General features: G+C 38.1%; 3 protein-coding genes and 1 pseudogene across 3 annotated transcripts; 2 read left to right on the top strand and 2 right to left on the bottom strand.

The window, feature by feature from the left end:
- The first annotated feature begins 24,425 nt into the window (after window positions 1-24,425).
- LOC145623734 (mRNA-decapping enzyme-like protein) lies at window positions 24,426-33,806 on the top strand. Its single transcript, XM_081676599.1, has 8 exons — window positions 24,426-24,755; window positions 24,849-24,889; window positions 25,120-25,169; window positions 29,254-29,398; window positions 29,688-29,741; window positions 30,159-30,294; window positions 31,441-31,905; window positions 33,215-33,806. Exons 1-8 carry the CDS (start codon window positions 24,597-24,599, stop codon window positions 33,269-33,271), a joined length of 1,107 nt encoding a protein of 368 aa, XP_081532725.1. The 5' UTR covers window positions 24,426-24,596; the 3' UTR covers window positions 33,272-33,806.
- Window positions 33,807-33,892: 86 nt separating this feature from the next.
- On the bottom strand, window positions 33,893-36,250 carry LOC145624740 (uncharacterized). Its single transcript, XM_081677833.1, has one exon. The coding sequence runs from the start codon at window positions 36,248-36,250 to the stop codon at window positions 33,893-33,895; it is 2,358 nt and encodes a 785-aa protein (XP_081533959.1).
- An 18,750-nt stretch (window positions 36,251-55,000) lies between these two features.
- On the top strand, window positions 55,001-58,638 carry LOC145610737 (small RNA-binding protein 11, chloroplastic-like). The gene is made up of 4 exons (XM_081666039.1): window positions 55,001-55,162; window positions 57,323-57,391; window positions 57,853-57,959; window positions 58,043-58,638. Exons 1-4 carry the CDS (start codon window positions 55,051-55,053, stop codon window positions 58,136-58,138), a joined length of 384 nt encoding a protein of 127 aa, XP_081522165.1. The 5' UTR covers window positions 55,001-55,050; the 3' UTR covers window positions 58,139-58,638.
- Window positions 58,639-62,329: 3,691 nt separating this feature from the next.
- LOC145610731 (putative F-box protein At2g36090 pseudogene) lies at window positions 62,330-63,610 on the bottom strand (annotated as a pseudogene).
- Between the last annotated feature and the right edge of the window lie 8,479 nt (window positions 63,611-72,089).

The raw sequence follows: 72,089 nt of genomic DNA, 5'->3' as shown, positions 1-72,089 counted from the left end.
AACGTCCCCAAAATAATATAATGAAAAGGGAGAGAAGTTTTGAACTTCCTCCTTGAGCAAGACGAAATGAATCATATGGATTGAATTGTTTGTCCTGAAAATAATGTATGCATGATGCATGTTCTTAGGCCAGGAGACTAAGGACAATTACATCATGTGACACGATAGATGAATGAACTTAAGTCATGGAGCTAAGCATCATATATGGTGTAAAGAAGCGATTTTGAACGTCACTTAGGTCTAGAAGCTAAGCACGTATAGTGATTATTGCATAATGAACGTTGCTTAGGTCAAGGGGCTAAGCACGATATGCTTTGTATGATTAAAAATCATTGATATATAAATGTTTCTTAGCACATTATGCGAAACAATGAACATTTCTCAGGTCAGGAAGCTAAGCAAGTATGCAATGTTTCTTCTACTGAATGTTGTCTTTAAATATGATGAAGCATGCACAGTATGAAACAAGATTTCATGATAAAGGGCTCTTAAAGGGAAGGATGATTGATATGGATATGGATGTGTGAGTGAAGTGTGTGAATGTGATACTAAGGCTGGCTGCAAGGGTTATAGCGATGGAAAGAGATGTGAGAAGAGTTAAAGATGATGACTCTTCAGGCTGGGTAAGCTAATGTGATTTGGGTTCAAGACCCCAAGTCTAGCTCTAAATGGGTAGGGATAAGCATTGGATATTCTTTGACTCGATCATGCATGGATATGAATATGAATGTGGCCGCACCTCGATGTGAGGTTGCCTACGTATCCGTTAGGAATCAGGCCGAACGTAGCTCTAACCGAACTTTGCACAAGTGTACGTACACCTCAAAGAGGTCTTTCAAGGGTTGTAATGTGGTTAAGTTGATGGTTTAAGGAAGAAAGAGGTAAAAGGCTCAAGACCCGAGAGAAGCCCCCAAGATGTGTAATTGTGAATTTGAAAATTTTGAATTTTGCAAGTTTATTTTCAACACATTTTTTTTTTTGCTTTGAACTTTTTTTTTTTTTCATTCTTTTGAATCAATGTAGGCAATCTCAGATCATGCGGTCCATCACTCACTTAACATTCATGTTTCTCAGGCACGATACCGAGCACTCGATGAGAGACGCAATTTGAGACGTGTTCATATCAAAGACATTGGAACACTTGCCTTTAGACATTGTTTTATTGTTGCTTTTCTGCTTTCTTTTTTTTTACTTGCTTTTTGAATGTTATACAATTACACATCTTCCAATCCCAGGGTTAAGTGAATGTGGGTTGAAGAAATGAAGGCCAAACGTTAGACGAGGCTCAAAATGGTTGATGAAGAAATGGAATGTGATTGAACGGTTAACAGGGAATGACATGGTTGCAAAGGTGCCTCAAGTCATTGGTGTACCTTGGGTTTAGTTCAGTAATTGATTTTTTTTTTTTTTTTAATTTTGCAAATGAATTCGATGATCGATTGCAAAGGAAAGGAATGCTCATTGATGGAAAAGGTAAGAAATATGACACATAGACAGTACACATGGATAACGGGAATCTATGCTAGACTTATTGGGGGAGAGGGTTGAAACAAAAGAATAAAAAAAGCATGAAATCTTGCACGAAGGATCTGTGTGCCTTGTATTCATTACTTCTTGCCGCCTGGAGGGACAGGAAGTTTATTTGCATCCATCAAGTCTTGAATGACGTCCTTCAAATTCCAACATTGCTCCGTAGTGTGGCCCCTTCCTTGATGGTACTTGCAATGGGCATTGGGATTGCATTTGGCGCTCCTTTCTTCAGGTTTTGGCTTTGGAAATGGCCCAATAGGTGTGATCAAGCCTTAACTGTAAAGGCGATCAAAGGCCGCATCATAAGTCATTCCTAAAGGAGTGTAAGTTCTTTTCTTCTTGGGCAATGGAGTATCAAGAGCTAACACTTCATTGAGATCAACTTGGCTTATATTGTTGGTAGTATTTTCGTGCTTAGAAGACGAAGAAGAAGGATGGTCGTTCTTCTTGTTTTTCCAAGTGTTATTATTGTTACTACCAGCAGTCTTTATTAGCTCATCCTCGATATTGATGCCGATGTCGTATACAGCTTCGAAAGTGTTCAGTGGAAGAAATTTGAGATGTTCCCTATATTTATGAGTCAGATTTTGAATAAAGAGGCGAACCATCTCTCTTTCTTTGGGGGGATCTACCAAGAGTGAAGTTGTTTCCCTCCACCTGTTCAGGTAAGCGGTGAAGCCTTCATTCTCTTTCTGTTTGAGAATGGAGAGTTCACGTTTAGAAGTTTTAGTTTGAATGTTACACTTGTAACGATTCATGAAAATTTCGGTGACATCTTGCCAAGTCGCAGTATGCTTGGCATCTAAGGAAGGAAAAAAATAGACATTTGAAAACAGGTGAGAAAACTCCACTCATTTTTTATTATGACGAAAAAAAGGGTGCATGAATCTAATATACGATCATAAACGACCTGGTGCACGACTCGAGTCGGAACATAAAGAAAGTGTGTGGACTATACTTGACTCGTGAGTGACTAAGTGATGTTATAAGACTCGTGGTATGATCGTATGGCTAGACATGTGAACAATAACCAAAATGACTGACGCGAGGACCAAATTAACACGGAAGACTTGACTGACGCTTTCTTTGTTTTTTTTTTTTGAAAATTCCACCGTGTCACGGTGGAAATTTGTCGTGACACGGTAGAGTTTCCCGTGGCGCGGCAGCCATTCCCGTGCCACGGTAGATGCTGACGTGGCCAGGATTTTTTTTTTGTTGCCGTGACACGGGAACTTCTCCCGTCAGACGGGATAAAATCCCGTGTCACGGGAATATTTTACATGTTTTTTTTTTGTTTGTCGTGACGCGGGAACTTCTCCCGTCAGACGGGATAAAATCCCGTGTCACGGGAATATTTTACATTTTTTTTTACAGGTCCACCGTGCCACGGTGGACTGTGCCGTGACACGGTGGACAGTCCCGTGTCGCGGCAATTATTCCCCTGCCACGGTGGATGCTGACGTGGCACAGGATTTTTTTTTTTTTTTTTTTTTTTTTTTTTTTTTTTAAAAAACAATAATTTTGAAATTCTACTTGTTTATTTTGAAAGGGAGGATACCATCCGACTTACTCTAAAAAAAAAGACACAAAAACAAGACTTCCCTAAAATACGGTCAAAAAAGTGGTGCACGACTTAAAGCAAAAAAGTGTGTCAAAACGATATGTGAGTGATTAAGTGAGGTTATGGACGCGTGTTTTGACCGTAAAACTAGACACGACACAAAACTGGACACAGCATTCGCACAAAAATCGAAAAAAGGACTAACAGGACACTTTTCTGGGCACCGTGTCACGGTACAGATTGTCGTGACACGGTGCAGTCTGCCGTCAGACGGTAGACAGCCCCGTGTCACGGTACTGTTCACCGTGGCGCGGCAGAACATGCCGTGACACGGTGCGCAGTTCCAGGTCAGTTTTGTGATTTTTTCCAGATTTTAACCGATTTTAGATCCGTACTAATTACTATGTGAGAATAAGAACCCTCGGTCATGGGTTAAACAAAAGAGAAAACACATGAAGGTTAGCACCAAACAACCACATAGCATTTAGGCACGATGATGTAAAAAAAAGTTCGCAACCTAGAGTCAAGATCTATGTTCAACTATTGGTCAAGCTTTGGGTGTCAAAAGGGTACCATGGTTAAGAGTTTGGACGCGTTAGCAAGGCAGCCTCCCTTGAGCGTGTATGCCAACGGGCGGCTCCGCGAGTTCGTGATGAAATCGAACTCGACTCCATGGTTTGGGTGGATTTAATAACTCGGATGAACCCTTATTGCCATGAGCGTTTTTGGGTCGATAGAGCTTAAATCCCCCGGGGCTAAGACGCATGTAGAACACATACGTTTTTTCAGAAAAATCGAAGGAAGTCGACTGTGAGGAAAGAAAATAAGCCACCGGACTGATTTTAGGACTGCCGTGACACGGCAAAAATTCCCGTGTCACGGTACTGTGCACCGTCAGACGGTGCACTGTACCGTGACACGGCAGATTCTGCCGTGGCACGGCAGTCAGAAGATCTGACTGGTGCCCTGTTTTCCTTCGCGCGCAACCAAGTTATCCAATTTTTCCTACGGGACAGAACTGAATGCGACGTTAAAACGTCTATGAAGATGCAAAAATGCCAAATTAATCACAGGAATATTTTTTCAAGAATCTTTCAAGTCTCATCCACTCATTTTAATTAAATATCGATCACTCAAATCGATAAATAATTAAGAATCCTTCCCAGTGGAGTCGCCAAATTGTAGGCGTCGTTCGAAGTGCGCCTACATAAAAGCATGTGGTGAATATGCTTGGCACTCATAGGAAGTGGGAATTGACATTACGATTAGGGACAACGATTAGGGACAAATAAAGTAGGGAGCCGCCAACAAGTTTTTAAGGAACTTGTAAACCATTCACGGATCATAAAAGGCAACCACGATAAAGGGAAAACGAAGGCAACAACGATTGACCCGTGAAGGTTACACCCCATTCATAATCCATGAGATTACTAACTCCATATGGTTCGGAACCACGAAAGGAGGATCGGGGATGATGGTACGAAGTGAGTCATGGAGTCACATTCGCCCGTATTGGCCTCTACTCGATTCTTATAGTGAAAATCTTTCCTGTGATCTCAAAGGCATACAAACAAAGATTCAATTCGCTCCAAACTATTATTTAACTAAATCGGTTTAATATTAATGCACACATAATTCTAAAATATTGGTGATCACTTCAATTAATAATAAGATTAAAAAGGATCCTAAACCGGTTGTCCAAATTATCTTATTAGGCGTGATTTTCAATTACATATTCCCTTTAAACATGCAATATGGTGATCAATAAAAAAATAATAGAACAACATTAATATTAAAACCAATTTAATCACAATTCCAACAACATAAAACCGTTAGAAAAATAATAAAAATAAAAGGAGCATGATCCTTACTTTGATTCTGTTTGTTTGCAACTAAAAAATAATAAACGAGTTAGTAACTTCAAGGAAATAATAAAACAATAATTAAATTAAATTAAATTAAATAAAGTTGATTTTGGGACCAAACCCTCAAACAATTCTACCTTTCACGCCTTGGCTTAAGGATAGAACCACGAGTAAAGTATGGACTCCTTTGAGTACTTGAAGAAGGAATTTTGAAGTGAAAAGGGTAGGCTAGTGTTTAGGCTAATAGCATAGAAGAGAGAAAATAAAATAATAAAATTACTCTGTGCCCCGTACATCAGAAATGAGGGGGTATTTATAGGGAAAATGTGCTGAGGGAGCACATGGAACCCTAAAATGATAAAAACCCTAAAAACGTACCCCGTGACACGGTCAGACTGTACCGTGACACGGGAAGCTCTACCGTCAGACGGTACATTTTCCCGTGACACGGTACACCTTTGGAGTGACGCGGGAAATTTTCAGAAAAAGGGATGAAAAACGCGTTAAGGGTTTACGCGGAAAGGACATGGAATTTCCCGTGTCACGGCAGACCTCCCGTGTCACAAGAAGTCCCACCGTCAGACGGGAAGGATTCCCGTGACATGGTGGCAGTCTGCCGTGGCGCGGGAATTTCTAGTCCATTTTCCGTCTAAATACATTTTTAACCCTAATTTCCTTCGGCTTTTTAAGTGCCGATTGATAATTTCGGGCCTTTTCTGACTTTTATTATTCGGGCTAAAATAAGAAAATAATTAAAATAAAAATAAATAAAAGGTTTGGGCCAAAAATAAATAATAAGACAATAAAATAAAAAAGGTTTGGGCTTAAAATTAATTAATAAGTTTGGGCTGAAATTAAAACTATGCCTTTACCAAACATCAAGACTAATCCATGGACCATTCAAAAGTATGAATTTAATAAAATACGACTTTTTAAGCACTCTCGGGATTAAATACTAAACCCGACCAATAGTGGCGGTGAAAGGTTATTTATCATCGGGTTTGGTTTTGGGGAGACATTTTTAGGTTCATCAGTAAGTCAGCAGACAAAGCCTTACCATTCTATCAGTTATTGAAAGGAAACAGGGAATTCAAGTGGGGAGCCAAGGAGAAAGAAGCCTTTGAGGGCATCAAGGAGCATCTGACTAAGCTCCCGACAATGATTAGCCCGGAGCTGAGGGAAAAGCTGCAGTTATACATCTCAGCATCAATACAAACAATCGCAGCCGTTCTGCTGGTAGAAAGACAGAAACAACAAAGGCCAATATATTTCGTGAGTCACGTGCTGACTGACGCAGAGCAAAGATATCCCCTGGTAGAAAAGCTAGCCTTCGCAGTGGTCACGACAGCAAGAAAGCTAAAACCATACTTCGACGCGCATATAATAGAGGTCCTCACAAACCACCCGCTAGAAAAAGAATTACAACAGATGGATGCACCAGGCAGACTCTTGAAATGGGCAATTGAACTTTCCGAGTATGAATTCGAGGTCAAGCCTAGAGCAGCCATCAAGGCACAAGCTCTAGCAGACTTCATAGTGGAAGCCTCTTATGAGGAGAAGGAAGACGACATTGGAGTCTGGAAGGTGGAAGTGGATGGGTCCTCAGCCCAAACGGGGAGTGGAGCAGGAGTCATAATGACGTCTCCTGAAGGAAACGTATTCGAGTATGCCATCAAGTTCAAGTTCAAAGCGTCTAACAATGAAGCAGAGTACGAGGCGACGCTAGCAGGCTTGCGTATGAGCCTCGCAGCCGGAGCTCGCAAAGTACACCTGCAGACTGACTCTCAGCTCGTTGCCATCCAGCTGCAGGGGGCATACGAGATAAGGGAAGCCACTATGATTAGGGATGGAAATTTAATCTGAGTTCGATTCGAATCCGATCCGATCCGAAGGAAAAAATCCGATTCGAATCCGTTTAAAATTAGTCCGAATCCGAATCCGATAAAATAGATCCGAATCCGAATAGGAGGTGGATTGGACTTGGACCCTACGCAAAGTCCGACGGAGTCCGATCCGAGTCCGAATCCGAGAGTATAAGCATATGCTCTATAACTTGGGACAATTATTTGCTTGTTTTGTAGCAAAATTTTGTTATGTAACTTAGTTTATAATTTAAATATGTTATGTTTATCCTTTAATTGGTATGACAATACAAGCAATTATAGGTATATGAAATTACAAAAAATAAATAAATAAAAAAATATTCGGACCATTTCGGAGGTCCGAATAAACGGACCGAATTCAGATCCGGAAATTACGAGTCGGATCGGATTCGGACTCAGATTTTTCGGATTCGGACTCGGATTCGGATCCAAGTCCAGGGTCCGTTTACTAAACGGATCGGATTTGGATTTAGCCACATCCGACCCGAATCCGATCCATTGCCATTCCTAACTATGATGAAATATGTGACCAAAGTGAAAGAACTGGCAGCCCAGCTAGTCCATTTCCAGATAGACTTAGTCCCCCAAGCAGGAAACTCTCAGGCTGATGCCTTATCTAAGTTGGCCAGCTCCACCTTGCAAAGCCTCACAAGAACAGTGATGGTCGAAGTGTTAGAAGAAAGTAGCATTGCTGAAAAGGAGCCGTTAAACTGCATTGGGAGTCGGAGAGCCTGGTTCTCTAACATCTTGGCATACAAGCTTCATGGCTCGCTGCCCGATGACGAAGTACAGGCTAAAAAGGTGAAGAAAGATGCAAATTGGTATGTGGTGATGAATGGAGAGCTCAACAAGAAAGGCTTTTCAAAGCCACTGCTGCGGTGCATCCCAGAATGGGAGCAAGAGGGTATCATGGAAGAAGCCCACTCCGGGATATGTGCCAATCACATTGGCGGGAAAGCATTGGGAGTGGAGGTCCTTAGAAGAGGGGCATATTGGCCAACTCTCACACAGGACACACTGGCGTACGTTAAAAAATGTGACAAGTGTCAGAAATATTCACCAGTCATAAATCAGCCAGCAAACGATCTGACTCCGATCCTCAGCCCGATCCCGTTCGCTTAGTGGGGAATGGACATATTAGGACCCTTCACCACTGGGTCGGCGGGCAGGAAGTATCTTATTGTGGCAGTTGATTACTTTACGAAGTGGATAGAGGCTAAGCCCACCAAATACATAAAGGCAACCCAGGTTAGAACATTTATATGGAAGAACATCATCACCAGATTCGGGGTGCCACAGTGCATAGTCTTCGATCATGGGTGTCAGTTTGACTGCGACACCATAAAGGATTACTTGGGAGACATGGGCACCAAGTATGCAAGTGCCTCAGTCTGCCACCCGCAGAGCAACGGCCAAGCAGAAGCAGCAAACAAGCTGATCCTGACAGCCCTACAGAAGAAGTTGGAAGAAAACAAAGGTCTGTGGGCAGACTTAGTCCCAAAAATCTTGTGGGTAAATAGGACCACAGAGAAGGAGGCAACTGGTAAAAGCCCCTTCACTTTGACCTACGGGGTCGATGCAGTTGTCCCTGTGGAAGTACAAATACCCAGCCTGAGGATACAACACTATGAGCAGCAGGGGAATGAAAAGCGCATGCTGGAGGAGCTAGATTTCCTGCCGGAAGTAAGACTAAAAGCGGCCCTTAAGCTGGCAGCCCAGAAGAGCAGGATCTCAAAAGCTTTCAACAAGAGGGTCAAGCACAGGGAGCTCCTGCCTGGAGACCTAGTCCTCAGGAGGACAGCAGCAGTTGGAAGAGGAAATCAGCATGGAAAGCTGTCAGCAAACTGGGAAGGCCCTTTCATCATCCATGAGCAGGTTGGCCCTGGAGCGTTCCTCCTTGCAAATCAAGAAGGTCAGGTCTTAAGAAACAGTTTCAATGCTGATGTGTTAAAGAAATACTTTGTTTAATTAGCTCGAAATATAGCTGCTTTAAGCTTGATGCACTTTTACTCAGTCTATGTCATGTTAACTAAGGCATTTAAGCCATTTCTATTCAATGAAATACAAGCCTCTACGTGAGGAGTATGTTGCATAAATCTGTTTAATATAGTATGCCCAAGCATCATATACTAACATGCAGAAGTCAAACAAGAATAATAGTAAAGCGTTAGAGGCAAGAAGCACCCTAGCACAAAATAACAAAACAAAGGCATCCCTCCTTAAAACCTCACCTCACTTGCGAAAAGCAAAACAGGGCACTTCCTCGGGGACGCCTGAGGAGGAGCCTGACACGTTCAGCTTGAGCAGGGGAGAGAGGAGGAAAAGAAGAGATGAGCTACATGGGCAACACTAAGGTCCTCTTAGTCCCATTTAGCACATCTCTTCGAGGGGGGGGGGGAGAGTAGGAGAGAACAGCCAGGCAATAAGCCCTTATAAAAAAAAAAGTAAGCAGGCAGCGTAAACAAGCTGATTGACATAAATAAGTCTCAGCACGAACAAGTTGATTGACATAAATAAGTCTCAGCACGAACAAGCTGATTGACATAAATAAGTCTCAGCACGAACAAGCTGATTGACATAAATAAGTCTCAGCACGAACAAGCTGATTGACATAAATAAGTCCCAGCACGAACAAGCTGATTGACATAAATAAGTCTCAGCACGAACAAGCTGATTGACATAAATAAGTCTCAGCACGAACAAGCTGATTGACATAAATAAGTCCCAGCACGAACAAGCTGATTGACATAAATAAGTCCCAGCACAAACAAGCTGATTGACATAAATAAGTCTCAGCACGAATAAGCTGATTGACATAAATAAGCCTCAGCACAAATAAGCTGAACGACATAAACAAGTCTCAGCATAAGCAAGCCGCAACATATGCAAGCTGACTGACATAGATAAGTCGCAGCAAAATAAGCCGGTGACACAGGCAAAATAGATAAAAAAGCTGATTGACACAAACAAGTCTCATCAAGGGTAAGCCAAACAGCGCTAAACTAAGTGTACCAACCAGCACGCAGACGAAACCTTTGGCCAAAGCCAAATGAAGTATGCAATGCACAAACACTTGAAGCAGGCGGAAAAGGGAGGATAAAATATAACAAAACCCCTGCTGAAACGCAGCGGAACGCAAAAGGAACATGAAAGCGCTAAACAACCAAATCGAAAGGATAGGGAGGCCCAACCTACGAGGCCCCACCAAATATAGCAAAAATGCTGCAACGAGACCTGGATACTGCTAAGAGATATTAGATTGTGGGCAAATGTGCAAACAACGAAATAAGTAACAAAACAAGGCAGCAGGAGAAGATCATAAAGAGCATACATTATAAGGTTGAACCCCTGCCCACCAAGGCAGAGTAAACATTCAGCAAGTAAGATACAAGGCAAATAGAGCTGAGACCTCGTCCACCAGGACAAGGAAACACTCAGCAAACAAAGTTGGTAAATCACAAATTCAGGTTAAGCTGGGCAGACCCAGCAACAAAAGACAAAGTATTCTGAAAATACACAGAGAAATATAAATCTTTGGCAGCTATACACCCCAAAGATAGTAACAAAAACTACCTAGTTACAACAAATCTGGGTGAGGGAAACTCAAAGGAACCACTGGAGTAGGAGGGTGATAGCCGCCATAACCTTTATTGATCATCGGTCAGAGACTCCACTCCAATAGCTGCAGCAACGTCAGGACAGAGAGGCACCTCTAAGTTCAGCACAGCCTGATTGGGAATCTTGCAGCCCGCAGCGCGAGGGTGATCAGCAGGGAGATCGAACAAACCAGCTTCACCTGTAGCTTTAACCTTGGCCCAAAAGGCGTTAAAGCGAGCCTGCTTCTCTTCACCCTCACTATACAAACTGCTAACGCATCGAGCCGCAGCTTCCCACCCTCCATCATGGCGATCAGCAAGGAGTTTGGCAAAAGCAGGAGAAAGCGCAAAAGACTTGAGCGCCTCCCTCCTAGCAACCTCCAGCGCAGTAGCGTGCGCAGCCTGCAAGTCCGCCACCTCCGCCTCTAACGTCTTCACCCTGGCCTGAGAAGTCCCCAACTGCTCTTGGCAGCCCTTCAGCTTGGTCTGAGTGAGCTGAAATTCTCCCAATTGGAGCTGCAAGGCATCCGCCTTCTCTCTCAGAGGAGTCACCTCATTGGCCATAGCGTCCTTCTCAGCCTGAGCCCGCTGAGCCTCCAGAGTCTTCTGAGAAAGGGTTATGCCTTGGTTCTGGTACTCCTTCTCCACTGACAGCAAAGCATTAGACAAATCACCCACAGATATAACAAGCTGCAGTAAAGGCAGAGAGGAAGAGTTAGCCAAAGTAGGAGCTAACAGAAGAAGTTAACAATGAAAAGTAAAGCATGATAATAAGTAAGACAAGACAACAGCTGCAACATAAGCAAAGAAAAGCTGAAACAAGAAAAAGAAAAACTAAAAGCAGAGACTAACCCTCTACAAGTCATTGCAGGCAGTGGCCACTGGAAGGCTGACTGAGCTGCGCGTAGAATCCGCAGGGAGACGAACCCCCTGAGTCAGACGGTATCCCAGAGTACCACCCTTCTGAGGGTCGTCTACATATAAAGACTCATCAACCCTCACATTCATCAAAGGCCGAAAAGGAGTGTTCTCAGCTCCAGAAGGGCAGAGTATAGGGCGCAGATGGATGTCGATTGGGACTTCAGCAAACTCAATGGCCCCAGTAGGGCGGAAAGTCCCTCCAGCAGAAAGAGAGGACGCAGAAAGAGGATTCTCAAAGGCATCACCCAAGAACTGGTGAACGCAATGGTTAAGCTCACTGGAATTCTAAGTGTCTCCCCCACCTACATTCCCATCTGGGTGCCCAGTGTTGGAAAAAGTGGAAGCAAAAGGGTCTGGGCCAGGAGAGGTGCGAGCCTTTTTCGCCTCAGGCTCATCCCTAGCAGGAAGAGAAGACACAGGATCATCCTCCAGGTCAATCACTGGACGATCCTGCTGGAGAGAACCCGCAGCCCGAGAGAGCCCACCCCGGGTGGCACTTCGGAGCCGCCCCCTCAGCCCGTAGGGACGTGGCGGGATCCTTGGAAACTCCATGGCAGATTCATCATGGAGCTGAAAATCAGTAGCTGCAGCAGAAGGGACTGCAACGTCCTTCGCATCAGTGGTATCAACAGTAGAAGTAGGATAGAGCATAACATGCTCAACAAAGGAGACGGGTTTTTCACTCGCAACAGTGGTCTCAATCCCCTCAGAGGGAAATTGGAGAACACTATCAGCAAAATCATCGGCAGCAGCCTTTGGTTCTTCAGAAGCTTGTTCACATTGCCTCTTGGCAGCAGAAGTCTGAGGTGCCACCCGGCCGGAAGCGGCGACAGACTGCTTCTCAAGGGAAGCAGTAGGCGCCACTAACGCCTCAGAATATGTAGCCACCTTTCGAGGAGCAGGGTGAGTCTCACGCCTGCTCCCAACAGTAGAAGACGAGGGCTCTGGCTCAGCGCGGCTGGACCCAGCACGCTCACCAGTGGCCGCGGTACCAACAACAGCCCGCAGCTCAGCGGGAGCTAAACGCACCTCACCCTTCAGGGAGCCCGCATACACCTCCAGCGTATCAAAGAGCTGAGGAGGGTTCTCAAGAGTGGCAGTCAAGGGGTCCTTCCAGTTATCAGCCAGCCCGAGCATGCTTTTGTCCAACTTGTCATAGCCTAAAAACATAAAATGACAAAAAGTCAAGAATATAAAAAAAAAGGGGGGGAAGAAAAAAAGAAAAGAAGGAAATCAGGAGAAAAACAAAAGACAGAAAGAGCTTACCAGACTCATGTGTACGGCACAAACGCATGGCAGAAAGCTGCTCATTACCCACAATGTAAATGGAGTTAGGCAGCCAGACCTTGGGAAACTTGGAGTCACCTGTCCCCGCTCCCTGCAGAGCCTCAAATGCCTCTGTCTCACGAGCAGGTTCAGAAGGAGAAGCTGTGACCCCAGCCATGTTGGTGCGAATCTCTCTGAAGTTGCGAGGAGCAGCAAAGTTGGAAGGCACCTTCACCCAGAAAAACTTACCAGTCCAGTCCCTGAAACGCCCAAGTTTTGGGTAGGACAAGACTCTACTCTCTTTGGGAGCAACATAGTACCACCCTGACTCAGTCCCAGAGGCTGATCTCTTCAGACTCATGAGAGACTTGAATAAATGGAGAGACTCAGGGTACCTCCGAAACCTCAGGAACCATATCAAGCAAATCAGAGTGTGTAGGGAGGCAGGATGAATCAGAGATATACAGATGTTAAAAGCACGCAGAAACTTCTCTAAAGTAGGGTCTAAAGGGAACCTCAGACCCAAGTCAAGCTGCGAGGCAAACACAGCAATGTGACCTGCAGGGGGGGCCGATAACTTAGCACCATTAGCAGGCAGAACCAGCTCGTAGCTGACAGGGTAAAGTCGTATCCCCTAATAAAAAATAATTCCTAAATCCTTTAACTAACGTAGATAGGGAAGTAGGGTCGAATCCACAGAGAAACGAGTCTTTCTATTCCTAATTAATTAATATAATCCAGATTATAAAGTAACCAATATATTGTAATCAAAGGAAACTAAACTACGAAGATTAAGAGTAGGGAGGAAAACAATGAATAAAAGGATCTAGGGCATAGGTTCACCAATAAATAATACTCCAGGGTAAAACATAGTAATCAATCATTGACATTGCATAAATAACACGATTAACAGGCTCTCGCAATTTATTAATCAACATAGATCTAACAGGCTCTCGCAATTTACTAGATCTAAGTTCTTATTGAAAATAACCTTTAATATCAAATTAACATCTGCTCGATTCATCAATTCAATATTGTTATACTTTTACAAGCCGCAATTGTAAAACGTTAAAACAATTCAATAAGAAATTATCATGCAATACCAATAATCAATAATAGTCAATCATCAATGCATCAATTAACCAGATTGTAAAGGGCTTTCGCTACGTATTACAATCATAGAATTAATCTACCGGTATTAAATCTCATCTCTCGAATCTCGACTTAACCATTTATAAATTAACCTGCCTATTGAAACTAGACCTAAACATCAATTCTCATCTGTCGAATCTCGAATCAATATTGTTAAACTCATGCATAAAAGATCTGCGCAAATCTAGTCACAGAGCATTAAATCAATCAATAGAAAATTAATCTAGCATTGATAATTAACAACAACAATTTACCCCTTCATATTATTTATGGATCCCCATAAACCCTAGAAATAGAACTACTCACACATATTAAAAACTAAACAAATCAAAGCAATAAAATAAGTCATGATGAAGGGAAATAAGATTAAGAGAAGAGAAATCGTTACCAAACTAATCTGTACTAATGGAAATAATCAAGAACAAGAGTTGAGAGAAGAGTTAAGAGAGAGAAAAGATCCTAAGTAGAGAGAGAAAGTCTAATAATGAAGATAATCTAATAATTCCGTACAAAATCGTATTTAAACGTTTTCTAAAACAAGAATTAAAACTAAACATCATCAGGTCTTCTAAAAACGCGCGCCCGATCGGGCGAAGGGCCGCCCGATCGGGCGCGCCTTTTTCTTCGCGTTCTTCCCAAGCAGCATCGCCCGATTGTGCTAGATGCTCGCACGATCGGGCACGCCTCAGCACGCTCAGCCTAATAGTCTTGCCACGCCCGATCGTGCTAGAGGTAGCCCGATCGGGCGGTTGCTTCTCCTTGAGGCTTGGACTTCGATTGGGCTAGATTTCTCGGCCCAATTCGAATTTCCTCTCGGGTCTCGAATACTTGGTCCAAAAGCCTCGGGATCCCAATTACCGAGCCCTTAATCACCGGCTCTCACCGATCCTGGGCTCCAAAAGTGGTCGCGTCCTTCTAGCTTCCGTAGTTGATCCATAAAGCCCGGGAAAATGCTCCAAGAGTGCAATTTCCTGTAAAATACAACTAAAACTACGAAAATACTAGAACACACAAATTAGTAATAAAAGTGGCCCGAAAGAGCCAAAAACACTACTAATAACGACCAAGGGACGGGGGTAAAACACTATATAAAATGGACATATCAAACTCCCCCAAGCCAAACCTTTGCTTGTCCCTAAGCAAAGTTCTCATCAATGAATCAATAAATATGCTTCACCCAAATCCATAAAAATCAAGCACAAACGATTCAGGGTAAATCAAATAAACATGCTTCAGAGTCTACCAATCAAGTCCATCCAATTACCTTTCTTCCCTAACAATTGTCAAATAGAGCTAACCACAAGAGCATATAGAATTCAAGACTAGTGCTCACACACTCAACTCTCATTTTTGTGGCGAGTAAAAGATGTACTCGATCGCTCTCTATCCAACCCCTTTATGTGAACAATGCCCTCCCAACTCACACTCTCGTGTGTATAAAACAATGAACGCTCAATCCTACTAGTCGACTCGAAATATGCCAAATTATAACTTGCATTGATAAACAACACTTTCGCATTCATACAATTCTATGCACAAAGGTCAAAAGGTCTTTAAAGCTTGTAATGTAAGGCTAGGGTAAAGGGTAGGATAAATTTGGGAATAAGTGAGAGAAAAGTTATGCTTAAAGGAGCCATATCCTAATAAAACCCATGATCAAAATAAATAATAATCATACATCTCCAACATAACCAACTCTAACATCAACCAAATATACTCCAATCATAATAAATAATCCCAACTCTTACAATTTCACTCATAAGATATAATAATGAAGAAGTAGAGTGAATAAACAAACTTATTTTCCAAACTTGAATTTTTTTCATTGAGGCTCTTATTTTTTTTTCTTTTGATCAACCTCCAACTAGAACATTTGAACATTTTTTTTTCTTTGAACTTTTATTTTTTTTCATAATATCACGCTTTATTTTTTTCAAGAAAATATAACTCTCAAACTCATCAAAAATAAACATGAATAACAACAAAACAACTTCTCAAATCCCACCCAAATTGTGCTAATAATAAGCACACTACAAACTCCCTCACCTCACTCACTAATAGCTCCCCCAAGCCAAGCTTAGGACTAGTAACCAATGGGGCAAAATAGGCTTGTAATGTGGCTTATAAACAATAAAAAAGTCAAGGCAACAACATGGGTAGCAAGAAGGGAACAAATGTATCTAAAATATCTGGAGGCTACCTAAAAGAACAAATGTCTTCGTCCTCCTCAATGTGCATAATAATAAGTCATGAAACACTACTCATAGTTGCAAATCAATACTCAAATTCATTGACATACCAGGAATTATGGAACTATCACACATTCCTTAACCAAATCAACTAGTCAAGCACTATATTCACAAGTAGTTGGGCAAGAATGACTCATGTTTAGGAATCCAAGCAATTAAACTTCAAATCATGACCAACAAATCCACAATGCTCATTATCAATTACCAAGAATCAAAACAATTTTCTCAAGTAAGGGGCACAGGGAAGCATAATTTACAATTCATTGGAACGTATTTTTGGATTTTTTATTTTTCAATTTTTTTTTGTATTTTTCAATATATAAGAAAGAAATAAAACTAACCTAGAAAGCAAGAAATCTAACCAAAAATAAAAGAAAAGAGAAAAATAAATATACCAAACCAAAATCTCCCCCAAGCCAGAATCAGACAATGTCCTCATTGGCTTGGAAACTAGCCCATCATAGCTAGTCCTCATCATCATCCATCCTCTCATATCCTCCTCCATGACTCGAACCGGCACCGCCCTGGCTTGGTCCAGCACCACCATAACACGAACCACCTGCAAAGTAGTTAGGGTCCACATTCCCACCCATACCCCCAAAAGGAGCATCACCCCCATATCCGTGGACTGAAGAGTAGTCCACATAAGTACCATATGCACCGGGGTAAGTGAATCGGGAGGAATAGCCCCCCGACGGGCATAATCGTCATACATGGGGTATAGGCCCCTCCCGAGGTTCCTCCTTATGTAACCAACCCGCCCATCTAAGGAGCTTAACCTAGAATCTAGGTTTTGCATCATACCCTCAACTCTCCCTTGCCCCCTCTCGATGCGGTCTAATTGGCTCCTAAAAGCCGAAAAGTCATAAGGGGCATTGGGGTCGACGTTGTAGTCGACCGAGGAAGTGGGCATGCCATAGGTGAAGGGTGGAGGTGGTTGGTAATGTGGTGAATGGTGAGTGGGGGAATGGTCTAGGGGGGATTGGTGGGGTTGTGGTGAAGGGTGAGGTGGTAGAACCTCACCTTGACCATTAATCTCGAAAGTATAAGAAGGCTTCCCCTTCTCGAATTTGGTCAAGGCGGGGTTGGGTAAGGTAAAGGCTTGGTCTCTCCTACCCGATTGTCGGTGGACTATCCACCAAGTATCACTCCCCATGGGTTGCACCCAGTTCAAACTCCCTAAATAGGGTAGGTCCATGAGGTTTGATCCTACAACTTTCCTATGCCCATCCGGGTTCCAACCTAGGTGTTTCCTAGCAATGTGGGTCACTAACCCCCCAAAATAAATAGGTGCCCTAGACCTACTAGCCTCGGCCGCATTGGCCTCCCTTTGGAAGTGATTAGTTATCCTATGGGGTATGTTCAATTTTTTGGTGGTAGGAATTACATAGGATGCCAAAAGTTCCAATTCATCTCTCCTAACATTTGCCGGTTCATGCCTCCCAAAAATAGTGAGGCCGGCAAATCTTTGCCAAAGTTTTGGGATGGGATGTTGAATCCACGTCCCTTTGGCATGCTGGAGGTTAACTAAATCCTCCCCTGTTAGCCTCTTATAGACCACGGCGGTGTGGTCTTGAGAGGGTTCAATCGGTTTATCCGATTTTAAATCAAACAACTTTCCGAATTCTTTAAGAGTTAGTCTCACATCGTTGTTTAATAATCGGAATTGTACATGAGTAATTAGTGCATTCATTTTAATAACATTAAAACTTGAAATAAATTCTAATGTTAAGTAGTCATACGTATCATGGCACATTTGAAAGAAACCACTCATGCCTATACCTTTGAATAATTATTCCAAATATTTATCTAGGCCTAACCTAACTAGTGTGGGATGATGAATAAAATGGGTAGAGATTACCTGGCGATCGATGAGGTTTAACATCCTAGCCCGTTGCTCCTCCGAGGTAATGACAACCTCCTCCCATCCCGGAACTTAAAGATCCGGGTTGACCGTTGGTTGTGGTGCCATCGAACTCTCACCCCTTTGTGTCCTTGAACGTTTTGAGGCCATTATATGAGGAAAAATTTGATGCTTGGAGCTTTCTCTCTCTAGGGGTTTGAAGGAAGTATGAGAGAAAGTGGGAGAAAATAGGTGGGAAATGTGGAGGAAGATGTAAGGATTAATAATATGTAAAAAATTTGAGGTTTTGATGGATGAATTTGAGGAGATCTTGTAAAAGAAGTGAGTTTGAAGGTGTAAAAATGGAGGTTTTAGAGAGAGAAAGTAATGGAGAAGAAGATGAAATAAGAAGAAAGTGAGGAAAGAAAGAAGAAGAAAAATATAAGGGGACGGCCAAAAATAGGCGTGCCAGATCGGGCGAGCCTCGCCCGATCGGGCGGATCATTTGAATTTCCAGAATTGAAGTTGCGCGCCCGATCGGGCGCGAACACGAACGAAAAATTCGCCCTATGGCTCGCCCGATCGGGCGAGCTTCGTCCGACATATCTTTTCCTCCACTCGATTTGCGCCCGATCGGGCGAAATTTTCTCGAGTTTCTGACTCTCTTTACGCGCCCGATCGGGCAAAGTTTGCTCGACTATCCAACTCTCCATGCGCGCCCGATCGGGCAGCCACGCCCGATCTAGCGGAATTAAAGCTGGAATTTGCCTTGCGTGCGCGCCCGATCGGGCGAGCTTCGCCCGATCGGGCCCGTGCCCGGTCAGATTTCCGTAGCTTTTCTTCGTCTTCAAATTTTTCTAAGTCTTTCGACCTCTTAAACCTATACCTGTTCAAAAACACTTATAAACGGTAAAATTTCACTCTCCTCGCCTCTCAAAATAAAAATAAAAATAAATGAAAAGGAAAAAAAGGTATAGAAAGCAAGAAATACGGGTTGCCTCTCGCAAAGCGCTGGTTTATCTAGGTCCCGCACGACCTTCTTACCAAGTACAATGTCTAGGACCCTCGGCCTAACGCTTGATCGGGTGGTTTCTCACCCGGTCTAGCGGTGTTCAGGTTGCGATGCGGCTTCCTGACATACCCTGTAGGACGCCAAATCACCTTATCCGGTGGATCCTCCTTGACTTGGACTGGGGGATCTTCAATGCTACGCACTAAAAATCCTTCTTCGGTCGAAGGTTGCTTCAAATTGTCATTGCGTTCAACACTTGCAACTCGATCCGGCGGAACACTTACCATGGGCTCGATTCGCACAACTTGCTCGATCGGTTCCACCTGTTCATCCTCGAAACCAAGACCAACAGTGTAAAGCGCTCTTTCTATTGCATCGACTTCCTTCTGCCATTTGTCTATCTCATCTGAAAAGGACGCAACACAAGATACCGCCTCCAAGGGATCTTTTTTAAGAGCTTGGGGCTTGTTAGAGTAATTTTCAACCACATTAACACTGAAACATTTCTCCTCAGTCATGGAGCTTTTAGGGACATTATTAAGATTAAAAACAACTTTATCATCCCCTACTGATAGTGTTAACTTACCACTTCTTACATCTATGACTACTCCTGCAGTGTTAAGGAATGGTCTACCCAAAATAATTGGGGTTTGCATATCCTCAGCCATATCAAGAACAACAAAATCTACAGGTATATAAAATTTACCTACTCTAACGGGGACATCCTCTAAAACACCTAAGGGGTATTTGAAAGAACGGTCGGCCATTTGTAGAGTTATATTGGTAGTTTTTAATTTACCCATATTCAACTTAGAACACACAGATAATGGCATGACGCTAACACTAGCACCCAAATCACATAATGCATTATCAATCAAGAGATTGCTAATATGACAAGGGATAGAAAAACTACCCGGATCTTTTAACTTAGGTGGAGACTTATTTTGAAGTACGGCACTGCATTCTGCAGTGAAAGCTACCGTCTCTACCTCACTAATAGACCTTTTTCTCGTCAATATTTCTTTCATAAATTTTTCATACGAGGGGATTTGTGTGATCAATTCAGTAAAGGGAACTGTTACCTTCAAATCTTTTACTACCTCCAAGAACTTACCAAACTGCTTATCCAAGTTTGTCTTCGATTGACGATTGGGGAATGGAAGTTTGATAATTGGCTTTGGAGCATTATTAATCTTGTCTGGAGTAGCCACCTTCTCTGGAGTTGTACCCTGCAATGTAGAGTTAGATATGTTAGTATTATCTTTTAGCCCTGCAGGGCTATCAACTACATTGTTTGGTTTAACGGAATTAAGATTAGCATTATTTAATAAAACAGGTTCATCAACTCTGGGCATAGAGGGCCCTTCATAGTTTGAACCACTCCTCAGAGTAATTGCAAATTCTTGATCCGTAGGTCGGGTTGGCTGCGCCGGCAGAGCTCCCTGTTGGCGGGCTTGTAGAGTAGCGGAGAGTTGCGCAATTTGATTATCTACAATTTTATTATGCGCTAGAATTTGATCAATTGTCGCATCTCTGCTCTCCATGTGCTTTTGCATATTAACCAACATTGCTCTTATTTCCGCCAGAGAAGGGTCGGAAGATGAGGGGGTTTGTTGTGGTTGGTTCTTCTGGCTAGCATTGGGATGATAATATTTCTGCTGCTGTGGCGTCTGTGGTTCTTGTGGTGGTGGATTTTGAACATTAGTGCTCCGGTAGGAAAGGTACGGATGATTCCGATACCCAGGATTGTAGGTGTTGGAGTATGGGTTATTCTGTCTATAAGCTTGGAAGGCATTAACTTGCTCCACGAAACTCCTGCAATCTTGCTCCCAATGACTCCTCCCTCGGCGCCAGTGTGGTGGTTCGTGGTGGTCGGTTAGTCCATTAAAGGTGTTGATCGCGGTTTTCCTCAATCACTCGACCAATCTAGTATTGGTGGACGACTCGTTCGAAGCTCGTGGACTAAGTAGAGGAGCAACGCTTGGGGCTCTATTCTCTCCCTGATTTGTCAATCAACTGTTACGTGGAATTCACGCTTCAAAGGTATGATTATGTGTCTTGTGTGTTATGCATGTGATCTTGGGATTAGGTACTTGATTGAATATGATTCATGTCTTTTCGCTGCGTAGTACCTATAAACACTTACAACAACCTCTAAAGAAAGGAAAAAAAGAATGTTGAAAAAAGCTTGAAAATTTACGCTTTAAAGGTTAATTCTAAAATACTACTTGTATGTGATTGGTAAAAAATTGTTAATGGTTGACTGTTATAGTGTATGTAATTACCAATAAGCTTATTGTTGAATAAACTACTTTAAAAAAGCTCTTATTATGTGGTTTTTCTAAAAGAGTTTTTTTTATTTTATTTTTATTTTTTTAGCCTTAATAGAAATTGTGCTTGCCTTGTTTTAAAGTCTTTCCTCCAAACCAAGAGAACCTCTAAAGAGACCTTCTTTGTAGTCTGATCCACTTGTGCCTGCTTTGAAATATCGACCGTCACAAACACCGACTCTGCACTAGTCTCTTTAAAACTCGTGCAACCTTTGAGATACCCTTGGCCCATGTTGCTTTGTGCTCATGAGCCCTCTTCCACACTAGGCTTGCGTTTTCGTCGCCACAAGACAAGAGCTCGCCACATGATTCAGTGTCAAAACGCTTAGACCGTGACAATAATAAGATACATACACTCCAAAAAAGAAAATGAGAATAAAGGATAATTCAAGTAGTTAGAAATTCCCCCTCCAGCTTATGGGAAGTAGAGATGGAAATATCTAGTGAACCACCCGCTCACCCGCTCCACTCGCCTTATAGCCCTTATTGGACGGGTGAAAACCCCGGTTTAAATGGATGATAGGCGGGTGATGGATCGGATTCGGGTGGACAATTTTCACCCATCACCCGATCCGTTGACCCGACCCATCACCCGGATATTTTAAATTTTTTTTTTATATTTTTATTTCTGAAATTCATTAATAACCGAATATTTCAATATTGTGATTCCTAAGCTAATGTCCTAAATGATAAAATGTTATTACCTAGGCTCCTTTGAATTGATAAATGGCAATTTCTTCATGAGGGACATAATCAGTCTTAATTCTGATGGGTTGCGAAGACCCACTAATCTCACTGCTTGCCATTTTTCATCAATTTCCCCCCTTTTTCTTCCCAAAAACAATTTTTTTTAAAAAATAATTTAATAATTTAAATGCTCACATTATACATCCGATTATCACCTGAACCATCCACTTCACCCGTGGGTGATGGATGGATGTAGAGCTGTCAATTTGGGTAAACGGGTAGGGTAAGAGTTGGTCGGATCAACTCGGGTCGGGTCAATGCCGTAACCTATGCGGGTCGGGTTCGGGTTGGGTCATGCTTGAGTCAAGTCACGTCGGGTCATACGTCCTATTGGGTTTGGGTCGGATTAATAACAGGTCGGGTTACATTTGGGTCGGGTGAACAATAGGTCGGGTTTAATTCGGGTTTTCACGGGTTAGGGTAATTCTCGGGTTCGGTTCAAGTCAATAATTTGCGGGTTTGTCGGGTCATTCTCGGGTTTGAGTCGGGTTCGGTTCAAGTCAATAATTTGCGGGTTATAATCAGGTCGGGTCATTTTCAAGTTGGGTCATTCTTGGGTTCAAGTCGGGTTCGGTTTAAGTCAATAATTTGTTGGTTATAATCAAGTTGGGTCATTTCCAAGTCGGGTCATTCTCGGGTTCAAGTTGGGTTATGTTCAAGTCAATAATTTGCGGGTTACAATCAGGTCGAATCATTTTCAAGTCGGGTCATATTCGGGTTCAACTAACTGTAAATAGATAATTATCATTTTTATCAAGCTAATTATTTCCTTTGAATATAATATATATGGCAACATATTAGGGAACTATAGTCTATAATTTAGGAAGATAATTATCTCCTTTGACCATACAACAAATATATACTATATTTTTCTCTTAAATTTGGGGATGATGCTCCTTTCTTTTGCTGGCCTGGACCAACTTGGTCTCCCTGTACAAAATACTTTGATCAACAATAATAAGGTGGTCTAAATTGAATTTATGGTCTATTTGGTATCAAGGATTTCATTTGAAATTCTGATTTGGGCCAAATCCAAGCCATTAAATATTATATCCAAATCAATGAATTCAAATTCTATCCTCATAAGATGTCATTTCAAATTCTCACATGTAAAAAAAATTACCCCCATTTCTCTCTCCTAGGTCTTTTTAGGTTGTTGTAAGAAAAAAAGGTCTTTTTAGGTTTCCCCCTTTTTTTTTTCTCTCTGCTCTATTGAAGCAACTTCTTAGCTCTCTCTCCTCCATTGATGTACTCTGTATTACTGAAGATTATATCCTCCATTAAAGCAGCTTGTGTGCGTTCTCCTCGATCGAAAAGTTTCAAAGGTACATTCACAATTTTCTGACCACCGACCACCATTGACATGTTAATTTGAATGCCAATTTGGGTTGATTGATGTCATAATTTAAATAATGATTGTAGATTTTGGTTGATCGACTCTGATTTCTCATCGAATTGGGTCAACAATTTGGGGATTTAGATGAACATGAGGAGGAGAGAGATTTGGATGAACAATTTGGGGGATTTGAATGTCAGGGAGAGTAAAGCAACGAAGAGATAATTTTGATAAATTTGAAATTCTAATCTTTTTTTCCAAACAGAGTATTTGGAATTGAATGTCATTAATTCAAATTCCAAATTTGAAAATCTAGATTTCAAATGAAATGCTTGAATCCAAACACAACCTTAAGGTGATTTGAAATCGGGTCAGGAACAATTTGGGATGAATTTAGGTTAGGTCAATAACAAGTCGTGTTGATTTCGAGTCGGGTTAGTAACAGATCGGGTTGAATTTTTGGGACGGTTAGTAATAGATCGGGTAAAATTCGGGTCGGGTTGAATTTGAGTCGAGTCAATAACAAGTCGGGTTGATTTTGGTTGGGTTTGTAACTGGTCGGGTTAAATTAGGGTCGGGTTAGGAACGGGTCGAGTTGAATTCAGATCGGGTTAGTAACAAGTCGGGGCTAATTCGGGTTTTGACGGGTTAAAACGGGTTTGGGTCAATTTCGGTTCAAGTCGGGTTCGATTCAGGTCAATAATTTACGGGTTACATTTGGGTCGGTCATCTCCAGGTCGGTTCATATTCGGGTTCGGGTCTCACATACTCGGGTCAACTCGGGTCTAGGGTTGGTTTCAGGTCGGGTCGGGTCGAGTTTGGGTCACCATTTTTTCGGGTTCAGATGAGTTGGTTAATAATCGGGTCCAAGTCGGTATTTCAGGTAAAGTCATCTTTTAAAAGCTTTAGATGGATGAATTCAGGTGGATGTTTTGGCGGGTGGTGGATGGATCGGGTGGGGAGGATGGAGGCGGGTGATGATCCACCCGCCCGAACCCGATCCATTTCCATCTCTAAAGACTCTAATGGGGGAGGACTATGGGATCGGTCAGTTGATTCATTTAATCGAAAAACCCAAATGAATATTTTAACCCTTAATTAAGTTGAAAGCATCGAACCGGACCGATACAAAAACGAAGAAATTGAAAATAATCGTGAGAAAGCTCGCTCATTGGAAACAGACGACTGCCATCTTTCTGCCATTTCCAGATCTTCTTCCTCTATTTTCTCTCTCCTCTCCTCTTTCACCTGTACTTAAATTAAGGTTTAATTTAGGGTTTGTCCCCAAATCAATTTCAATTTACGATGCCTCAATCTGGAAAATTGATGCCAAATTTAGATCAACAAAGCACTAAACTCCTCAATCTCACTGTTCTTCAGCGATTCGATCCTTGTATTCAAGATATTCTCTTCACTGCTGCTCATGTCGCTTTGTACGAATTCAGCATGGGTTCTAATCAATGGGTTCGTAATTCGTAATCTCAATCCTTTTTTTGTTTTTATCTTCTTCAGATTTCTCTCTCCTAATTTTGTTTTGCAATATTTCGTTGATTTCAGAGTCGCAAGGATGTTCAAGGCTCCCTTTTTGTTGTTAAAAGGTATCTGAATTTGTTTCATTTGCTTCGATTTAGTGTTGAATTAGAAATTTTACGACTCGTTTAGTAGGCGGTAATAAATGGTGGTAATGTTAATGGATTTGTAGTGTAATTTTGTTTTGAGAACATCATGGCGATTTCCATGGTGATGTTTGTTTTATGAATTAAAGAATTACAGGTTAATTATTCAATAGTGATGGATAATTGAACTCTTTTGATTGCTAATGTTGCAGGAGTAAGGATCCTTGGCATCAGTTTATTGTTATGAATCAAAGAAATACAGGTTAGATTATTCATCAAATTTCGAATTATGATTTTCAAATTCTATAGTTTGAATAGAACCTACTTGTAATACATGTTAATGTTGTGCCAATGTTTTTATTGAATTTTAATGCATCATGAGTGTGATGGTCTGCAATGTTAAAGAGATAGGGATGATAATGATTTGACACTAAATTTAGAAAATTGAACATTTCCCTAGAGTCTAGGGCAATGTTCAATTTGGCCTAGAGGCTAGAGCTCATCTAGGAATGATAATGATTTGATATTGACTTTATAAAATTGAAAATTGCCCTAGAGGCTAGAGCTCATCTGGTTTCTCTTCTCGAAATGAGTTAAACAAAACCAATGAAAAGTAGAGCAAACAATTAGCCTTAATTGAACTTCAAATGCTACATCTTGTTGAGTCAGGATTTTGTATCTCGTCAAAGTAAATCCCCTCTGCAATGTTAAGCCATGTTTACGCTGAACCTGCACATTGTTGTCGCTGCTTATAGATGTTAGTGTGAGTTGTTTTCTTTTTATTCACTTTTGATATTGTCTTTGTGCTGTCAAGAAATAATGTCCAAAGAATAAAATAAGCTAAAAGCACTGACCCTTACAATGCGAAAAGGCTCCATTGTCAGAGGAGAATTTGAAAAAGATTGGACAGGTCCTTGGTTATGTGATGCATAATACCAATGTGCTGGTGGGGAAGACTTGGCACTTCCTTTTGAATTTCTTTTTGAAACAATATGATCTATGATAGTGAGGATGTATGTGTAGGCTATCACTTGGTCTTGTTAGGGGTACTTAATATGTGTGCATTAAGTTTCCATATATATCAAGGATCATGCACACATACTATTATTTTGAGTATCAAATGTGTTTGACTCAGGTATATTATGTTGTACATTTTGTCATCTTTTCTTTCCTTTATTGGACGTAAATGTGTTCTCACATGATAAAATTGTAGCTTATGGTTGTACTAGGGTGGATGATTTCCAATTGCTTTGCCACTGTAACCTTTGTTATTGTTAGCCCCCAAGTTCAATTACTCCCCCCCCCCCCCCCCCCCTTTTTTTTTTCTTTTTTTTGTGTGCACACTTTATGCATGTTTTTTCGGAGCTTGAGATTCATGAGATGTTATGTTTAAATGGAAGAGAGATGTATGACCTATCAATTCTAGATGATTTTCTTTACTCGTACTCTTTCTCTTAGACATGGCAGGGAGCTTAGCTTTCAACACCTTAATTCTTTTCTTTTTATGCAACTTCTATAAGACCAAGAAACCAAGTTTCGTCTTAAGATCCGAGCTTGAATTTGATTGATTTCCTTTGAATTGTTAATTCGGAGTAGACAAACATACAAGTTTAGGTATCTTAGTGGAATTTTAGAGGAAGAAATTAATCAACAGTAACACACATTATCACAAACAATAGTTTTGGGCAATTTTTATTACCCTTTATCACTAATCAAAAGAGTAAATTGCAAGAATAATACCCTCACATATATTTATTATCAAGATCTTTAGATAACCAAGCTTAGCTACTTGTGGTTATTAGTCTTGTATTTTCCTCACTAAACATAATTACCACTATTAGCTCTCGCTTAATTACTAATTCTCCTATTAGTGATCTTCTCTCTTTCGATCTTGATATGAGGCTTGTTTAATCATGATGTCAAACCTTCCCTGAATGGCCTTTATATATAGGGCTACTAATCTATTACTTCCTCCAATCCAAAGTACTAGTAGATGACTTGTTTATTTTTAGGACATATGAAGCCAATTAAGAAGTGAGATAGAATGACAGAAGGCCATAATACCCTTACCCAATTACCCCTCTACTTGGCCCTTTATCTACTAACTAACTAGTCAACCACACAAAATTTATCCATTATACTATGAAATGCGTGAACTAAAAAGAAAATTCCCAAAAAGGAATATGTGTTTGCTAATTTGGATAAAGGAAGTACAATCTTTTTAATAGTGTTCCTAACTCTTTGGGATATAGCTTTTAACCTTCCATAAGTATGACACCTAGCATACTTAACCCTTAAGTAAATTGATCAATGGTCAATTACATTTCAGCATGTAACCTGACTTCCACACATAAATCTAAATTGTACGCGTGGGCGATTGGCCAAAATCCATGGAGTAGCTACAAAGCCAAATAATATGTGAGGGCATTTCTTTTCTTCTTGTTCTTGCTTCTTTGTTGTGGTCTTGCTCCACCAACACATGATCTTTGACGTTTGTAATTCTAGCCTTCTAGGTTGGGAGTAGGGTACTAATGAGTGTCTGATCCTTCCCCCGTATTTTCATAAGTGAAACGTTTTGACTTTTGCACTGTTCACCTAATCTACTTTGACTAGTGTTAATGTTTTAAAAATAAGAAAGAATATTGTTTTGTGGGTACTTGTTGGAATTGTCTCAGTGAATAGATTATTTTATATTCAAATGTTATAATTTTTACTTATTGATAATTAGAGATAATATTGGCTAAAGTTTAGAATTGACATACATGCTAAGGATAAATGTTTTACATAAAATATACAGAGGGAGTATATAGCGAAGGCCATGCCAATGAATTGTTATAATTGTTACCTAGGTTGCACTGATACGGATACGGGTAAAAAAACGGGTACGGATACGGGTACGAGATACGGAAAAATTAAAATTCCCCAAAACGGGTATGGCTAGGATACGGCAAATAAAAATTCAGCAAAATGTAAATCCATAAAAAGTATTTTTTTTTAAAAAAAAAAAATCCATAAACTCATAGCAACAATTCATAACACATGAAATTCATAATCAAAGTACCATAATCATAATCATAATCATAATCACATTGCCATTTAAAATGAAATATGGGGGTTTAAAAAAAACAAAAAAACAAAATATGGGAAAGAAAAAGCACCATGTGATTTCTACCTACTGCCATCTATATTCTCAGTAACTTCAAATTTAAAAAAAAAAAAATCAAGTAATCACATGCTTTACCGAAAACATCACTCCATTATTCACATAAAGAAAAAAAATAGTTCGAAGAAAGAGAAAAAAGGAAATCAGAAGCAGAAATGTTGAATCAGGCCGGTTGCCGGTGTCGGAGGGGTCGCAAGTAGTCTCCGATCGCCGCAGACGGTTAAATCAGGCCGCACAATCAACGTTCGCAATTTTAGGGTTTTTGATAATTGGGGGAAATCGACATTCTGATGAGTAATTTTGGGATTTTTTTTTTTTTTAAAAAAAAAAAAAAAGGGCTGGGCTTTAATGGAAACGTCAGAAAATGAGCTTCCCCGTCCCTGATACGTTTCCAAGCAAGAGGTTAAACGTCCCCATAATTGCTTGCCGTACCACTTTCGACGGGGACAGCTTGGGGATGTTTCCATGGCGTATCTGTACCGTACCCGTCCGGAGACGGCAACCAGATGGCGTATCCGTGCAACATTGATTGTTACTGATAATTAAAGATAATATTGGCTAAAGTTTAGAAATTGACATACATGCTAAGGATAAATGTTTTACATAAAATATACAGAGGGAATATATCGTGATATCGTGAAAGCCGTGCCAGTGACTTTTTCTTTTTACTTTTTTTTTTTTTTGGAATACCTTCTAATATTTGGCCTTTTAAAGAAATAATGTTGATTCAATTTGATTTCTGGATTTGGCTATCAAGATGCTTATAATTAATGGCTATAGTTTAGGGGTTTGCCTTTTCTCCTATTGTAGTTTGGAGCAAACATAGTCATAGATTTTCTATTAATAAGAAATAATGCCCTCACCAAAGCATTGGTTTAGAGCAAATTTGTCTTCCTACCTTAGCTTTGGGGTTTTGCTGGATAATAACTTTGCATATCATATCTTTGACTTATATTATTTTTGTTTGAGCAATTGAACAAGTGCTTTGCTCTTTTAGTCAAGGCAAACTAGAAAACAAGCTAACAGTGCAGGTTCAAATGAGCTCTAAATTTTTTCATGTTGAATGACACTATGTGCTTTTATGTGTTTAAACACCTAGGTCATGACCTTTTAAAGTGTTATATAATTATATGTGAGAGTTTTGTCACTGTATATATAAGGTTCTTGATCTGTTCTGTTGCAGAAAATCTTGTGGAGAATCTCTCAGGCAGTTTCGAATTTGATGTTCAAGTTCCTTATCTTCTATACAAAAATGTTGTCCAAGAAGTTAATGGCATATGGTTTTATAATACTCCTGAATGCGAGGAGGTTGCTGATCTCTTTAACAGGTGATATATTATGGTGGCAATAAATTTACGAAATCATTATTGATAAAGAGCAATATATTTTTTTTTCATTTCTTTCTTAGTGTTTGTTATCATGTCTGTTATCTATTCTTCCTTTGTTTCCATTCTCAGAAATGTCCCTTTTTCTGCATATGGTATTGGTTGTGTGCAGAGTCTACCCCATATGATACTATAACTTGATATTGTTCAGTAACCATTGTTAGTTGATCCTAATGTATTTTGTATAATTTTCTTGGTAATTTTTTGTTTTTCTCAATTTTGTGTCCTGCAGGATCATTGACTCATATGGAAGGAGTGCTCCGGAGCCATCAGAATTTAACCAAAGGTAGTAATTTACTTTTAGTATTTCTGTAAAGCAGCAATAGGTTTTAATGAAGAAGATGAAAGTTGACCTTTAATCTTTTTGAATCATTTCCATAGTTTATCATATTTTGAATTTAATGTAGTTCAATAAGTGAGCTGTCAATGAAAGATGTAATGTGCAATTGGAAACCATTTGAGGTCTCTCGGTGTGCATTAATGACTAGTGTTAAAGCTTGTTTTGGTGGTATGATTTAGGACTCTTTTTATTATGTACTGAAAAAGGGTATTGCCTTCCTTTTTCTTTGGTTAATATTTTGGTCCTAGTATCAGGTAAAAGTTTTGTTGATGATTGTGTGAAAAGTATTGTGGTGCAAATCTGTTTGCACAAAGCATCAATAGTTTCAGAGTAACACTTTAATATTGGCCTTTTATTATGCAGCGAGTTCAAGGAGCTTGAACCTGTCCCATCCACGGCAATAATTGAAAGCCCATTGGAGCCATCACCTGGGATATCATCAGCTTCCATTAATGCCTCTGGTGTTACTGAGATTAATTCTATCTCAAATTTGTTCAATGTCTGTACTTGGAAAATCTTGAGATATAATTTTGTTAATTAGTATCACTACTTCAGCTTAGTTTTTTTTATTTGTTTTTGTTTTGTTTTGTTTTTTTTTTTTTTTTTAAAAAAAAAAAAAAAAAAAAAAAATTGATTGTGAACTTCATTTGTGTGTGTGTGTGCTAGTGTGAGCTCTGTGACCTTCTTTGTCTCTAGCATGTTAAATGTTGATGTGAGATGTTAGTTCATCATTATTTGTTCTTTAATAATTTTGTGATGTTTTGATCATCTAGCATCTCGAATTCTGCTTGACATTTCTAATTGAAGCCGGGAGGGTATTTTGTAATTGATCATCTAGCATCTCGATTTCTGCTTGACATTTCTAGTTAAAGAAGGGAGAATATTTGTATACTCTTTCTTTTTCACACTTAACACACTTTTTTTTAATCAAAATTATTTCAACCAGTTATCTTGTTATGTTTGTTCTTTTTTTATTTATTTATTTATTTATTTATTTTTACAAATCAGACGGTTCCTTCTGACAATTCATGTTAGTCGACCCCACATCATTTTGAGACTTAAGGCTTTGTTGTTGTTAGTCCATGCTTCATGAGAAATGGCCTCTTCCATGGGCTTGTATCTCTGATACATTAATCACTCACCCTGCTTATGATAATATACGCCTGAGATCCAGGCTTTGGAAAAAGAGTTCCCTCTGATATCTTAAGTAGCTCTAAATTAACAGACTTTTAGCTGATTTTTTTTTTTTTTTTTTTTTTTTAATATTGAATCATCTATGCTTCGTCCATTTTTTTCCTTTTCATTGATTAAACTTTTCCTTATCTTTAAAGAAAATATTTCAGATACTTTGATTTTTAAAATGTGAAATACCTTGAAACTTATTCTCCGTTGAGGCTGTAACTTAGTTTACTTGCTACTGAGGGGCTTTTGCATAATATATGGCCTTTGGTTGCATGAGTTTTTACATAATCCTTCAAATATTACGAGTTTGACCATATATGATTGGCAATTTTTACTGGTCTGTCGAAAGATGTTTTTTTTAGTATTTTGCTTAAAGATTTTAGAATGCTGTAATACTGTAACACCCTGTGATAGCAAGTAAATTTGTCCAACTGTTGTGATGTGTTTTTTGCTATAATTTCAGGCGGCAACTAATATTTCTAATTCAGGGAAGCCAGTGCAAACTTATCATCATTCCAGTGAACATTTGACATCGATAGGCAGTTCTGGTCTGATACCTGCACCTACTGGACTTCTTCAAGTACCTGCTGTGGCAACATCAGCTCAAACCTTTCATCTAATTCACCACCATGAAGGTTCTGATTCAACTTACAGAGGCAATCAGATAGCAAATCTTGTCACACCTGCTATCTTTCACAACCCCCATTCTTCATCTGCCATGTCACAGCCACCCGTTCCATCATCCTTGCCACACACTGCTCTGCAGCCTTCATTGACTCTCCAGCGCCCATATGGAGCCCCATTTCTCCAACCTTACCCTCCACCAGCACCATCTCCATTTCTTACACCGCAAAATATTGCTGCACCAACCCACGGACCTGTTATTGACCGAGGCAAAGTTCGTGAAGCTCTTATGACGCTTGTCCAGGTTAACATCCCCCCTCCTCTCCTCCCCGGGCATTTTTTCCGTTTGACTGATGTGGTTTTCTAGCCTGCTATAGAACTTTGTTACTTTGATTATGTTTCATTTATCAATGAAAATTGCTGGTCAATGGGAGAGTATGAGACCAAACTAACACAAGTAAATGAAGTTATATATGACACATAAATTCTTAACTTATGAAGTTTATATATATAAAAAAAAAAAGCACAGATCTCTGGGAGTGGATAGAATGAGTTTTGTGTAGAGTGGAATTCACATGTGTTACTTTTGACATTATTCAGGGATAGGGATGATGCTAAAAACAAGCATATCTGTTAGTTTTACAACTTGTACTGCCTCCATTCTCCCTCTATTTTGTCCACATTTAGCTAAACAGGATTGACTTAACCACATCCTCAGAGTTTGATTAAGCATGTTAGGGGTCATGCGCCTTTTTGTGGTCTAGCCATCTAGGCGAAGCCGCGAAGCAATTTCGATGAACTGCAGCTACGATGCAGCTGACACAAGACGCACAACGGTTTTTTTTTTTTTATAATTTTTTTATCATATACGCCTCACTTCAACAAGGCGCAGGGAACTCTGAAATGCCTTGCATGCCTTCTAATATTTGGACTTTGTTGTCACGTGTTTTATTTTGTAGAAATTTGAACAAAATTATTTACTGTGGTAGATTGGATGTTCTGTATCCTTTGTGTTAATACTGCAATAACCAGTACTGCAAATCGTATGGTCCTTATGATCACGAAACATGATTGTATGGTCCTTGTGTTCCCACCAACGTAGTGAATAAATCACATAAATGAAGCACTCATATTTTATGGTCAAATACTGTCAGTATTTTGTTGCTGAGCAGTTTGGTGCATGTACCAAACCTTCAATTTCTTGATATACAAAACTAGTATTTTGCCTTGGATATTATACCCCATTATAAATCATATCCAGTTTTTCGCATGATAGATCAACTTGTTGTAGTTTAATGGTAAGGTTTGCTCTTGCAACTTTGATGTCATAGGATCAAAATCCACTTAGAGATATTGGAGTTGGAATTCCCTTTCCTCCCCCAATATCTAGAGCGTGTACTTTGACAGTTTGACTTTTCTGATGGGGCTTCCTGTGATAGGGTTTCTTTCTGGCCTAGGCCTACTACATTACATTAACAAAAAAAAAAAAAAATGAGTTATGAACTCAAGTGCTTGTTTGTTGCTTAGTGCTCAAGATTGTAAGGGGTGCAGTTGTTTAAATACTCCATTTATACTTGTGTTTAGGCTGATATTATCTCTGTTTTCTTTTCCAGGACAATCAATTCATCGATATGTTCTGCAAAGCTTTACAGCAGGTGCACCAAGTGTAAACATAATGTAGAAGTGACCAAGTGTTCTAAGGACTAAGGATGCATGTACAGGACGTGTATTTTCCATTCACATTTTGGGTGCAAAATACTAAAACAGGAAACTAATCCTACAAGGGATTCCAGCATCTCGTTGCATGTTAGGGGCTGAAATTCGCCATCCGATCTTCTGTGGGAGTTTGTTTCCGGCTTGAATTGCCACCTTTGGAAAAAGCAGTGCATAATCTTGTCAGTATGGTAACAGTTTGTGGCTGTTGAAGAGATTGTCAATAACCTAGTTCGGTCCATCTTAGCATTGTTATGGGATTAGTGTTATCATATGGGTTTGTGGTCTATGTAATCGATTTTACTTCTGAACTCCTTAGGTATACGGATAGCCGAAGCTAGCTCAAAGAAGAATACAGGACAATGGACTAGTCCTTGTAGACAGTTAACTTTCTCTTATTATGTGCACAAAAAGAGAAATAAAAATTAAAAAAAAAAACATTTGCAGCACGTTTTGCAAAGCTATAAAATTGCTCTAATTTTATTGTTGATACTTGATAAGAGAAATGGGAAATTTGACTATACTTTTTTTTTTTTTTTTTTTTTTGGACAAAGATCAACACAAAAACAAACAAAGAACTAGAAAGAAAGAAAAAGAGAATGACGATTCCTAGCTGAAACAGCTAACTCGTGAGTAGGCCTAATAAAATCCCTGGAAGCCTTCTGAATAGAACAGGCCGAAAAGAGAGGTATGGTATCCTCAATCTGCTGAAAAATCCAACTAGCAAAGATGTCTTTTGAGCAATGATCCCGAAGACTAAACAGGACACCCAAACAGTCCGTATGAATTCGAAGCTGAGCAAAACCACGATTTTGCGCCATCCTCAAAGCTAGGAGACAGGCAAACAACTCTGCTTGAATAGCCGAAAGAGCAAAACATGCCTGAGCTCCACCCCTAAGACACTGAAGAGATCCAGCCTGATAAAAACACCAACCTGTACCAGCTCTGCAATCTGTAGACTCCCAAGCCCCGTCAAAGAGTAAATCAACAACAGCCTGATCAGTAAAAGAACCTCGTAGAATAACCAAAAGTGGTCGATGATGAAACCCAGGAGGAGGAGAAATAACCCCAGCATCCAAATCCCTAACCGAAGAACTTCGAGACCTCCAGTCATGAGCAATCTTGAATACACAAAGGGGATCAGGAACTAATCCCCGAAATCGAACACCATTCCTACAGGACCAAATAGCCCAGGTAAAGGCTAAAATAGAATCCAGAGTACTCCAACCTCCATGAGCCAAAGAGTGAGTAATCAGCGTGGAAAACCAATGGCTAAACGAGGAGAAATTCTCCGGAGGAAGGAGAATACCCAAAGGACCACAACTCCAAAGGCGACGAGTAAACGGACAGTGTAAAAATAAATGATCAATCGTCTCTTGAGAAGTATGACAAAAGGCACACAAAGGATCAACAGGAATACCTTTGGTACATAATAAGGCTGCCACAGGAGTGACTCCATGTAACAGCTTCCAAACAAACATCTTCCACTTAGGTAAAATGGGAAAGGCCCAGAATTTTTTCCACCACGAGGACAGAATAGAATCCCCATCATAAGTTACAGGGAACGATCCCTGAATGAGAGCAGCATAGGCGGACTTAGTAGAGAAATTCCCATCCCTAGTAAATTTCCAGTAGACGAAATCATCCATTAACTGAGTCGGCCGCTCCAAACTCAGAATTTTAGCCGCAGTAAAGGAATCAAACAAACTATGAACCTGAGAGGAATCCCAAGTGTTAGAGCTTGAATTGATAAGAGAGGACACCAGAATCGGATGAACCGTTCCAGCAAGAGAATTCTTAGGGGACACAACAGAATCCGGAACCCAAGAATCCTCAAAAATTCGAACCTTGGAACCATTCCCAATTTTCCAAGTAAGATCAGACTGAAGAGAGCGGAACCCATGCATCAAACTATTACCCGCCCAAGAAGGACGAGAGAGCCTCGAACTAGAATGACGATCCAAGATAGAAGGATACCGCGCTTGAAAAATACGAGAAATAAGAAGTTGAGGATTATGCATGACCCGCCAAGCCTGCTTTGCCAACATCGCAGAGTTGAAAACACCCAGATGACGAAGACCAAGACCCCCAAGACCCTTAGGCCTATAAAGGAGAGAAGAGGGAGCCATAGCAATACCTCTGGAGTGGGAAGAAGATTTCCACCAAAACCGAAGCAGAAGATTGTTGATTTTGTCTATGACTGTAGAAGGAATCTTAAACACAGACAAGATATGATTGAAGGAAGCCACAAGCACAGAATTGATAATGACCAATTTCGCAGCAGACGATAGATGAAGAGAAGTGAGTCCACTCAACCGATTAACAACTTTGTCTATTAAAGGCTGAAAAGCTTTACATTTGTGTCTGCCAATATCAACCGGAAGACCCAGATAAGAGCCAATAGAAGATTCCACCCGCACATGCATAGAAGCAGCTAAGTAATCCCGATAATCATCCGGAACATTAGAACTAAAGCGAATGAAGGACTTTTGAAGATTGATCATCTGTCCAGAAATATCACAAAAATTGTGAAGCACTTTATTAACCTCTAAACAGGTAACAGGAGAAGGCTGGAAAAAGATAAGGGCATCATCCGCAAAAAACAAATGCGAGACCGAAGGAGAACGCCTGCAAACCTTAATACCTCGAAACAAACGATCAGATTCTGCTTTACGAATCATGGCTGAAAACACCTCCATACACAGAACAAATAAATATGAAGATAAAGGATCACCCTGCCGCAACCCCCTAACTGGACGAAAAGCTTTCGTAGGATTACCATTGACCAAAACCTGATAAGAAACTGTGGAAACACACTGTTGAATTATGTGAATCCAACTCGGGGGAATCCCAAAGGCCTTGAGAACTTGCCACAGAAAATCCCAACTGATCCTATCATAGGCTTTATTCATATCGACTTTCAGCGCTGCTCCCATAGTACGAAATTTGACTATACTTGTAATGCGTTTATGTGTCATAAATTGATGTTTGGAAAATTGTTAGTCAAGAAAATTGCCATGTTTTTAACATCAAAATTTGATTTTGGAATTCCAATAATTCTAAGGCTGTGTTTTTTCCGATTGACATAAGTGAATTATTTCATACTTCCTCCATTCTCAACCAATTGTTCCGTTTCTATTTACACTATTCAACATATTTGTTAAAAAATATTTTTCTTTGTGCTTTATATATGGGATATGTATTTACTAATTGTGTGCCCGAGCGATGTCTAGATGGTTGATAAAATAATATGATAACATTTTTACTTTATTTTTTTTTTGAACGTGTGATAACATTTTTACTTGAATGTTAAATACGATCAAATAATTCGTTATGAAAATGAAGGATATTTACACATACGATATCATATGGAGTGTACTTTATGTAATTTAGTTTGTAAATAAATATTTGTCATTATTGACTTGAAATTGTTTTTATTAAACTTAAATTATTTATACTGAACTGAAAGTAATTTTCAAAATTAAAATTATTTTTACTAATTAAAAATTATTTTCTGTAATATTTTTTTAATAAATTAAATAACAATACATTTTACATATGGCTAGCCACACCAAAGTAACCCCTCTAAAATTGACCGAGTAACCCATGTAATACTAAGTGAGTAACCTCTAATAGTGACTAAGTAACCCCTAACTATAATACTGATTGAGTAACCATTATATATAGCACTTACCAAGCAACCCCTATATCACTAACGAAGTAACTCTTGTAATAATTGGTGATATATATTAGACATACAAAGTAACCCCTAGGTTGAGTAACTCTTGTACTAACGGAGTTTGTAATTACATATATTATAAATGGATGTTATTTTAAAGAACATTTAAACCGAATTTGATAATGGAAATAGAATTAAGTTATAGGATATTTATTAAAAGTTATGATTAATTTTGTACTTAATAAAATAAATAAAAGGAATGTAAAACTTTCCTAATAAGTGAATTTAAAATTCTTAGGATAATTGGATAATCTATTTTTTTTTCTTTATTAATACTAACATATTTTATTATCAAAAAAAAATCTAAAAACTTTCCTATTATTAAAAAAATTAAAATCTAACAATTTCCAAAAAAGAAAATGAATCTTAACTTTCCTAAAATAATTATATATATATATATATATATATATATATATATATATATATATATTATAATGGATAGTTGTAGACACCCATTTGTGTTTCCCTAAAACCAAACTCAGTGATGAGTACCTTTCACGTCTAATCATAATCGAATGAAGTGAAAGTGTGGAAAGTCTAGTGTTGCAATTAGTTTTAATTCTTTTCTTTCTCTCTGTTTTTGAAAACCTATTTTGTGAAAATAGCCAACCCAGTTTAGTTTGGTCCATGGCAAGGGTCCAATAATAGTGTAGTTGGGTCAGGTTCGAAAAGAGCTTTCCAACGATATATTATAAGCCCAATTCCGATGAGTAATGAGGAAGTTATGGCCAAATTACTAAACTGGGCTCAGTTTGATTTCTATATGCATGCGGCCCAATGATCTAGAGGAGGGCCTATTATGGTTTATCATTCCTAATGCGAATAGGATTGATTATAGTCTTCTAAAATCTTCTAGAAGGTTCTTTTGAATCCTAATTTGATTAGCATTGATAAATTGACTTTAAAGAGTTTTAATTAGAATAAAAGAAGTGTTTTTAAGGAAATTACAGTTTTGCCCTCTCGTATGCTTAAATTTTATCAAAATAAAAAAACGCGTAGAAAAACTGATTGCAGCGTCGTACGACACGTCTGGCGTTGTATTTTATTCTTTTCGAAACCCTGATTCGTTTTTTATCATATCCGGCTGATTTTCTTTATAAATAGCCTCCTAAAATCTCCGTTTTCAATGACCAACTATCTTCAAGAAATTCTTGATTACTCTCTCTCTCTCTCTCTCTCTCTCTTCTAAACTAGCCTTTTACAAACAAAATTCCTCATACATTATCACTAGACACACCTAGCCAAGTTGGAAGTTGTCTTCGCCCTAGACGTGAAAGGTTTTAATTTCTGAGGGTTTCTCTATTTCAATTATTTAATTTAATTCTTTGATTTTATTATTTCCTTTGAAGTTACTAACATGTGTATTTTTGTTATTAGAAAGAGATACGAGGCATCCAAGTAAGTGCTTTAATTGTTTAATTGATATTATGATATAGAAATCATGTCTAGGTTGTTATTTTGATTCCTAGTATCATGTTAGGATGTTTTCTTTAATTTGATGTTTAGGGTGACAACAATAAGTTCCTAGTATCATGTTTAGGGTAAAGTTATAATATCAAATAAGCTTATTATGATTTCTATGATTCCTTTTATTATCTTTCCTAATATTCATGTTAGTATCATGTTAGGGTTAAAACTTTGATTTTTATTGTTTAGTAACATGCTAGGGTTTGTTATTAATCTTGTTAGTATCATGCCTAGGATCTTGCTACTATTATGCTTTAACATAATTATGATTGTTATGATTATTATGTTGCTTGATGCTTATATTTATTGTTATTTCTTGATCACGTCTTTTATGCATGTTTAAAGGGAATTGGTACTTGTAATCACGCTTAATAAGATGATTAATAATCTTGTTTAGGGTTAATTTGATTATAATTCAAAAGATCACCAATAATAGATTTATTTTTGCATTGATATTCAACCAACATAGATTAAACAGGTTTAGGTTAAACCCGGCCTATTGGTTGCATGTTAGTCAGAAAATGCACATGAATACGAGAAGAATAAAGTAGATGCCTATTATTAGGGCAGATTCAATCTCTTTTAGGTTGGATTTGTACCTTCATCCCCGAACACCAGTCTTGGTTCTAGACCTATTGGAGTTAACGATCTCTTGGATAGTTAAGGAGTGTAACCTTCACCCTGTGAACGGTTTACAAGTTCCTAAAACTTGTTGGTGACTCTTTTTCTCTAGCTTCCTTCCCTTTGGACGCTACCGTACTTTAGTGTATGATTACAATGGGGTTCAAGTTTGGGGTAATTCTTGAAATATTCCCTACAATAGTATCTAAACTTTTATTGCCCGGTTAAGGAATCACATTTTACACTTCAAAAAAAATGTCAACCTTATTTCTTCTACCTCCATATTGTCCTCAATTCCACCCATCATCATATTGTCCTCGACTTCTCCCGCAACCTTTCATTCCATTTATTCCGCCTCGAGAGTTTATTAATTGACTTCCTCCAATTCCCGGCTTCATAAAAGTTAATAATGATGCAAGCATTAGGAGTGATGAGAAGGTTGGTTATGGAGTAATTGCAAGAGATGAACAAGGTGTTTGGATTACCTGATGTTGCGGGTATTATCTTGACGATCAATTTGACAAACATGTTGCTCCAAAAGCTGGAAAAGTTGTTAAAGGAGAGATAAAAGCTATATTGGTTGGTCTCTTAATATCAAAAGAAAAGGGTTTCAAACAAGTAATCATCAAATCGAACTCAAAAAAAGCCATTGATATGATGAATGCAGTAAACAATAAAAACATGTACAAGTATTCATGGTTAGATAAAGAAGCTGTGGATATGGTATTCGAGTGTAGGGAATTGGCGAATGAACTACGTTATTGTTGCTTTCAACACAAGAAAAGGGAAGGTAACTTTTGTACCGATAAAATGGTTGAACTTGGCGCTCAAGAAAGTGAAGTTGAGAAGAAGTTTGAGCATCCTACGGATGAAGTGGTTCCGTTTCTAACCGCGGACTATTGTAGGTTTCCGTTTCCAAGGGGTATAAGGATGACAAAAAAATAAATAAATATTTGTGATTACTTAACAAAGTAGTCAGTTGCATAGTTGTAAAATGTATGTAATTAATGAAAATCATTGTATAGTAATGATTAATTAGGAGGGGGTTTACTTCGAACTTAGGGGTTGTGAGCTTCTGATCTTAGAAGATCATCATATGAAGTATTTGTTTTGTATTCTTTAAGTTTCAAAGAATTAATGTCGTCGTACATACTCGATCATAGTGGTGTGCGTTGCGATTGCTAATTTACAGTTGTAATATTATTATACTCCCTCCCTTTTTTTATATATGCATCACTTGGGGATGCACATAGTTTTAGGAGATAAATATAATATTGTGAGTGGGTGAATAAGTTATTATAATAAAAGTATGATGGGACCATGAAAGAGAAAGTATGTGAAAGATAATAGATAATTTATTATTTAAGTGGGGACATAGAAGAGAGAGAAATCATAAAATAATTTGAGTGGGGTTTAAAGTAAGAGAGAGAAATAATAAAATATAGTATAACTTTACCAAATATAGAAGTGATGCATATAAAAAAAAACATCCATAAAAGGAAAGTGATGCATATAAAAAAAACGGAGGGAGTATATGATATGACCAAGACTGTTCATTATTGTTTAATTTCCAATCTAAAGTTGGAGTATTATACTTATGGTATGATTAAGATTGCCGGTCTTTAATTTGTTAATCGTTTATTTTTCAATCTTAGAAACAATTATTAGATAAGATATATTAAGTAGAGGTTCTTTTGTGTAGATACGAGTCATACTACAACATATAGTACAAGTATTCCGATACATTTTACCTTTCAATATTAAGAAATTTATAAAATTAACACTTTAACTTGGTGATGTGCGATTGCTACTTTATTTTATGATTGGAGTAGTATTATGTATGATTTGATCAAGAGTTCAAGACTATTAATTGTTTATTTTCCAATCTAAAATCAGAGTATAACTTATAATTTGATTAAAATTGCCCGTCTTTAATTTAATTATTGTTTATTTTTTAATCTTAAAAACAATTTTTTTTTTTGAAACAATCTTAAAAACAATTATTAGATATATGGAGTAGAGGTTTTTTCGTGTAAATACAACAACATATAGTACAAGTACTCAATATAGTGTATATAAGTGTTTTTGGGTGTTACTCCGTACAAGTTATCTGAAAAAAAAAGTGTCATTGTTCTCCGAACATATTATACAACTCTCCAAAGAAAAGTGTCATTGTATTAATGTTAGTCCTACCATAATCTAGCAACTGCTAGAGAATAAGAGATTAAGAGGTACGTTTACTACTATTGGGTATTATTATCTTGTTTATCCTTCTGCCAAAAAAGAAAATAAATAAATAAAGATGGATTTTAGGTGAATTGGAAGATGTACATTTGTTAGTGATGGTCCGTAAATGCCTTGTTGTGGGTAGCTAGGTTTGTTTTAGTTTGATTATGGGATATGCTCATAATCAAAGTTTTTAATGTGGAAAAAAAATGTAAAATTACAGGCTTGATCAAGACTCATGTAGTCACGTTATAATGATTTAAAAATATATACGTCGTAAAGATACCACGTATAGTCTTAACAACTGTTTTTTTTTTTTTTTAGGAAAACCTAATCGATCAAGGTCTTAACAATATGTTTTCTGTGCGTTTGACTGTATGGCCACACCGTATTACCAGGTTACTTATTCAAGGGTTACTTAGTTAGGGATTACTTGGTCGTCACACAAAGGTTATTACTTGATCGGTCAAGGATTACTCGATCGGTCAAGAGTTATTCAGTTAGGGGTTACTCAATCAGTTTACTTGATCGGCCAAGAATTACCCCTAAATAAGTAACCACAACTACACAATGTGTCCAGCAACATATAAAATTTTGCGAGGTCTTAATTACTAGTAAAAATAAATAAATAAAATTCAATTTACGAAGAGAAAATAGTCCTAATTAACATTGGTCTAGATTTTGTTTTTATCTAGAGTAATATATGTTCGTAATTATTATCTTATGATGATAGTGTAATTTCGTAATGACTAATTGACTACACTAATTTTGGAGACACTACACACTTTTGAATTTTAATAATAACCACTTATTTTTAGTGTTAAGTCTATCACCGTCTGTCTATGTTATTGCCTTTACTAGAGTGTTGCTTGATTCCTAACTGTGATAATGTAATAGCGTACATCAAGGGGTAAATTGGTAAATGTATATACCACTTCTGTTTCATATTATTTGCAATGATTTGACATGAAATAGAGAGGAAAAATGTCTAATCATCACGAGTTAAGATCACAAAAGGGGTCCAACTTTTTGGAAAATATTGTGTGGGGTCTAACCTTTTTTTTTTTTACTTTGAGTTTGGGGTCTAGAATAGTTTTTTCGGTGATATTTAATTAATTTTGTGCAAAAAAGTTGACCCTTAGTTAATAAACTTGAACCCTTCTAGTCTATAATCTATAACTAATAGTAAAGTAATTACCGCTGACATCACCACTTTACATGTGTACCTTGTTATAAAATTAACAATTTGTGACATCACTCTCTCTTTTTTTTTTCTTTTTAAATTAAAGCTAATATTTGAAAATTATTGATTAATTATACATTTTTCTAAAAGTTTTTATGAATAAAATGACTAATTACACAATTTATTGGTGATAGTAGAGTTTGGATTATTTTTCTCTCTTTCTTAATTCTTCAAATTTTTATAATGAATAAAAAATGAATGCTTTTTTAGAAATTTTAGTATAACTATGAAGTTAATTAGAATATTTTTTAGCTTAATTAATCTAACTAAAGGGATCGATCACGATTTAATATGTTTTGCTAAAAATATTTATATTACACACATACAAGTAAGTTTTTAATTTTTTAAACCGTGCATCTTACGTGATTAACCTAGTTAACCAATAAAGAAATTTCTTTTTTTAAAAAAATAAAAAAATAAACAACAACAATAAAATTTTATCGATAATAAAACTCTATACAACAATTTTATCTTAAAAAATCTATCCGAAAATCGCTTACTTAGCATCATATGTTTCACAATAATACCTATTTATCTCCTATGTGGCGCAACACTTGGCGAAAAACTAGAATGTCAAATGTCGATGTCTCGTGGCGTGGTTGCAAGACCAACTTTATATATTAGTGGTATGATATGATATGATATGATGTGAGAATTTGTTAAATTCATTTAAACATGTACTTTTAAAAAAAAAAAAACTTGTACTAAAAATTGTAAATTGAGAAGAGTAAAACCCTATGGAGCAATAATCTAAGTACCGACTATTGAGGGCTAAGTATGGCAGAGGTGTGAAATTTCTGTGTTTCGAACTACCTAGGAATGAGGAAGATAGTGTTATTCTATGGACTCTTGCTATTGCATTGGAATGAAATCTTGCCTCCTTAGTCATCGAGCTTGATGATACAATGCTAAGGCTCTTTCAAAAGAGCTTTAGCAGAGATCAAGATAAACTAATTGGAAGATGCTTATGAGGACCTTAGCAAGGCTGCTAGGTCAAAGCCTAAAAATGAGGACATTCTCCGTGAACTAAAGAGGATGAAGAGCATAAGGTGTGAGGTGAGTAAGATCGTTGGCAAGAGGGGTGCTGAAAATTCCGTCATGACTCACTGTAACAAAAAAGGGAAAATTAGTGAGTCATCATTTATCCTAGCGCGAGATGTAGAATGAATCTTGCAGTGGTAATCAAAGTGGTGTGACAAAGCTGACTTTACTAATCGTGTTGGTGAGATGGAAGTAGAGAAACCTATCCATACCCACAATGCTTATGCTGCATTGGAGAATGAGGAGCATGGTGCAACCTGCCCCCTATACAACCAGGAATCGTCACATGTAAAGGCCACGGATACCAAGAAAATCCATTATTTCTCCAACGGAACAAAAAAAAACCAATTCCTTAAGATTTCCTTCTTGTCCTATTCAAATCTCAAGTAAGAAAGGACTTTGTGTTTATTAAACAAATTTGCTAATTCGTGGATGCATGTACGAATGAAAGATAAGACTACTATGGATAGACATTATAAAATTTATAAGGATACGAAATCAAAAGGTCCAGTAGTCTTGTTCATGCCTACACGAAGAATGAGTCCGGGTGAGAGGAGTAGACGCGACAAAAAAGCAAAAAAAGAAAAGGGTCACACTTTCTCTTGTGGTCGTTGTTAGATCTGGAAAACCCTAAATTAATGGCATTTAGAAGTTAGATGATCCAATGCCCTTATGCCTAACTAATAACAACAATGATGGTTCACATGTCGAGGATGGGAGTGAAGGTCTAGACTATCCTACCACTGACTTTGTTGAAGTGGAATTCGTTAGATCTAATGAAGATGAGCCCATGCCTTTTGAACCTGAGTAGGTGCTATCATCCCACATCTACTACCTTTAAATTCTCTGCCTCGACAAGGAAACATGAAAGGCCGCACATGTCAAGGGTAAATAACAAGAAAGGTAAAATTTATCCCAGGTTTTATTTTTACAAGTCCAAGAAGCATAAAGGAACAAGCTTGATTTGAGAATCTTATGGCTAGCATTAGAGGTGATAAAAAATCGGGCCGGGTCGGGCCAGGCCTTAACACAATTTCTCGTGTCCAAACTCGTAAAAAAGTAGCGTCCTTTGATATGTCCATTTTATATAATGTTTTACCCCCGTCCCTTGGTTGTTATTAGTAGTGTTTTTGGCTCTTTTGGGCCACTTTTATTACTAATTTGTGTTTTCTAGTGTTTTCGTAGTTTTAGTTGTATTTTACAGGAAATTGCACTCTTGGATCATTTTCCCGGGCTTTATGGATCAACTACGGAAGCTAGAAGGACACGACCACTTTTGGAGCCCAGGATCGGTGAGAGCCGGTGATTAAGGGCTCGGTAATTGGGATCCCGAGGTATTCGGACCGAGTGTTCAAGACCCGAGGAGGAAATCCGGATTGGGCCGAGAAATCAAGCCCAATCGAAGTCCAAGCCTCAAAGTGGAGCAAGGGCCCGATCGGGCAAGAGGTCGCCCGATCGGGCGCGGCAAGGCCAGGTGCTGTGCGTGCATAAGCGCGCCCGATCGTGCGAGCATCTAGCACGATCGGGCGGCCCTTTGCCCGATGGGGCGCGCGTTTTTAAAAGACCTGATTAGATTAGTTTTAATTTTTGTTTTAGAAAACGTTTATATACGTTTTTGTACGGATTTTTGTGGATCTTCTTTCTTAGACTTTCTCTCTCTACTTAGGATTTTTCTCTCTCTTAACTTTTCTCTAAAACCTTGTTCTTGATTATTTCCATTAATATAGATTAGTTTGGTAACGATTTCTCTTCTCTTAATCTTATCTCCTTTCATCATGACTTATTTTATTGCTTTGATTAGTTTAGTTTTTAATATGTGTGAGTAGTTTTATTTCTAGGGTTCATGGGGATCCATAAATAATATGAAGGGGTAATTTATTGTTGTTGATTGTCAATGCTAGATTAATTTCCTATTGATTGATTTAATGCTCTGTGACTAGATTTGCGCAGATCTTTTATGCATGAGTTTGACAACATTGATTCGAGATTTGACAGATGAGAATTAATGTTTAGGTCTAGTTTCAATAGGTAGATTAATTTATAAATGGTTAAGTCGAGATTCGAGAGATGAGATTTAATACCGGTAGATTAATTCTGTGATTGTAATACGTAGCGAAAGCCCTTTACAATCTGGTTAATTGATGCATTGATGATTGACTATTATTAATTCTTGATATTGCATGATAATTTCTTATTGAATTGTTTTAACGTTTTACAATTGCGGCTTGTAAAAGTATAGCAATATTAAATTGATGAATCGAGCAGATGTTAATTTGATATTAAAGGCTATTTTCAATAAGAACTTAGATCTAGTAAATTGCGAGAGCCTGTTAGATCTATGGTGATTAGTAAATTGCGAGAGCCTGTTAATCGTGTTATTTATGCAATGTAAATGATTGATTACTATGTTTTACCCTGGAGTATTATTTATTGGTGAACCTATACCCTAGATCCTTTCATATATTGCTTTCTCTCTATTCTCAATCTTAGTAGTTTAGTTTCTTATTCGAATATAAATATTGGTTACTTAGATAATTTAGATTATAATAATTAATTAGGAGTAAAAAGACTTGTTTCCCTGTGGAGATCGACCCTACTTCCCTATCTACTTTAGTTATAGGACTTATGAATTATTTTTGATTAGGGGATACGACTTTACCCTGTCAGCCTTGTCGGGCCAAAACGGGGTTTTCGGGCTTTCTCGGGCCGGGCTCGGGCTTTTCAACTAAAAATGTGTTTTTATGCTTGCCCAAACCCGCCTTATTTTCGGGCCGGGCTAGCGAGTCGGGCCAATGTTGATCACCTCTAGCTAGCATCTATGATGGAATTATTAATCCCCATACTTGTATCGCTTAGCATGTTATGAAAGTTGTACCCCCATCCTCAGTATACTTCTTGTGTTAGTATGGTTAAGAGTAGGGGTGAACATGGTCTGGTTTGGTGCGGTTTGAGTATAAACCAAACCAAACCGCAAAATACGGTTTGGTCAATTTTCCAAACAAAACCAAACCAAACCATATTAATATTGAAACCAAACCAAACCAAACCGTAATAATGCGGTTTGGTGCGGTTTGGTTTGCGGTTTATGATAAGACGACATTTTTTCCTAAAAATTGTCAAATATTAATAAATTTATAATAAAGTTCAAATAATTAGCCCAAACGGATTAAATTATACTACAAAGTTTTAATAAAAATAACAACCAACTAATCAAGTGCTAACACAATAACACAAAATAAAAATAATACATAACAAATTAACAGTGGAAAAAAACATAATACATTTGTCCAAAAAAAAATAAATTCATACTACATTATAGTTTTTAATAATTGGCAGCAACTTGACAACATCAGGGGCTACATTATGCGATATCAATGATTGCCGAACCTAAACTGATCTTGGAGTATAGTATTATACTGAATTACTGACCGTCTTCTAATGATTTTTCATGTTTTTTATTATTTTTTTTCTTTTTAAAAATATATAATAATTATTTTAATTTTTATAAATATTATATAAATATTAAAATGCGGTTTACTGGTTTACGGTTTGGTTTGGTTTATAATTTTTGAAAAACCAAACCAAACCGCAAACCGTATTTCCCAAAAAATCAAAACCAAACCTTATTTTTCTAAACTGTAAACCAAGTTACGGTCCAGACCAAACTCTGTACAGCCCTAGTTAAGAGAGTTAAACCCTCTCCTTGTTGGGAACAAACCTCATATTAAACATGAGATGCAAAAAGAAATCTAGAGAGAGAAAGAGAAAGAAAAACCCAACCCCACCCAAAAGAAAACCCCAGAAACACCACGAAAATGGAAATCCCCTACCGCTGCCGTTTTGCTTCCCAAAGGCTCATACTTTTGCTCGATCTTCCCCCCTGCTTTTCCTAATTAGCACTAGCAATTATTATCCTATTAGCCCTTCAATTGGTCAACTATGGATCTCCTATATCCTTGTTCCAAAAGATTATCTACTTTATGAGATAAATTACCCTATTAAGCTTTTTAATTACAAGATCGGTGAACCCAAAAGGCCTCTAAGCATCGAGATCTTGCAGATCTTGGGTAATACGCTACTCGTCTCCGCCTATGGAGTAGATGTGATGATTATTTTTCTGGGGAAATTCGCAAATATACAACAAGCAATCTCAAGCGATACTTTCAAGAATAAAAAAAATTGGATCTCAGGGAAGTCTCTCCACCTTCTTTTACTTAATTATGTGGCTTTGCTTGCATGTTTAAATTACTTGCTTTTTTTTCTATATTTTCTGAATTTTTTAATCGAACCTTTGCTCTTCCCAATTTTTGTTTCTGTTCTTCTCTCTTTTTCGAAAAATTTGTGTGATCTCCGTTCTGTTTTTTATTATTATTTTTATCATGGTTTGTTACTGTCCCTTCAATTCTCTGGTGGTTTTGCTTGGGGAACGGTTTTTCCTGTCTATTTATATCCTTGCTTGTGTTTAGTTGTAGCATCTCTCTTTAGTGTTTCTTTCATCCTCTTTGCTTATTGTTTCTGTTGTGCTTTATTTCTTCTACACTTTCATCTTCCTACTACTTATAGTATAGATTTCATGTCAGACGTTCCCCCTCCTCCTAGTTATGCCTCTATTCTTACAACACGACATCCTTCTCCTGCCATTTGCCCTTCCGAATCTCAACTTGTTGAATGTGGAATTAATAGTATGGATAGCCTTAATTGTGAAACCAGTCAATCCCACCCATCCAGTGACACCCTCAACTCTCTGGGAGGTCACAGTCCTAGTATTCCTGCCCCTCCCTCTTCTTCAGATGGTGCATGTCCTCCTTCATCGCCAATTTCAAATTCAGTTCACTCCAGTATAACTGTCAATGCACCTACACTTTCTGAAGCTACCATAGCCGATCATAAATCAAAAATCTTTTATGCTAAAATTTGGGGAGAGTTTGTGCCTTATGCTGCTGTCACCTCTAGGTTGGTTAAAGAGTGGAATTTCATTCATGGGGAAGTCTCTATTAGATACCTAGCCAATAGTTGGTACATCATCAAATTCACCAACCCTATTGATAAAGATGAAGTTTGGTCCCGCGGACCTTGGTTTGTTCAGGGGCTTAATCTGGTACTCATTCCTTGGGAGCCAAACTTTTTCGCCTTCGATAATGAGATTACTCATGTTGATCAGTGGGTTAAAATCCCTTTTCTTCCCACTGAGTATTGGACTTGGGATCATTGTGTTTCTCTGACTTCTAGCATAGGTACTCTAATCAAGCTTGATGAGTATACTCTAAGAAATGATGATAAAGCTCAGTTTGCTAGGGTTTGTCTTAATATAGATATTTCTAAACCTGTCCCTTGTACTCTCTCTATGCATATCGGTGAGAGAAACAAAATTTTTATCTTTCTTATGAGGGTGTTCATGAAGTCTGCCCCCTGTGTGGAAATAAAGACCAAACCTTGAAGGCTTGTCCTAAAAAGCCTACTCCTTCTCTTGAACTCATAGTGGCTCAGCTTGAGGCTAGCAATCTGGACCACCAGGGTGAACAAGCCCCTCTACCTCACTCTGACTGGATACATGTCAAGCCACAACGTCGTGCTAGACCTAGATTTTTCAGCAAGGGTGGGAAAAGTGGGATAAGTGCTTTTACTAGCTATTTCTCTAGGTTCAACAACACTGTCTACTCTCCTAATCCTAACCCTACCAACTTCAATCAGTCCCCTTCTTCTTCTTCAAATCATGGAGAGGTAGCTACTGTTCCCATCAGTAATGCTTTTGCTTCTTTGGGTGAGTTTCAAGTTTCAACAGGAGAAAAAATCACTCTTAATCCTCCTGTTCCAGAAAAAGAGTCTTTTGTTGATGATGAGGATGATCTAGATGAGGCTTTCTTCAATGCTTTAGGGGTTATCCACCATAGCCCCGAGATAAATTTCGATGCTGACATGACTGCTTCTCCTTCCTGTGACACTAACAAGTCTGAAAATTCTAAAAGGAGGAAACATGATGATGGGGATGTGGGTTCCCCTACTTCTGTTATGAATTATGATTAAGTCTCTAGGCTATGTGTGCTGCTTTTTGGGTCTGAGATTCCAGCTACTAGCTCTTTATTTTACTAATTTCGTATGTAATGTTTATTTTCTTTTCATTATCTATTTCCTATTAAGGTTCAGCCTACGCTATCTTGCTAATTATCATGCTGATCCTTTCTTTTGTAATTTCATTTTCTTTAAGCTAATGCAACGTCTCTATTTAGTTTACCCTCTCTTGCATTACCGGATTATGTGTTCAGTCCTTTTGCAATTTACTTTTACTGCTACTATGGTACTATTAAGTGTTTTCCATTGGAATATTATTTATTCAGCATTATTTTTGCTCTTATTTCTTCTGTATAATAATGAGTTGCTCCCTTGGGGTTTGTGGTTTTATAATTCTCAAACCTTACACCCTCATTTAATATGTTGAGCTGGTCTTCCTATGTTGGGTTTGGTTATAGGTTGTATTAAGTCTTATTGTTGCTATGCTATGCTTCCTTGCTGGCAGCAGCAAAGGACCCTTTTTCTCTTTACTCCCCTTCATTGTCACACCATGTTATCTTGGTTCAGGAGACTGATTGCAGGAGTTTTGAGGGGGGCGGCTCTTTGTAGTTACCCTTGGATGCCTTGTCCCAAGGATGAGCCATGGAATAATTTTTTCCATGGGACCGAGGGTCTATCTTTATGTTGTTTCTCTTATACTAACACTGATTATTCTAGTAATTTTTTATATGAATTGTGTATACAGTGGTGCACTTATGTATTTTGCTCTTTTTGGCACAGGTCATGCCAAAATATAGAGGTGGATTGTTGCAAATTTCTACTGGAAAGAAGCTTTCGACTTAATGATCTTATTTCCTGTAAAAATTTCCTGGAAATTTTTATTGTGTCTTATATTAATTTTTCTCACGAAAATGTATCCTTGTAATAGTTTATATTATAGAATCGGGGCTGCAAACCCCCAATGGAATCAAGTGCTTGACACTCGCGATGAATCTAATGCGGCAAAGGCCCTCTTACATGATCATACATTATCATTATGAAAATTCTATGCTGGAATATACGAGGTGGGAAAAGACCCGAGGCTTTGGCCGAACTAATATTTTTAAAAAATAAACATAAGCCAGACATAATATTTGTCTTGGAAACAATGACGAATACTGCTAATAGTAAGAGAATATTAAAATCTTTACATTTTGATCACACGTTTGTTATTGAACCAAATGGTCATTCGGGTGGCATTTGGGTCTGTTGGAATATTGATAAAATCAGTATTAATCAAACTACCTTGACAGAAAGGTGTGCCCACTTAAATATTATTTTTAAACCTTTAAACTGCGAATTGTTAATAAGTGGCATTTACGGTCCAGCTCAAGAGTCTGATAAAAATGATTTTTTGGATTACCTTAATTCATTTAGCTCAAATATTACTATGCCTTGGATTATTATAGGAGACTTTAATGAAATGTTGTGTGTAAATGATAAAATTGGTGGAAGACCATTTCTTCCACACCAATTACAACGCCTACCTAATTTTATAGCAAATACCATGCAACAGACATTCCTAGTACCCAAAATTCTTTTTCATGGAAGCAATGTGTCAATAACAGAGTTATATATGAAAAATTTGATAGAGCAGTCTGTAGTAATGATCTCCTTCGAATTTTCCCGCGGAGTCAAATAAAATTTGATGTCTTTACAATATCAGATCATGCCCCTCTAATTTATGATTCTCATTATAATGATCAAATTGTGCCCCATCGACCCTTTCGATTCCAAAACCATTGGACTCTTGAGGCCGATGCTCTTGCAATCGTAAAAAAAAACGTGGCCATCACCAATTCAAGGATCAAGGTTCTACAGAATTCAACAAAAATTGTCTCGTACAAAGGTCGAATTAAAACAATGGGCACAAAAAAGATATGGGAACAATAATAATAATAAGCTCATACTTAATTCAGAAAAAATAAAGGACCTCGAAAAAGCGTTACACATACAACCTTTTAACCCGATCTTAGTAAGTCATATGAATAGAATGTTGCGCCAAAGAGAGAAACTTCTACTTTTTGGACAACGACATTGGGGTGCCATTTCTAGGAAAAATTGGCTTACGCAAGGTGATAGGAATACAAGATTATTTCATAATAAAATACGTTAAAGGATAGCTCTTAATACAATTTATAGATTAAAAAATACAGATGACAGTTGGGTAGAATCTAAGGAGGAAATCCACAATCTTCTCCTAGAATCCTTCAAATACAGATTCAGTTCTAACTCACCAACTATTTGACAAATTGATCTTTCGTTTATTGAACCAATCGTTTCATCAGATGATTGCAACACCCTCATAAGCCCAATCTCTAAAGAAGAAATAAAAAGAGCCTTTTTTGATATGAACCCCAATAAATCCCCCGGATCAGATGGCTTTGGGGCAAGGTTTTTCCAAGCCTACTGGCCAATAGTTGAGAATGACATCACTATAGCGATTCAGAGTTTTTTCTCGCATGGGCAGCTTCCTCCCTTTGTGAACCACACTATTATTACCTTAATACCGAAGGTAGATATCCCAGAAACCCAAATCATTTCCGGCCAATTAGCCTGGTAAATAACATCTACAAAGCCATATCAAAAATCATGGTTAGTCGTCTATGTCCGATTCTAAAAAAGTCGGTCAGCCCCTTACAAAATGCTTTTACCCCCGATCGCTCGATACATGACAACATCCTTATAGTACAAGAAATACTTAACACCTTCCATAAATCAAAAAATAAGACGGGTTGGTGTGCACTAAAACTAGACATGGAAAAAGCATATGATAGGATTGAATGAGATTTTTTGTGGGAAACCCTTAAATGTTTTGGATTTCCTTTGAAATGGATTCATTGGATCCAGAAATGTGTCACCAAAGTGTCATATTCTCTCAAAATCAATGGAGAAACTACAGAATGGTTCAAGCCTTCAAGAGGGCTAAGACAAGGGGACCCTCTCTCTCCGTATCTGTTTATCTTATGCATGGAAGTTCTAATCAGAAAATTATCCCTAGAAAGCCAAAAAAAATAAATCAGGGATCGGGTTCAAAATTGCTCCTCGCTCTTTTAATATTCCATGCCTCCTTTTTGCAGATGACAACTTAGTTTTATGTAAAGCTACAACGTCAGCTTGTAATAACTTAAAGAGAATACTAGATGAATTTTGCTCCTCCTCTGGTCAACTAATTAACTTCCATAAATCGTCAATCATTTTTTCACGTCAAATTACAAATAGTCGTCGCACTGCCCTTGCAGCCCATTTCAACATGACTCCCAAGTCCTCTCTCGGAAGATATTTAGGGGTCTTTTTTAGCTCTCATTACCCTATGAAAAAAGATTTTAAGAGAGTGCTTGATAGCACCAAACAACGAATAAACTCTTGGGAAGCCAATTACCTCTCTAAAGCAGGTCGCCATACTTTAATCCAAAGTAATCTAGAAGCCCTTCCATCCTACATTTGCTCTTCTTCTCTTCTTCCCAGTGATATGGCGAAAAATCTAGACTCTCTCCATAGAAATTTCTTTTGGAGGCAGCAAAAAGAAAAAAATGGTACCCCTCTAGTAGCATGGAATAAAGTTTGCAAACCCAAGAACCATGGCGGCCTAGGTTTAAGGCGAAACCTTCCCTTAAATCAAGCATTCCTCGCTAAGTTAGGTTGGAAGATTCTTTCAGACCCTACTAATCTTTGGGTTAAACTTATAAAAGAGAAATATCTCCATAGCTCCTCTTTTTTTTTACTATCATCTTCAACCTAAAGACTCACATATATGGAAAACCATTCTTGCACAGAGGGAAATTCTGCGCAAAGGCATTCGTTGGAAAATTGGCAATGGCAATGACATTTATTTCTGGCTAGACAACTGGGTGATGAACAAGAGTCTCCTAAAAGCCTTAGAGTTACAAGGCCACCAAGTCAACATTAACTTAAAGGTTGCAGACTTTATTCTCCCCGACCGAACTTGGAATAAACAAAAGCTTTGTTCTTTATTATCGAATTATATTGTACAGCTAATCATCGGCATTCCCTTACCTAACTCTCAAATGTCTGACACACCAGTATGGGGCCCTACGCCTTCGGGAAATTTTTCAGTGAAGTCGGCTACATGGATAGCACATGATTAGAGCCAAATTCTGTAAAATGGCCCCATCGTTGGATATGGAAATTGGACATCCCACCTAAACTCCAAATTTTCTTATGGCAAATAATGCATAATAGTCTTGGAGTTAGAGACATCCTTTATAAAAGAAAGATTATTCCTTTCAATCATTGCACCTTTTGTTCCGCCTATCCGGAATCTCACGACCACTTATTTCTTACTTGTGATAAGGCCAAAGAAATTTGGAACAACACTTTAACTCAAAACTGGTTTCCTGGTACACTCCCACCCACAGACTTGATAACGACATTATCTACGCTTCGGAAAAACAACTCCGCCCTCCGAAGATTTATTTTCCTTTTATGGAGTATCTGGAAGGAACGAAACTCTATTATTTTCAAGAATGAGATTTTTAGCATCTCTAGAACCTTCCACCGAGCGCAATTTGTGTTTGAAGAGTGGAATTATCGTATTCTCATAGATACCTCTTTAAGCTCGGGGTCTCCAATGCAGAGATCCCAAACCTATCATCTACCTCACCCAAACCACCCAAACACTCAGTTGGTTGCATGGGAGGCACCTCCTCTCAATTCTTTCAAACTTAACTTCGACGGTTCGGTAAAAAACAACTCAGCAGCAGCAGGAGTCATCATCAGAGATAGTGAAGGTACACCCATTGCAGCACAAGCTTTCAACCTTGGAACCACCAACGTTTTCGTCGCTGAAGCTTTTGGCCTCCACAAGGGAATCATTCTCGCCCTCCAACAAGGAATACAAAATCTTCACATTGAAGGGGACAACCTCCTAGTTGTCAACGCAGTAAACGGTATTTGGTCGACCCCATGGCAAATTGATCACATTATAGAAGATATCAAGATCTTACTTCACAGATTCCCCCATTGGGAACTCCGGCATGTCTACAGAGAAGCAAATAGAGCAGCAGATTGGATAGCAAATGTTGAGCATATTGTCACTGACAAATTGGATATTCCATTCTGTACCTCTTCAGCTTTATACCCTATTCTCACCTCAGATGCTTTAGGATCACCCCTCGTGAGGAGGGGGTCCTAATTTTTTTTTTTTCTTACCATAAAAAAAAAAAAAAAAAAAAAAAAAAAAAAAAAAAGGCTATACAGTACAAAATAAGTTCACATAAATTCATTCCGAAAATTAAACCTAACAAAAAAAAAAAAAAAAATGATCTACTCCTTGTTGAATTGTTTTTGCCCATCTCTAAAACACAGTGGTGAATAATAGAGATGTGAAAATGGCGGTGGCGCTAATTAGAAGAGTGACCAGCAACTCCGTCGGAAACCCTAATTCCTTGCCTTGTTCTCTCCTCTCTCGCAGAGGCATCGCTTCCAGACTCTTCTTCGGAGGTATCTCACTCTCTCTTCTTTCTCTTCTATTGATTCAATCGTCTTCCTTTGCAATTTTTTTTTCGTATTTTGATACTGTCTTCTTTCGAAGCATCAATTTATTTAGTTTTGATCATATGAACAAAATTATACAATTTTGAGGAAATTTGTTTAGGAATGTGTTGGTGTTGAAGCTTAACTTGTGTGAGATCATATTGTATACCTGATTTTATTTTAGCAAATTCAGGATATTTGCAAGGTGTTGAGTGAATTGGTGATTTTTTTTAGCGAAATTCAATTAGCTCTTTATTGTTGAATGATACAGTATTCTATGCATTCCGTCTCACTTTAATTGGTCACATTTTAATCTAATATCGAGTATTATTCGAGTTTGTTGAATTATGAAGTGTATCCTGATGAGGTGCTTGTTCTTGACAATTGTATAAATAATCATAGATATTCGTGGTATTTCAAGCAAATTTCTTAAAAATGATCACCTACGATTATTTCTTCAATGAGTGTAGTTGTTCTAATCTTTTAAAGTAAAAGATTATTACCCTGTAATTCATTTCTCGACAAGATCAATGACCAAATATAGATTGAAAATGCATTACTAACTAATATCTTTGTTCTAATTTTCTAAAGTAAAAGATTATTACCCTGTAGTACATTTCTCGACAAGATCATTGATCAAATATAGATTGAAAACGCATTACTAACTATTATCTACTAAAATTTAAGGATGAGAATTATACAAAAGTAACAAAACTACACTCTGCATAATATAAGATTAGGACTATATCGGCAATCCTTTGGGTGTTATAGATTGACAAGCATGGACCTTTTGTAACAAGCTTTTCTCAATTTATGGTGTTGAAAGAGCAATAATTTTAATGTTCGTCTTGGTGACAACAAACTCAGCTCCTTTGTACATCATAATAACACGTCTGTGGTTTCTCTTTTTGTCACCTTGATCTTCTGGCATTTTACCACACAAACTTGATCTTTCTGCCTTTATCCAAAGCACAATATTTGAATCATGCAAATAACATCAGATTATTCAGATACTCCAATCACCCAATTTCAGTTTAAGTGTAATCCATATATACCTTGGGGTGTGGAGGAGCAACTCAAACTCTAAACTTAACTTAGTTAAACTCAAGTCTATGCTCGAGCTTATAGTCAATCTTAAAAATTCTTTTCAGTTTTGTTAGGAATTGTTGTGTTTGTGCTTGTCTTGTTTATCAATCAAGCTGAGCTCAGAACAAGTAATTTAAGCTTGATGACAAGATTTAATAGTTAGAACTTATTGAATCATAAAGCTGAAAATCACTTGCAAAATGATTTTCCCAGAAATATAACATTATAAGTCAATAACTGAACTAGTTAAGAAATCTTCCTAAACAAAAAAATGAGCTTTTAGTTCATGAACACTAATAAAAAGAGTGTCCATGAATAACTAAATAAGTTGTTCATTAAGATACATGAACAAGTATCCCTATGTTTGTCTTCAAGCTTATTTATCAAATGAGTTTTAAATTCTGTTCAGACTTGGTCTATATATTGATTAAACCAACAAAATGAGTTCTAGCATACTTGATTAGTGAGTTTGGCATGTTCTGAAATTTGAAATGAATGAACATTACATTACTTCTACCCAAGGAAGTAATGTATCAAACCATGCCTAGTCTTTTGACTCTAATATCATAGACAACTTGACTTCTCACATTCAACACTATTGGTTTCAGTATACACAAACAAGACTGATCAAATAGTATACGTGCTTTTGAAATAATAGCTGATGGCTTTTGATAGTACAGAGAAGATGAAACTGTAAAGTAACAGTTGAGCTAAGAAATTGGACAAATGAACTACTTTTGACACTCTTCAGTTCTTAGGCAAAAGATCAGAGGGGTAAGAGTCAAAAACAAGTTGAAAGTCCATTCATTCTAAAAGGAAGAAAAGACAAACATTTTTTAGGGAAGTAAGAACTCTAGGCTTTTTTTCAAAGGTATGCTTCATATTGATGTTCTAGAGAAGGGCGTTTTGTGACAACTTTATGACCACTTTGTTGATAACCTTTTGCCAATCAAGTATGGAAATTGCCTGCTTAATTTGTGCGTACTTGTATATTTCTCTTTTCTTGGCTGACTAGACGCCTACTTCTGATTTCTGTTCCAGGACTTTCATTTTATACTACAGAGAAGACACTGGTAGAAGCATTCTCACAGTATGGACAAGTGATACAAGGTAACTGAGTTTGAAGCCCCTTCCCCTCCCCCCACCAAAAAAAAAGAAAAAAAAAAAAAAAGAAAGACAGTTATAGAATAAAAATCAGAAATGTAGAATTGGGGAGAAAGAAATAAATTTGGGAATGTTTGATAGATGATTGTAAATTTGTATTGCTGACGCAATTAAAACACCAAATTATATCATAGTATGGGTGGGCACTACTGCACTATCCAAAATTAAACAAGTAGATTAATCTCATCAATGTATATCGTATTTTCTATCTCCCTAGTATTCTCTATTTTTATAATATTCTTTTCCTAATAAACTTACCTGTCTTCCTCCTCAAGATACTAGTCAGATTGTACTGCCTTTCTGATGTCTTACTCATAAACACCACCCACAACCCCCCACCCCACAAAAAAAAGGTGTGTTATGGTCATTTTCTGTTTAATGATGCTAATGTGGTCTCTTTTTGACAGCAAAAATTGTACATGATCGTGTCTCAGACAGATCTAAGGGTTTCGGATTTGTAACTTATGCATCAGAAGATGAAGCTGATAAAGCCTTGACAGAGATGAATGGAAAAGTATGTGTGTAATGTATGTTATGCTGCTCTGTTTTTCATTATTTACGACTGCAGTGGAAATAAGAACTGTTGAAAACTTGCAGCAAGTACATGGGCGCGTTATATTTGTTGATTATGCGAAGCAAGATTCTGGATTTCGTAGGGAAATGCCCATAGCACGAGGACCACCTGCTGCTTGATGCTGAATCTGTTGGCATAAATACATCAAGTAATGATAACATGAGTCCATCAATTTGGCTAACATGCTGATGCTGGGTACCTACACCCGATCCATAATATACCTTTGACAAAGCTACCAACCCGTATAATATAGTGGTGGGATATTCTAGTAATTTCAGGGCTGTTAGGTCCTGGGCTTGTTTATTCCTTTATCTCTATCCAGTGTACTATTCATTTATCATTGAAAGGCTCAACTGCTTCATGTCAATGGAAGTTTGTTAATGTCGACTAGCAGCCAGCACTTTACATCAAAAAGCTGCAATGCGGCTAAGTTGAGAGATTGATGAAATTTCATCTTTCAAAGCGCCTGTAGTTATTGTGTCAGCTGTCAGTATAGATTAATAGATGAATAAGCTGAAGCTGATCAAGCTTCCATATCTTTAAGTCCAGGTAAGAGAGTTGTATATACAGTTTCTCTGCTGATTGATTAATTATAGTCAAAGTTATTTCCTGAATTCAATGATATTATTCCTGCTGAACTAGCCAATGGTAGCAAGAAAAGGCAATCGAAGCTTGCTTGATATAAAATTGTGAAGCAAATGATTAGAAGTATAATATGCCATTTAACACAATATACACATGTATTGCACAGTTATGTAGCTGTTTAGCTACCTATCTGCTGGGGGCTCCATCGACGTTTTCTTTGAGAAGAGTCTGGGTTAGATGGCTGTGTTTTTCTCCTTGTTATATGTTGTTTCATGCCTTTGTCATTCATCAGAAATGACTTACACCTACTTTTGATTCCAAGGAAATTTAAAACATTTTAAAGGCATACCTTTTTTTTATTATTTTTTTATTATTTTTATTTATTTATTTATTTATTTATTGACAGAAAAGGCATACCTTGCAAACTGCATGAGCAAATTATAACTTACAACCTGCCCCTGCCCATGATATGGGGCAGTGCAATTTGCATGGATTTTTTGTTGAAAGAATCACTGATAACTTATAACTAGTAATACTTAAAATTTTCTCATGCAAAATTTTAACCTTAAAAAAAAGTTACTTGTTACCTGTATGCCGTAGGTATGAGTGTTGGGTTCTTGGATGTGTGTATTATTCAATTATCTAGCAGGTTAATGTTGAAATTTTAGATACGGGGATGCTGCCCTAAAATTGGACAAGGATAACGAGGCATAAACGGAACAAATTTTTGTTTAAGAAGACGCTTTGTATACATTTATAATGACTTGATTCTTAATGCTTGTATTTGAAGCCTATGATTGAGCTCATGTCGCAAGTCTTATTCTTTTCCGTCTATCTTTACATTTTCTTGCAAGGATTTTATATGCTTATTTGAATATCGAAAATCCAACACGAGTATGAAAGACAAATTGCAATTCCATAACTACCAATGTATGGAGTAAAATATATGTGATATATGAGGCTAGAGAATTGGCTAGAGAATTGACATTCAATCGTGAGATCAGGGGTCGAATTTCACGTAAGAAAGAAAGGTAAAAATACAAATTATCCATGTGACATATTGATAAATTAAAAAGTAAGTGTGAAAAAGCAACCATATGTTTGGTATTTGTAGTGTGAACACAAATAATTTTTTAAGGAAATATTGCTCCCGTTAATCTGAACTTTGCCTCGTCCGCCGAAATTAATCGCAACTTTCGTTTATTATCTATTGCACCGAACTTTGGGGGGTATTAATTTCTATTGCACCCAAATGACTTGAAACCGGTTGAAGAGGTAAATTTTGCTGACTTGTGATTAATTGCACACGTGTCGCAACCAGATTGGTTCAAAAGTAAATAAAAAAAATAAAATAAAAAAATCAAAACTTAAAAATTAACTTAAAAAAAAACAAAACCATCCCGTTTCCCCCGGAGCACCGGCCATCCCCGTTTTCCCCCGAGCACCGGCCACCAAAGCAGCAACCGGAAAACAGAGGGGAAGGGCGAAAATCGGAGGGTAAAGCTCCCGTATGGCCGACGAGAAGAAGTCGATCGAGGTCGGAAATCGAAGAGGAAGGGGGTGGATGGAAACGAAGGGGAAGAGGGCGGAATCGGAGGGAGGATGGGAGGAAGGGAGGAAGGGGGTGATCTGAGGAAGGGGACGAATCGGAGGGGGCGGAAACGACCACCCTCCTGCCATAAACGGAAGTTGCTGGGGAGGGGTTTTCGAGGGGGATGAGGGGTTTTCGAGGGTGGCTGGGCTGCTGGGGAGGGGTTTTCGGGGGTAGGGAAAGGGAAGGGGTGGCTGGGCGGCGGTTTCCGGCGGCGGGGGAGGGGTTTCGGGGGTGGGCGCGACTTTCCGGCGGGGTTAGGGGTGGTGATGTAGTGTTTTCCGAGATAGGGGTGGGGGTTGGGTTTGGCAGGTTTTTTTTTTAAAAAAATTTTGTTTTTTTTTTTCTTTTTTTTTTAAATTTTTTTATTGACCTATCACGTGTTGACACGTGTCTAGGTAACCTGCTACATCAGGTTGGATGACCTGTTGGGTGCAATAGAAATTAATACCCCCTAAAGTTCGGTGCAATAGATAATAAACAAAAGTTGGGATTAATTTCGGCGGACAAGGCAAAGTTCATATTAATGGGAGCAATTTTTCCATTTTTTTAAAGAGGAAATAGTGCAATATTTGTGAAACTTGTTAAAAAGGCAAGTGATGCAATAATAAAAAAATAGACAAAGTATTATTTATGCATATTATTAGAGCAGAAATACAAGTGTAGAACGAGCTGACTTCACGATCATAATTTGATCGTAACACCTTAAAGGGCGTGCCCTATCTTTTTGGAAATATTGCGATTATATGTGGTGCCTTAAAGTGCGAACAAGACAAATAAACAATGTTTGAATACGGTCTAAATCGTACTGGTATTTTTTTAAGGTAATGCTATACATAGCCCTTAGGGCTATATATAAGCATTGAATTTACTCTTGGAAAATGTATAAAGTTAGGAATTCATGACAAAAACACGCACAAATCGGTGTAATTAGTGTGTTTTTGTCATGATTTTTTAAATTTAAACAATTTTCAAGAGTAAATTAAATACTTATATGTAGCCCTTAGGGCTATGTATAGCATTTTCCTTTTTTTAATTGGGAAGGTGCAAATCTGAAATATACTGATAACTGCGTCTTTGATTTGCGGCAATTTTTTAGAATTTTCTGATGCATTTCAATGATCTAATCATATAGTCATATACCAAGTATTTGGTTTACGTAGTTGGTTTTGGAATAGCATGCCAATCTGGTTAAAATGATTCGTCATAAAATTAAAAATTGCTACCTTGTAATTTATGTCCCTAAAATTTTGTCCCATATAATCTTTGACTGTAAAATACTCTTAATCTATAAGAATTAAGAAATAATATAGTCATGTGGGATCTTGTTGGTTTCGTGTCATTGTATATTTTATTAATATCTATTTTTATAATTTTTACGCGTATAAAAATGAAAATAAAATCATAATGGAATGCATCTTGGAGACCACAAAAATCAAATAGAGCAAAAATTTAGGGACGAATGAAATATTATTTATCTCACTAAATAATTGAATGATGTTAGCAAAATTAACAAAATATTTTGGATACTTCTATATAATGTGATTGATGAATGACGGATTGACCTTGTCTTTTGAAGCTTTGCGCCTTGGTAACTTTGTGATTGGTTTGTTCCATAATTTGTAGACAATTACATGTTTCCATAAATTATTATTAGACAATTAATCTATCAAAATGTACCTATATTTCAATAATGTTATTTTACCCTATTCCTACTTTATAAGATCAAAGTACAAGTATTTAAAGAAAATATATTCCGAAGGGAGGAATAAAACAAAATTTGAGCACCCTAATACAATTCCTCAAATTTGCTAAAAACGTCATTAACTAGTTTATTTTTTTCATTTGTATGTATATTCTCATTTTTCATCGTATGTCCTTATATAGCCCCAAGGTCTCCAAATAGACCTTAAAAATAAGGGTGACAAAACATGTACAAAACAAAACAAATTAGCAATTTGGCTGATTTTCAGCGATTACAATTCTTTATGATATTATGGGATGAACTTTAACTTTTATGATATCTTTTTTACATTGTAGGTAGCATAGGAAACCACAACATGACGAGAAAAGTGATGTAGACAGTATGCAGCTAAAATTCGTGTTTAATGAGCCAGTCTGATTGAGGCAAAGACTAAGAAAAACAAAGCATGTAAAGAAAACTAACAAATAAACACACACTAATTCCTACACACATGCTATCTAATCTACCTTCTCTTTTTATCATGTTCTCTCTCCTTTGTCTCTTTCTTTCCAAAAACTCCAAGTATCTCTTCCTACCTTCATCTACTCTCCCCTTCATACCTCCTTTACCATACAAATTCCCCCTTTTACCCTCCAACACCCTTTGCAAAATTACCAAACTATCCTTTCCCTTCAAATGGGCCCCATCAATCCCTTCCATTTTTAGACAAGCCTCAGTCACGTGTAACACGAGGCCGCCAGGACCACCTCCCACGCACGTGACCTCCACACTACACATCACTTGACCTCCTACCACGGTGGCGTACCTCACGTGCACCTCCCCGCTCAGCCAGTGTCGCTCCACCGACACGGGGCGTAAACTCGACAAATTAACCGCCCTTTTTGACGTGGGGTCCACCACGATCCAACTCAGCTCCAGGTCAGCATATAGATCTTGACACGTGTCATCATGACTCGGCCTTCTTATAGGCGTAGGAACAGACTCCTTAGGTCCCACCAGGTCAACTCTCAAGGGCGAACACCGGAACCACCCGGTCACGGTTTCCGTCTCTTGAACCTTAGAAAGAATGCAATTTCCACGGTAGAAAACATCAACGGCTGAGATTAACTGCTCAGGGAGCTTACACGATGATAATGGAGGGTGAGGATTAGGAGAGAGAGTGGAGGGAAAAAGCGGGAATGAGAGGGAGAAGAAGCTTCTAGAACCGCCACCTGGAAACGAGGAGATGAGGTGGCGTAGACGTGGAGTAGTAGTAGACGGCCACGTGGAATGACAAATGTGAGACCAAAGTTCTTCATCGTAGGAAAGAGAGCGGAGTTCCGGTGTAGCGCATCCTACCGCAGCTAAGGTACACCCGTCTAAGCCAGGGAGTATGTGGGACCGGATGACGTCCGCCGGGAGGAGAGAGAATGGAGAAGAAGGTTTAGTCAGTGTATCTACGTTGCTTGTGGTGGAGACGGTGGCGGCGGCGAGGGGTGGTGGAGACATGGTGTTATAAGTGTGAGTTTGTGTACGATGAGAGAAAATGGGTTGAATGGAAATATTTGTGAGTTGAGAGGTTTATATAGGTGAAGTATTTAAGGAGTGAAAGTTTGTTTATTTGCTTAATTATTTTAATTAGATGGGATAATAAAATATAATATATGATTATTTTATTATTTTATGAGATGATATCACATTGTTTGACTAATGTGGGATATTAAGTTGAATTACTCGGTGTATCGGTGTAATTAAAATGTTAATGAATACATAATGATTAAATAATGTAGGTTTAGATATGAGTACAGAATGAGCAAATATTTTATTCATGTGATAATGCAACTATACAAGCAAGTAGCACAGCATAAATGTAAGGGTTTTTTTTTTTTTTCGACAGGATAAAAAAAATGTAATATAATGTACGTAGTATGCATGTACTCCGTATTAAATGTATTATCATGTTGGATATTTTCAGAACATTTGGAGTTCGATGAGGAATCATGACATACTCAAATCCTAGTGGTGATTTGTAAATGATTTTGTGGATTTGGAAGGTCGATCTCTGTTAAATGCTCAAGATTTTATTGAACAAATCTCAAAATATTCCTTTAATTTGTATCAAATATTCTGTAATTTTTTTAATTTTACTGATATATGAAATAATACAAGGTGTCAATATATCTTTGTGTGACCCTACATGCTTAGGTAGGGGTTTTACTGCTTTATTTAATACCCCCTCTGTCTCTAAATTACATTCCTGCTTCTAGCATTTATTCCTCACATAATAGAGAGAAATAGGAATATAATTTAGGGACGAAGGAAGTACTTTAAATAGTTTTTGGCTCGTAGGATGTCCTTTTTTTTTTTTGAAACAGGCCCGTAGGATGTCCTAGATTTCTTCTATTTTGATTATTTCAATTTTTATTAAAAAAAAAAACAACTTGTCAATTTGATTATTAGATGAAGGAAGCTAAGAAATTTATGGTGGGAATATTTGATGTACATTAACGGTTCTGTAATGAAATAAAGTTGAAATAAAAAAATGAATTTATTGTTGCTTATTAATTGATATAATATATTTAGTACTGTAGTTAATACAAAGTTGCAAAATAAAGAGCGTCACGGACAAATTAGAAAGCTGCAACGTGTAGTTTAATCCATTCTATTAAGCACAATAAGTATTAAGAGAGATGTGATGGTAAATGTTGTTCTTAAATTTTAGTACAAATTATAACTCAATCATACAATTGCATTATTGCATTGATTATTTTTGGTGTTTAATATAGATGAATAGGTGTTGACATATCATTGTTCACTTGGCGCCAAGTACACTAAAGGAATGGTGACACGACATGACAATATTATACTATATATTCCTTTGAGTTTTAATGATATTATAGATTTGTGAAATTTTAATACTCACAATATAAGGTATGGGCATAAGGCAACATAGGTTTCGAATGAGTATTCATCACACTCTATTTAGACAAAAAATTATTTTAAATAACACATGCCACTTGTATAACCAACAAGCGCAATCCATGAACCATTTAATTTATTTTTAAATTGACAAATCTTCCTCCTTTTGGCTTCATCTATCCTCTTACCTCCGCTTGGTTCAACTGCTCCGTCCCTTCCTGCACATGATCTAATCAATGCCCTATATTATCTCAAATAAATATTTGTCCACCCAATGAAAATTCATTTTCTTACTTTGGAGCATTTGAAAAGAACGGAATGCTATTATCTTCCAAAGTAATGATAATTTTGATCTCATTAGAATGTATCACAGAGCGTTGTTTGTGTTCAATGAGTAGGAACAAAGAAGCCTTATCGATATCTTTTACTCTTCAGGATCTCCTATCACGATGAGATCCCCCCTTCTTCTCTCCCTTACCAACAGAGGTAACATCATCATCATCTATCCTCTATATTTCCTCCGTTTCTATTTAGTTGACGCGTTTGATTTAAGCACATATATTAAGGAGAGGAGATAGAGTGAGAGAAAATGAAAAGGCAAGTTGGTAGCTTGTAAATGCAAAGTAAAAAAGTTACCCCAAAAGGAAACGTGTCAACTAAAAAAAACTTCCTAAAAAGGAATACGTGTCAACTAAAATGAAACGAAGGTAGTATATTCTAGTCGTGTGGGAACCCCCTCCAAATTTTTACAAACTAAATTTTGATGGGTCGATTTGAAACAATTCAGTAACATTAAACATCATCATTAGGGACTATAAATGGTAGAGGTGATCAACATTGGATCGGCTCGAAAAATAGGGCGGGTTTGGACAAGCATAAAAACACATTTTTTTGTTTAAAAAGCCCGAACCCGGCCCGAAAAACCCAAAAAACCCGTTTTGGCTCGACAAGCCCGCTATTTTTTACGGGTTTGGGCACGAGAAATTGTGTTAAGACCCAGCCCGACCCGATTTTTTTATCACCTCTAATAAATGGCGCCCTAATTTCGGCGGCAACCTGAAACCTCGGGAATACAAAGGCATTTGACACAGAGGCAACTTCTCTTAACAAAGGCATAATACTAGTACTTCATTAGGGTGCTATGAACATCTATCGAAATGAAGGTGACAACTTACTCATTGTCAATACAATTACAGGCAAGTGGTTTACCCCTTGGCAAATCCAAAACATCATCGGAGACTCTCGCATTCTATTGACAAAGTTCGACAAATGGAGCATCAGGCACATATATAGAGAGGCAACCTAAGCAGTAGATTAGATAGCAAATGTAGGTCATTTAGTAGCAGATTTCATGTTAATTAATGATTGTACTAGCTCTAATCTAGCTTCCATACTTCAAACTGACACATTAGGGATTTCCCTTGTGAAGAGGGTTTCCTAATGTTATTTCTTCTTACCTTTTCAAAAACACACAAAAAAACTATTTTTATTTGATGAAATAATTTTAAACTTATAGTTTACACCCATAAGATGTTCTTGTTAGGATTTAAAATCCTATCCGTTAGAGAGGAGGATTTCATTTCTTTAGGGTTCGTTTGGCATCATTGTGGTTTTCTGTTTTTTGGTTTTTCGTTTTTTTAAATCATATGATATATATCACATAATGAATAAAAAATTAGTTAAACTTATTAAAATCATAATTGTTTAGGGTAAAAATACCCCATATATGTGGACTAGTCCCGTAGCGACATGTGGCCCAGTGAGAGGGTGACACGTGTCACTATGAGAAGGTGCCACACATTCAGGTTAAAAGCACTCAAGAGCACGGGCCAATCCTGTAGCGACACGTGGTCTAATGAGAGGGTGACACGTGTCACTATAGGAAGATGCCACGTGTTTAGGGCATATAAAACCCATGAAATCAGCACAAAAAGGGGCCTCATTGCATCATGGCCCAAATCCCGAGAGATATCCCTAAAAGTCGTAAAACGGCGCCCCCATGTTACACATGGCATCGCGTGATTGCGCAGCCAATCACGTTACATAATTATAGGGTACAAACCCTAAAAGGGGCACAAGTTTCCACCCCTATAAGTACCCCAATCATTTATGATGGGAGGGGTGGATTACGATATTACAAAGAAAAGAGCATTAAATAGCTCCAACTTCTCTCTACTTTCTCTCTCTAGCCTTTTCCGTTTCCAATCACTAACTTGATCGTCGGAGGCGAATATTCCGACAAAGGAATATTCGTTGTTTTGCAGGTGTCTCAGTCTCGTAGCCAGGAGAACACGACCAGTATCCGAGGAAATCCAAAAAACACCCGAAACATTTGGCGTCATCTGTGGGGATACTCGTCCGTTATGGCAATAGACGGTCAGACACCTAATCCCGGCCCTCGTCTAGGCGAAGACGGGCATGTAGAGGATATAATCCATACCAGCGATCCGCTAATCGCCTCATTTCAAGAGGCCGATGACCCTCCTGTTACTGCAGCCTCTTTGAAGGCCGCACTCAACAAGCTCCGGAAGGAGTTTGAGAGCAACAGGGGGAGAGGGCTCCAAAGAAAGCAACCAATGCAACAGATGCTGGGAACACCCCATTTCGCCGAACGAATGGTAGGTCTCCAAGGGTGCCGCGGACGAATTTCTCTGATCTGTTGGCGAAAACCCAGTCGGCTGGGGGGAGAGGTAGGCGGGCACAAAGAGAGGAGCCTGAGCCGTCTAGAAGATGGAAGGATGCAAGGGACTACCTCCGGCATAAGCAGCGGGAACGTGCCGCATACTCAGACACGACCTCAACCCGCACTATGCCGGATGAATTTTCCAACCACTCTTTTTCTCAGCATAGCAACACGACCATCTCTAGCAGGAGTCAAGATGTGCGTACTCTAACCCCCATTCCAGTACAACCACCGCAGTATACTGATATGTCCATTTTATATAGTAATTTACCCCCGTCCCTTGGTCATAATTAGTAGTGTTTTTGGCTCTTTCGAGCCACTTTTATTACTAATTGGTGTTTTCTAGTGTTTTCGTAGTCTTTGTTGAGTTTTGTAGGAAATTGCACCTTTGGAGCATTTTCTCGGGTTTTTCATGGAGCGACTACGGAAATTAGAAGAGCACAGCCATCTTTGAAGCCCAAGGCCGGTTAGAGTCATCGAGCCGGTGATTAAGGGCTCGGTAATCGGGATACCGAGGTATTTGGACCGAGTATTCAAGATCCGAAGAGGAAATCCGGATTGGGCCGAGGAATCAAGCCCAATCGAAGTCCAAGCCTCGAAGAGAAGCAAGGGCCCGATCGGGCAAGCATTAGCTCGATCGGGCGCGACGTGCAACTTTGGTGCTGGTGCGTAGCCTAAGGCGCGCCCGATCGTGCGAGCATTTAGCTCGATCGGGCGTTGCTGCTGAGAAGAGGCGCGAGGAAAAAGGCGGGCCCGATCGGGCGGCCCTTCGCCCGATCAGGCGCGTGTTTTTCTCAGAGCTGATTAGATTGGTTTTAATTTTTGTTTTGAGGAATGTTTAAGTACGAATTATGTACGTAATTTTGGATTACCTTCTTTTTTAGATTTTCTCTCTCTACTAAGGATATTTCTCTCTCTATTACTTTCATTAATCCAGATTTCTTTTGGTAACAATTTCTTCTATTTTAATTTCAGCTATTTCATTTACTTCTTTGATTATGTTTTGTTTTATTTATTTGATTAGTTTAGTTATGATTATGTCTGAGTAGTTTAATTCTAGGGTTTACGGGGATCCATAATTAATATGAAGGGATAATTTGTTATTATTGATTATTGGTATTTCATGATAATTTCTTATTGAATTGTTTTAATTATTTGCAATTAGATTATGAATCGAGCAGATGTAATTTGATTGTGAATGTTTAGCAATATTGAATTGATGAATCGAGCAGATGTTAATTTAATATTAAAGGCTATTTTTAATAGGAACTTAGATCTAGTAAATTGCGAGAGCCTGTTAGATCTATGTTGATTAATAAATTGCGAGAGCCTGTTAATCATGTTATTTGTGCAATGTTAATTATTAATTATTATGTTTTATCCCGGAATATTAATTATTGGTGAACCTGTGACCCTAGGCCTTCTTATTATTGTTTTTCTCCCTAAACTTATTCTTCGTAGTATAGAATTTATTCCCAAAAATATTGGTTACTTAGATAATTTAGATTATAATAATTAATTAGGAGTAAAAAGACTTGTTTCCCTGTGGAGTTCGACCCTACTTCCCTATCTACTTTAGTTAGAGGACTTTGGTAATTACTTTTGATTAGGGGATACGACTTTACCCTGTCATATACGCCCTCTCAAGGTCTTAATGGCATTGTGCAGCCGAGCCCCCAGGTTTTCGGACAATATGGGCCGTTCGGTCAGACTCCTTATATGGCCGGACAGCCTGTGCAGCCCCAGCCAATTGATTGGCAGATGCGGTTGTTGAATCTTGGGGATAAGCCGCCTCCGTTTTAGCAAGATATTTTAACTGCCCCTCAGACGCCGAAGGTGAAGAGTGTACTCGTGGGAGCCTATGATGGCACGGGCAACCCAGAGGAACACATCACCTAGTACAAGAACCTGATGTACTTGCAAAGTGTAGATGATGCTACTTGGTGCAAATGTTTCCCGGCAACTTTGAAGGTTGTGGCACAGGATTGGTTCAACATCCTCCCGGCTGGATGTATCAATTGCTTTACTACTCTTAGTTTGATGTTCGTGGGAAATTTTTCTTACAACATACCACCTCGAAAGACAAGCCTTAATTTGGTAACCATTGTTCAAGGAAAAAATGAGGGCCTATGGTCAAGACGTACGAGCCTTAGTATGAGTTCAACAAGGACTGTTATTCCATCCTGATGGAAATCAAAGATAAGTTTGAGTTTGAAATGCCGCAGCCGCTGAGAGGCCCGGCTCAGTACAGGAACAAGAACAAGTACTGTCATTATCACAAGGACGTGGGACATGACACAAACGACTGCATCAATTTGAAGAGATTGTTGGACAAACTAGCCGAGAAGGGCATGCTGAACTCTTATGTGATGAAGTCCAAGTTCACTTACACACGGACAGATAACACGTCCGAGAAAAAGAAGAAAAATGATAAAGATGATGGGAATAGTACCTGTAGGGAATAATTTCAAGCCTTTAAAATCCCACTAGCTTGAACCCCACTGTGATCATACACTAAAGTACGGTGGCGTCCAAAAGGGAAGAAGATAGAGCAAAAGAGTCGCCAACAAGTTTTTAGGAACTTGTAAACCGTTCACGAGGTGAAGGTTACACCCCTTAACGATCCAAGAGATCGTCAATTCCATAAGGTCTAGAACCAAATAAGGGTTCGGGGATGAAGGTACAAATCCAACCTAAAAGAGATTGAACCTGCCCTAATAATAGGCCTCTACTTTATTCTGATCGTATTCATGTGCGCTTTCTAATTAACATGCAATCAATAGGATTAACCCTAAACCTGTTTAATCTATGTTGGTTGAGTTTAATGCACAAACAAACTATTATTGGCGATCACTTGAATTATAATCACATTAACCCTAAACAAGATTATTAATTATCTTATTAAGCGTGATTACAAGTACCAATTCCCTTTAAACATGCAATAAAAGGTGTGATCAATCAATAAAAATAAATAATCAAGCAACATAATAAATAATAAATATCATGAATAAAATAAATTATAATAACAATCATCATAATAATAATAATATTAATAATCATCATAAATTATAACAATTATAATCATAATCATGTTCATGTTAATATTTAAGCATAATAAAAATAGCAAGATCCTAGACATGATACTAACAAGATTAATAACAAACCCTAGCATGTCACTAAGCAATAAAAATCAAATCTTTAACCCTAACATGATACTAACAATCATAAATATTAGGAAGAACATAGGAAGCATCATAGGAATCATATTTAATATTAAAAATACCCTAGACATGATACTAGGAATATCATAATAACAATGTAAACATGATTTCTACATCATAATATCAATTAATCAATAAAGTACTTACTTTGATGCTTCGTACCTCTTTCTAATAACAAAATACACACGTTAGTAACTTCAAGGAAAATAATAATCAAACAATTAAATTAAATAATTGAAAGAGAGATTTGGGACCAAACCCTCAGAAATTAAACCTTTCACGTCTAGGGCGAAGGCAACTTCGAATATGGCTAGGTGTTTCTAGATCTTGTGAATGCGGAATTTTGTATGAGAAAACCAAGTTTAGAGAAGAAAGATGAATGAGAGAGATGAATGATTAAGAGAAAATTAAAAGAATTGGTGTAAATCGGTGAATGATAGATGTAGATGATGAATGAAAACGGAGTTTTTAATACGATATTTATAGAGAAAATCAGCCAAAAAAGATAAATTAACAAAACAGAGTCTGACGCTCTGGAAACAGAGCTGGCGCCAACCCTGGCTAGCTGGCGCCAGGCACCAGCCTTAGCGCCAGGCGCCAGGCCTGGTTCCAGGCGCCTAGGCCTGGGGTTGGACGCCAAGCTTGATTTTAACGCGTTTTCGAAAATCCGATAAGTTTACCGTACTGGAGGATAAAATAATATAATTTCTTCGAAAATGCTATTTGATTTTGATTAAAACTCTGAAAAGTCAACAAAGTCAACTTATCAATGCTAATTGAATTAGGAATGAAAAGAACCTTCTAGAAGAATCTAGAAGACTAAAACCATCCCTAATTGCATTAGGAATGATAAATCATGTTAGGCCATCCCCTAGATCATTGGGCCGCATATAAAGCTCAAACTGGGCCCTGTTTAGTAAATTGGCCATAACTTCCTCAATATTCATCGGAATTGGGCTTATAATATATCGTTGGAAAGGTCTTTGCAAGCCTCATCCAAATACACTACTATTGGACCCATATCATGGACCAACCAAACTGGATTGACTGTTTTCTTAAAATAAAGTTTTCAAAAACAGAGAGAAGAGAAAAGAAATAAAAAAACTTTCCGCAACACTAGACCTTTCCACACTTTCGTTTCATTCGACTATGATTCGACGTGAAAGGTACTCATCACAGGGTTTGGTTTTGGGGAGACACAAATGGGTGTCTACAGTACCGATTCGGGCTTTGTGGCCGTGATATCGGGGGGTTTTGCCTCAGGCGGCCCAACCATGAAGGGAATTAAGCAGAATGCCTGGAATTTGGGGAAAGTGATGTAGGCGGATGCTGAAAAAGCTGAGCCCTTTCCCGAGGTAACCGTGTCTGAGGCTGACCGGGGGGAAGT

This window comes from Chenopodium album, chromosome 3, assembly GCF_948465745.1.
Source record: "Chenopodium album chromosome 3, dcCheAlbu1.1, whole genome shotgun sequence".
NCBI classification, from domain to species: Eukaryota; Viridiplantae; Streptophyta; class Magnoliopsida; order Caryophyllales; family Amaranthaceae; genus Chenopodium; species Chenopodium album.
Note: the sequence above shows the minus strand (reverse complement) of the source record. Positions and strands in the feature narration are given on the sequence as shown.

Bases quoted from the DNA above. Each gene is read 5' to 3' on its own strand.
- LOC145623734 (XM_081676599.1), top strand. From the start codon at position 24,597: ATGCCTCAATCTGGAAAATTGATGCCAAATTTAGATCAACAAAGCACT. The intron at 30,295-31,440 runs GTCTGTACTTGG...CTATAATTTCAG, and splicing joins CTATCTCAAATTTGTTCAAT to GCGGCAACTAATATTTCTAA. The intron at 31,906-33,214 runs GTTAACATCCCC...TTTCTTTTCCAG, and splicing joins CTCTTATGACGCTTGTCCAG to GACAATCAATTCATCGATAT.
- LOC145624740 (XM_081677833.1), bottom strand. From the start codon at position 36,250: ATGGGAGCAGCGCTGAAAGTCGATATGAATAAAGCCTATGATAGGATC.
- LOC145610737 (XM_081666039.1), top strand. From the start codon at position 55,051: ATGGCGGTGGCGCTAATTAGAAGAGTGACCAGCAACTCCGTCGGAAAC. The intron at 55,163-57,322 runs GTATCTCACTCT...TTTCTGTTCCAG, and splicing joins TTCCAGACTCTTCTTCGGAG to GACTTTCATTTTATACTACA. The intron at 57,392-57,852 runs GTAACTGAGTTT...TCTTTTTGACAG, and splicing joins GTATGGACAAGTGATACAAG to CAAAAATTGTACATGATCGT.